This window comes from the organism of the source record quoted next, unplaced genomic scaffold (genome assembly GCF_019419815.1).
Source record: "Pyrus x bretschneideri cultivar Hongxiangsu unplaced genomic scaffold, Pyrus_bretschneideri_v1 Contig12, whole genome shotgun sequence".
NCBI lineage: Eukaryota > Viridiplantae > Streptophyta > Magnoliopsida > Rosales > Rosaceae > Pyrus > Pyrus x bretschneideri.
This window is the reverse complement of record NW_025999413.1, coordinates 7,673,614-7,726,148: the sequence shown is the minus strand read 5'-3', so window position 1 is coordinate 7,726,148 and position 52,535 is coordinate 7,673,614. Positions and strand designations below refer to the sequence as shown.

The following is a 52,535-nucleotide window of genomic DNA, read 5'->3' as shown; positions in this document are numbered from 1 at the left end:
TTTAAGCCGTTATTTCGTCGACAATCAGGTAAAGCTCAAATATTTCCTACATGTCTTAATTTTGGATTCGTCTCTATATCTACACACATACATGGAACAAATATTCATTGGTCCTTTACAATGACGATCAATCAGTGTAGTTCATGGATATAATGGATATATTGACAAAGGAATATATTGAAATATGTGGGGATATATTGAAATATGCAGGAAATTGTTTCACTATAACACATTGAGAGTAGAGGAATCTCTTTCCTTTGAGCTGGCCATGTCGGAGTATATGTTTACTAACTTGTAAGCTATATCCAAATTTAGACTCTTTTACTTGCCCTTTTGTATTTGTGTTTGCTAAATATATATAATATTTGTTGAGGTATTTTGTATATAGTTGATTTGTTTTTTTAAGCATTCAACAACTTGTACTATAACATTTGGTGTACCATGTCATGTTCTCAACACACTGTAATCTATCGATGGTCATCCATGTGGTCCAACATCCTAGTAGATAGGGGTGTTGGGTTTCTAACTTTTCCGGGTTCGAAACTTCCCTCCTTTAAATTATTGTAATAGTTACGAACTCTTCTCCCCACCTTCATAATGGTAATTAAAAAAAAAAAAAAAAAGTTCGCATGTTCATCATTATTTTGAAAACAAGAAATCGCATTAAGAATCGAGACAAAGCAAGTGAGAGTCCTCTACAAATGAAGGGAAATGCAAAACTTATTGGGGTAGAGTTATGGGAACTAGGCCATAGTACTCAATACGTGATGCTCTTTGCCACTTGAGTGTTGTCTTGAAAGAAGGAAGAGGGGAGGGGGACCTAGCTTTCTATTTCGGGAACTAGGCCATAGTACTCCATAGGTGATGCTTTTTGCCACTTAAATGTTATCTTGCAAGAAGAGGGAGGGGGGACCTAGCTTTCTATTTCATGACATTTTTTGTTTGTTCTTTTAATTTAGCTTTGTCTTCACCCTGTGAATTTTATCGGCACTGCCAAAATTATTGACATCCGACCCTTACTTGTTCTTAAGTTTGCACCACTCATTGTCTCAAGACAGACCAAAAATTTATAGATCCATACACGTTTGATGTTGCACTGCCAAAATTATTGACATCCGGCTCTTACTTTTTCTTAAGTTTGCACCACTCATTGTCTCAAGACAGACCAAAAATTTATAGATCCATACACGTTTGATGTTAAAAAACCCTCATAGAGTAAGCACACACTCTGAGATCCACAAATCTGAGATGTGTTCTAACAAGCCTCATGCTGTTTGTATTCCAGTTCCGATTCAAGGTCACATAAAGGCAATGCTTCAATTAGCAAAACTCCTCCACCATAGAGGTTTTCGTATAACCTATGTCAACACCGAGTTCAATCACAGGCGGTTAGTTAAATCTCTAGGACCCGAGTCCCTCTATGGCTTGCCTGATGATTTTCGGTTTGAAACGATCCCTGATGGCCTACCGGATTCGGATGAAGATGCCACCCAAGACCTCAATTTGCTTGCAGATTCCGTCACAAACAACTTCTTGGCACCTTTTGTTGATCTGATAAAGAAACTCAACAGTAGTAGTAGTACTCCTCCAGTGACATGCATTTTTTCAGATTGTCTCATGCCATTCACAACCCCTGCAGCTCAACAACTTGGCATCCCCGTCACACTCGTGTTTACTTTTTCAGCAAGCGGCACCATGGGCTATATGCAGTATACTGCTTTGGTGGAAAGGGGACTAGCACCCCTCAAAGGAAAAGAATTAAAGCAATTGTTTGATTTTAGGAAACTAATATTTAATTTTTTTGGTCAAATTTAGGAAACTATTATTCAATCTACAAAAATTCATCTTACACTCCTTCCTAGTGAAAAAATAAGGGAAATAATTTCACCATGCTTATTTTTGTTACTTGATTATGCTTTTGATTTATTCAACCAACTCAGTGTGAGAAAAAGTGGTAATTAGCATAAGTAATTACCCAAAAAAATAAGGGGTCTTTTGATATGGGTCTAATTTTATAAGCCTGTTTTGAATAGAATCCATTTATATTACATAAGCATAAGTGGGGGCTAGTAAGTACAACAATCATCCATGTCAGCAATTAAAATGCACATAATTTACCAACAAAATTACAACAAGTGCCATTAGAGCCCTTTATCAGGTCTCTTGCAGATTTGTCTCTCTGTTTATTCAAAAACCTTATCCTCCCATCTTTCAAATTGGTTTGCGTCCGTATCCAGCGAAAACCTTGAAACAAATCTCCTAAATCCGTATGAAGCTATGAAAGCTATAAAATTTCTCCCACTATATGATGAAAACAGAATAGGCGAAGATCTAGTTCTGGCCTCCCGGTATACTTGGAGAACAGGTACTTTAAAATTTTTCGAAGTATGCATTGGATCAGTTTTCTTTGATACCTGTTTTCCCCCTGAAGTATACCTATAGAGCACATCTCACTTAAGGTTGTTAAGTGGAATTTGTCGGAATTGTATGCAAAGATGGAAATTATGAAGATCCATGAGTTGGAGGTATGTTTATCCTACCCATCGATTTGGTTTACCTGTAAAACAGGTATTGTGTTCTATAGGTATACCTGTAGAACAGGTATTGTAGAACAATCAAATCTATAGGTATACCTGTGAAACAGGTATTATGCCTATTTGTTGGTTTCATGGTGATAGAATGTAATATTTAAGTTCATACCCTTTTTTTTTTGTTAAACAGTTATGACTGTGGAGTTGCTGTGATGTATATTGCACAACAAAAAGCTGATGGAGAATTAGTCGAAGGTGTCTTTTCGGCAGAGGCGATGAAGAATATGAGAGCACATGTCCTTTGTAGATTCATAAATGAGGGAGATGGTAGCTGGGAAAAGGAAGACTAGGATAAAGAAGTTATGCGAAATTTGAGTTTTTGTTTCATTTAAGTGTTTCAATTCAATAAAATGATGGGACTCCAATCCATCCGAATTCATTGTCTACTAGATAAGTTTAAGCCTTCCTTAAAAATAGATTGATAAGAAATTCAAATTCAAAAATTGTTATCAAGAAATCTGGGAGAAAGATGAAAGACCACTAAACAATGAATTTGAATTCTGATAAAAATTTAAAACGTGGGTAATATATGGAGAACGTGCCAAATCTATAAGAGGGTAAAATAGTAATAACAATGCAAAAAAATCAACCTAATCAGAAAAATTGCTGACATGGAATCCTAATCATTGGAGCTAAGTCAAAAATAACTAAAAATTGGACTAATCCTAATATTGGGCTATAAAATTGGACCTATTTCAAGTTTCCCCAAAAAATAAAGAGAGAGAAAAAGGCATGGTTACTTTTTGAAGTCCTAATAATAGTTTCAAAATTTGGTTATTAGTTCTATTTTTTTTTATTAATCAACAACGGTGTTGCTAATGGCCAATTAATCTAGTAGCACCCAATTTCGAATTTGTTGGAGACATCCTAATTTCAAGGTTCGTGAACGACAATTGTTGCATTGGCCATGAGAGAGTTTGTATTTGTTAATCAAGCAAATGAAGTTACTTTTTATTAATAAAGCATTACTTGGCTGTTTGTAGATGAGAAGTGCCTCACGAATGGCTTTTTAGACCAAGAGGTAGATTGGATACCAGGAATGGAAAGTATTCGTTTAAGGGATCTTCCTAACAACTTTGTAACAACAAATCCCAATGATGCAATCTGGAATTTCATACTTGAAGGAATGGGCAGACTAAATGAAGCTTCAGCAATTGTTATACATACCTTTGATGCATTGGAGCTAGATGTTTTGGATGCTCTCTCAGCTATGTCTCCACCTGTTTACGTCGTTGGCCCTTTCCAGTTACTTCTCAATCAGATACCACAACACCCTTTGAAGTCCCTGGGATATAGCCTATGGAGAGAAGAAACTGAGTGCCTCGAATGGCTGAACGATAAGGCACCAAACTCAGTTGTTTATGTGAATTTCGACAGCATAACGGTCAACAACTTGTGGAATTTGGTTGTGGACTTGCAAATAGCAAGGTTTCTTTCTTCTGGGTAATTAGGCCTGACTTGGTAGTTGGTCAATCAGCAATTTTGCCGCCCGAGTTTGTGGATGAAACTAAGGGGAGAAGTCTAATAGCGAGTTGGTGCCCTCAAGAGCTAGTCCTTAACCATCCATCAGTTGGAGGATTTTTGACACACAGTGGTTGGAATTCTACGCTGGAAAGTGTGTCTGCAGGAGTGCCTATGCTGTGTTGGCCGTTTTTTGCTGATCAGCCGACGAACTGTCACTGTACTTGCAAAAGATGGGGCATTGGTATAGAGATCAATAATGTTGTCAAGAGAGATGATGTTGAGAAGCTTGTTAGAGAGTTAATGGAGGGAGAGAAGGGTGCGCGAATGAAGAATAAGGCCATGGAGTGGAAAGAATTGGCAGAGGAAGCCACTGGTTCACAGGGTTCTTCATCTGCGAACTTCGAAAAATTAGTGAATCAAATTCAGTTTAAAAAGATCTAGATGCTGTGCATTGGAACTAATGAGAGACATGTATTGCAGGCCTCACAGTTATCGGTTCAAAAGAACTAGCAACATGTTTAGCCTGCTAGCTACTACATCCTCATAGTTATTGGAACCATCCAGTTGCATTAACTTCCCAGTAGTCATTCTGTTTTTGCATTGCACTTTTTTGTTTCAATCCACATATATATTGGTTATTAAAAATGCAACTTTGGGGATGATTAATTTATCAGTTGGAAAATTATAAAAAAAGAACTAGAGGACATGAAGAATGTGACCAGACAAAAATATGTTGCTCATTTCCTAAGGTAGATCTTTGCTTAGTTCATGCTATTAATCATGCATTCCGTAGAGTTACATATACAAATGCATTTAAATGCTAATCAATTACTAACATAATGCTGTTTTTTCAGGAAAACCAGTGGATTCTCAAGAGGGGCTTCATGGAACAAATATTCACTGGTCCTTTACAATGACGATCAATTAGTGTAGTTCATGGATATAATGGATATATTGACAAATGAATAGATTGAAATATGTAGGGATATATTGAAATATGCAGGAAATTGTATTGTTTCACTATAACACATTAAGAGTCGAGGAATCTCTTTCTTTTGAGCTGGCCATGTCGGATTATATTTTTACTAACTTGGTAAGCTATATCAAAGTTTAGACTCTTTTACTTGCCCTTTTGTATCTGTGTTTGCTAAATATATATAATATTTGTTGAGGTATTTTGTATATAGTTGATTCACATGAAGTTCAAGATCTCAGTTACTATATCATCTGACGCCTACCATCATCTAATATTTGGCATATATAATCCATGCGATTGCTTAACAAAATTTGGTCAATAATCTCAATTAAATGACTTATGTGTTTGTGACCTTTTATCCTTTCAAATTTGTGTTTTTTGCTTTTTTTAGAAGATTAATTTTTGTATAAAATATAAATCTTAGAAACATTCTACCCATTGTTTAGTTTAACGAATTTTGTAGTGTTAGTTCTGCACCATTCCAATCTAGCTTTGATTGGATAAATAATAGCATTGTTTAGCTAAATTTGCAAATTTCCTCATATTCCTAAGTTCTCTCTAAGCAGTATACTAGTGCCTTTGTATCAGGGTTTTGAAGGCGCTGGGGACTTCACCGTGACAAAGAAATTGAAGACTTAGGTTGTAAATATATTTTTACATGTATGTAAATATATATCTAAAACTATCAACATGGTTTATACAATTTTTAAGCCCCTGCAGCATCACGAGGGCAGTCTTTTTAGGGCTCGTTTAGATGTGCTTTTGAAATAACTAAAAGCGCTTTTAGAGAAAATGTTTTTAGGTTTTAAAAGCACTTAAAGCGCTTTCAGCGCTTTTTGCAAGAAACACCATTTATGTGCTTCTTTCAGGAAGCACTTTAAGTACTTTTCCAAGATTTACTTACATCTTTACTAAATATTTATTTTAAAAACATTTTCACTAAAAACGCTTTCAATGTTTTTAAAAGCACATCCAAACCAGGTCCTAGTGTTGTGCTAAAATGCATAGAAAATAGGGGTGGCATGAGCAAGAGGTCCCAAGCCTTTGAAATTATGTTTTCATGTGCTAAGAATGCGGTTTGGTACATCAAATATCATAATACAAGTGGTTGGACATTGTTTTTTTAAGTATTCAACCACTAGTATTATGACATTTGGTGTACTACGCTGTGTTCTTGGCACACTGAAATCTATCCATGGTCGTTCATGTGGTCCAACATTCTAGTAGATAGAGTGTTGGGTTTCTAACTTTTCTGAGTTCGAAACTTCCCTCCTTTAAATTATTGTAATAGTTACAAACTATTCTCCCCTCCTTCATAATAGTAATTTAAAAAAAAAAAAAAATGTTCCCATGTTCTCTACAAATGAAGGGAAATGCAAAAATATGATTTTTCGTTAAAGTGAACAATACCGCGAGCTTTTCGTTAAATCTCCCAATAATTTAGCTTTGTCTTCACCCTGTGAATTTCATCGCACTGCCAAAATTATTGACATCCGGCCCTTACTTTTTCTTAAGTTTGCACCACTCATTGTCTCAAGACAGACCAAAAATTCATAGATCCATACACGTTTGCTGTTAAAATACCCTCATACAGTAAGCATACACTCTGAGATCCACAAATCTGAGATGTGTTCTAACAGGCCTCATGCTGTTTGTATTCCAGTTCCGGTTCAAGGTCACATAAAGGCAATGCTTCAATTAGCAAAACTTCTCCACCATAAAGGTTTTCGTATAACCTATGTCAACACTGAGTTCAATCACAGGCGGTTAGTTAAATCTCTAGGACCCGAGTCCCTCTATGGCTTGCCTGATGATTTTCGGTTTGAAACGATCCCTGATGGCCTACCGGATTCGGATGAAGATGCCACCCAAGACCTCAATTTGCTTGCAGATTCCGTCACAAACAACTTCTTGGCACCTTTTGTTGATCTGATAAAGAAACTCAACAACAGTAGTAGCATTCCTCCAGTGACATGCATTTTTTCAGATGGTCTCATGCCATTCACGGCCCCTGCAGCTAAACAACTTGGCATCCCCGTCACACTCGTGTTTACTTTTTCAGCAAGCGGCACCATGGGCTATATGCAGTATCCTGCTTTGGTGGAAAGAGGACTAGCACCCCTCAAAGGTAAAGAATTAAAGCAATTGTTTGATTTTAGGAAACTAATATTTAATTTTTTTGGTCAAATTTAGGAAACTATTATTCAATCTACAAAAATTCATCTTACACTCCTTCCTAGTGAAAAAAATAAGGGAAATAATTTCACATGCTTATTTTTGTTACTTGATTATGCTTTGATTTATTCAACCAACTCAATAGTAAAAAATAAATAAGGATGTGCAGTGTGAGAAAAAGTGGTAATTAGCATAAGTAATTACCCAAAAAAATAAAGGGAGGAAATAAAGCACGGTTACTTTTTGAAGTGCTAATAATAATTTTACAATTTGGTTATTAATTCTATTTTTTTTATTAATCAACAGTGGTGTTGCTAATGGCCAATTAATCTAGTAGCACCCAATTTCGAATTTGTTGGAGACGTCCTAATTTCAAAGTTCATGAACGACAATTGTAGCATTGGCCATGAGAGAATTTGTATTTGTTAATCAAGCAAATGAAGATACTTTTTATTAATAAAGCATTACTTAGCTGTTTGTAGATGAAAGGTGCTTCACGAATGGCTTTTTAGACCAAGAGGTAGATTGGATACCAGGAATGGAAGGTATTCGTTTAAGGGATCTTCCTAACAACTTTGTAACAACAAATCCCAATGATGCAATCTGGAATATCATACTTGAAGGAATGGGTAGACTACATGAAGCTTCAGCAATTGTTATACATACCTTTGATGCATTGGAACTAGATGTTTTGGATGCTCTCTCATCTATGTCTCCACCTGTTTACGCCGTTGGCCCTTTCCAGTTACTTCTCAATCAGATACCACAACACCCTTTGAAGTCCCTGGGATATAGCCTATGGAGAGAAGAAACCGAGTGCCTTGAATGGCTGAACGATAAGGCACCAAACTCAGTTGTTTATGTGAATTTCGGCAGCATAACGGTCATGACCCCGGAACAACTTGTGGAATTTGGTTGTGGACTTGCAAATAGCAAGGTTTCTTTCTTCTGGGTAATTAGGCCTGACTTGGTAGTTGGTAAATCAGCAATTTTGCCACCCGAGTTTGTGGATGAAACTAAGGGGAGAAGTCTAATAGCGAGTTGGTGCCCTCAAGAGCTAGTCCTTAACCATCCATCAGTTGGAGGATTTTTGACACACAGTGGTTGGAATTCTACGCTGGAAAGTGTGTCTGCAGGAGTGCCTATGCTGTGTTGGCCGTTCTTTGCTGATCAGCCGACGAACTGTCACTGTACTTGCAAAAGATGGGGCATTGGTATGGAGATCAATAATGTTGTCAAGAGAGATGATGTTGAGAAGCTTGTTAGAGAGTTAATGGAGGGAGAGAAGGGTACGCAAATGAAGAATAAGGCCATGGAGTGGAAAAAATTGGCAGAGGAAGCCACTGGTCCACAGGGTTCTTCATCTGCAAACTTCGAAAAATTAGTGAATCAAATTCAGTTTAAAAAGATCTAGATGCTGTGCATTGGAACTAATGAGAGACATGTATTGCATGCCTCACAGTTATCGGTTCAAAAGAAATAGCAACATGTTTGGCCTGCTACTACATCTTCAGTTTTATTTAGTTACTGTTTTTAATTAAATTGATCTTATTTGTCATAGAAAATTTTGATTAAAAGTCCAAAAATATCAACACGAATAGAAGAACTAGCGCATTGTTGCTCACACACACACACTAGTAAATTTTACCCGCACGTTGTTGCGGGAGCGAAAATATGACTATAGATTATGTTTTTAACATATAAATATGCAAAGAGTGTTATAAATACTAAACAGAAAATGAAACAAATATTTTTACAAAGCTGTCTAAGTAAATATAATTTACAAAATAGACATTATCAAATGCCTTATCATCAGTATACAAAAATGGCTAACCTAGTATTCCCCCTTGACAGTGATCCTAAAGAGCCTATTGTTTATATACACGAAAAGAATAGGGAATTCATGTTAGGATCAACGATTTACGCACAAAAAAATGTAAATCAATACTTATTTGATTTGGATAACACATGCCAACATTCTTTAACACGAGCAAAAAGTTTTTTGGTTGAAGCTGTAGATAAAACAGCATTGATCAACAGAAAAAAAAAAAAGGAAGCTAAAAATGAAAGAAAAATAGGAGAAAAAGCAGAAGCAGAAAGCAGAAAGAAAGGGAAATAAGACAGTAAACGTGCAGGAAAGAAAGGAGAAGAGCTTACAAACATACTTTGCTTTATCACATTGTTTTTTTTTTTATTTTTAAAACGAGTACGATATTCACGTACAATCAATGGAAAATATGCTAACAATAACAATGGGCCTTGATAAAAAAATTTCCGAAAAAACCTGAATGAAGGAAAAAAAAGTCTCGTACCAAACAAAATTAAGCATTAGAAATATCTTTTAAAATAAGATCAGAAATTACATCAGACGGTTCTTTGAACTACAAAACTGGTTGTGACAGACTAAGACCGCGGCCAGCCGATCTGTGTGCCGCTTCATTGGCACCACGACGCACGCAAATAGCCTTCCATTGTTGAACATTTTTAAATATATTTTGTGGTCCTACCACCAAATTTTTTATTATTATTTTATCTTTTTCTGACTAAAAGAAAGACTTGTCGTGCCACGCCGGTGCCTTACGAAAGACTTGTCGTGCCCGGGGTTTAACTCACATTTTTCAAGATTTTTTTGCCTTACCATCAGTTGCTTTATTACATTTTTTTTAATATTTTTTTGGTCCTGCCATCAATTTTTCCTGCCATAAGTTGCTTTATCATATTTTTTAATATTTTTTTGTCCTACCACCAATTTTTTTATCATTATTTTATCTTTTCTGGACTAAAAGATAGACTAGTCGTGCCACATAGGGTTTAACTCACATTTTTTTAGGGATTTGGATCCTCTTCGGATCCCTGAATCTTGGGGATCAAGACACAAGAATCATTCATCAAAGATCGTCCAACCACAATTAAATATTTTTTATGCAAAACGAAATTACTTTACTCTTAAAAATATAAAAAGCATTTAATTGTGACTGCATAATTTTTGATGAACTATCGTTATGCCTTGATCTCCGGGATCCCCAAAAAAGGGATCCGGATAAGATCCATATCCTTTTTCTAGATGTTTTTGCCTTACCAATGCATCTAACATTTAGTAACCCAAAAGAAGCAAGCTAGTCATGATAATCTCTTTCTTTTATCATTTATTGAGAAAAACTATATGCAAATGGTCAAAACTGAAATAACCAAACAAAAACCACAAAAAAACTCATATGCAAACAAAACATAGTCCCTCCGCCTAAAAAAAAAAAAAAAAAAAAAAAAAACAGCAACAAAATATTCAGGAAAAAGAAAAAAAATTATATACCTTGATGATAAAGAGCTTGCAAAGCTTTAGAGAAAAACTGGAAATTCAAGCAACAACTTTTGTTGCAACTAAAAATCAAAGCACATCAGAAAAGTACACCCAGTGCTTGAAAAAAATTAAATCACACACAATCAGAAAAATAGAAAACTCACCAATAAACGTTTGATCGTATTCTTAACTTTTTCTGAAATAAAAAATCAAAACACATCAAAGAACCACACATAAACCACGAAAAAAAAAAATATTGAAATCCCATGTAGCAAGAAAACCAAATAACTCACAAAATCAGCCAAAAGACACAAAATAGGGGAAAAAAGCTAAATCCGGAAGAGAGAGCAGACGATAGGGGAAAATAGCTAAATCTAGAAGAGAGAGGAAGAGAGAGCAGACGGGTGGAAAAGAAGAGAACCAAACGTAATGGGGAAAAAAATCGATTGAAAGCAGTCAAAAGGAACTGAAAAACGAAGAGAAAGCAGAAAACGGCGATGAGAGACGCATGGAAGTGAAGGGCACAACCGTCATTTAACTGTGGAAGGCAGGAAAGATAACGAACAAATGAAAATTTTTAAGGGCAATTTCGCCATTTTATTGTCAATGAACAGTAACTGAAACTGAGTTTTAGTATATAATATATATATATATATATATATATATATAATCTATGAAAACATTTCAAATAGTTCGATCTAACTAACACAACTTCTAGCAAAAGACCTTGAATGAAGTTCTTGAATATGAAAATAAAGAAGCAACGATATTATGCCACTTCGTGGTTTTGAAGCTTAGAGAAAGTATATAAGCAAACTAGTAGTACGAGGAACTAAAAACAATAAAATTTAGAAGAATGAAAAATAATAAAAAGCCAAAAACCATGAAAACAGGCCAACTACTTGCGGAAATTGACCGAACGGGGTTAGTCAGCAGTGCTTAGAGAAGGGTTAAGAAGAAATAGGTTTACTGCTGGCAATGGAATACAACGTTAGCTGGCTCTCTACATAGCGACAACCGCTCTCTAAGTACTTGAAGAACTAATTCACATATAACCAATGAAAATTAAGATGATTACAAAAAGTTTTAGCAATGAGAGTTGATTTTCACACACCATTTTTAGTCTCTTACATACTACTCTTTATTTTTTGTCATCAGGTTGACTAAATCAAACAAAACAACAGAAATGATTTAACAAGATGTGCAGAAGGAGAAAAAGAGTGTGTTTATCATTCAACTTGAACCACATATATGTTGAAAAGTAGCTCACTACTAGCACAGCAGTACTATAAATAATCTGCACTGCACTGCAATGCAGACACATTATCTAAAATGGATGCCACAGCAGTAGTTACTAAGCCTCACGCTGTCTGCATTCCAATTCCGGTTCAAAGCCATATCAAGGCAATGCTAAAATTCGCAAAACTCCTGCACAGTAGAGGTTTTCATATTACCTTTGTCAACACGGAGTTCAATCACAAGCGGTTTCTTAAATCTCTAGGACCTGACTCCCTAGATGGCTTGCCTGATTTCCGGTTCGAAGCCATCCCAGATGGCCTTCCAGATTCAGATGAAGATGCCACCCAAGATCTCATTTTGCTTGCTGACTCTATTAGAAAGCAGTATTTCTTGGCCCCCTTTCGTGGCCTCCTCAATAAACTCAACAATGATGCCATATCAACATCCAACAATCCACCAGTGACTTGCATAGTTTCAGATGGTTTCTTGTCCCCATTCACAATCACAGCTGCACAAGAGGTTGGAATCCCTTCAGTGCTGGTCTACACTTTTGCAGCGTGCGCTTTCATGGGCTTTATGCAATTTCGCACTTTGGTTCAAAAAGGACTTGCACCACTCAAAGGTGAAATATATGTAAATGTTGAAGCAATTGCTTAATTTGTGGTTAACTCTTGCTTATTTCCTAAAAATGCAAATGAAATTTTCTTGTTGTAGATGAGAGCTGTTTGACAAATGGATATCTGGAAACAGTTATAGACTGGATTCCAGGAATGAAAGATATCCGTCTAAAGGATCTCCCGACCTTTTTTCGAACCACAAATCCCGATGACATCGCATTTAACTTCAAGATGGAAGGAACGGATCGAGCTCATGAAGCTTCAGCAATTGTTATTCATACTTTTGATGCCTTGGAGACAGATGTGTTGGATGCGCTCTCATCTATGCTTCCACTTGTTTATCCCATTGGCCCTCTTCAATTGCATCTCAACCAGATAACAGAACACCCATTGAATATTGGATACAGTCTGTGGAAAGAAGAAACTGAATGCCTTGAGTGGCTAAATGCTAAGGCGCCAGATTCTGTCATGTATGTAAATTTTGGCAGTGTAGCAGTCATGAAGCCTGAAGATCTTGTCGAGTTTGGTTGGGGACTTGCAAATAGTAAATTGCCCTTTTTTTGGGTAATTAGGCCTGATCTTGTAGTTGGTGAATCCGCAATTTTGCAGCCTGAGTTTGTTGCCGAAACAAAAGAAAGAAGTCTAATAGCAAGTTGGTGCCCACAAGAGCAAGTCCTGAACCACCCATCAGTAGGAGGATTTTTAACTCACAGCGGTTGGAATTCAACAATTGAGAGCCTGACTGCAGGAGTGCCTATGCTCTGTTGGCCATACTTTTCCGACCAGCAAATGAACTGCCACTATACTTGCAATGAATGGGGCATTGGGATGGAGATTAGTAATGATGTGAAGAGGGATGAAGTAGAGAAGCTTGTCAAGGAGTTAATGGAGGGAGAGAAGGGTAAGAAGTTGAAAAATAAGGTCATGGACTGGAAGAAACTTGCAAAAGAAGCTACCGGGCCAAATGGTTCTTCATACAAAAATTTAGACAATTTAGTGAATCAAGTACTACTAAGAAAAACCTAGATGCTAGACTATGTAATTTAGAACTCTTTCTTCCATTAGTGTTGAATATCGTTCCTAATTAAAAATAAATAAATGTCGGTATGTGGTTTAGTACTATCTCAAAATTACCCATATTATTATTGTTCTAAGGACTAGTTTGGTATTACTGTAATTAAAAAAAAAAAATGTTTCTGTGTGCTGTGTAAATAAGCAACTGTAAAACAAAAATTGTTGAGTATTTGGTAAACTTTTTTTTCTTTTTTAAAATGCTTTTAACCAAAAAAAAAAATAAACAATGTCAATAGTGTTTTGATAAAATTTTATATAAATTTGCTCTGAATATGAATGACTTAAAAAATATGCTACTAAATATGATATAATAATTGCCAAATAAAATAACGAAGGAACAATTATTGTGATTTTGTAAAATATGCGGGAGTACGTATACTTGTTGTTTGCAAATTTCATTAAATAGGTATTGTTCACTATGCTTTTTGAAAAAAAAAAAAAATCCTTTTTTAGAAGCATGGTTGACCATGCTTTTGAATAGTTTTTTTCAAAACAATTCTTTTTTTATTTTATCAAACATATTTAATGTTCAAATTTTTTAATAAATAGATTTATTATTATTATTTTAAAGTACCACAATCCCAAACCAACTCTAAGTTTTGAAATTATATGAGTATACAATATTCTCAGCATCATATAAAAGAATAAAATGAAAACTAATGAAAAGTCCTCAAAAACTTTAGCTTTAATGAAAATGACAAAATAAAGTGTAAGTAAATAGTACCAAGAGTAACTTTTCAAAGTAAAAATATCATTTTCGTTAAAAGTGAACAATACCAGAAGTGTTTCGTTAATATACCCTATAATAAATGATAGGCCCGCCAACGTAAAACGTTTGTCTGCTTGTTTGGTAGCGTGGTTGTGCACGATGTACGATGAACGATCCCAATCATAAGATCCCTAGAATTCCAAGGAAAAGGATCCTTTTATATACCAGGTCTAATACTTGAAGTTATTTTATGCTTTTTTTTTTTTTTTTTTTTTGAACAAATGGTATTATCTATACTAGGGAAAAGGGGTGGGCTTAGCCTCGCAAAGGCTAGCAATAATACAGTTCAAACTCGCCTTTGGCAGCTATAATCGAAACTAAAATCTTTCACTTACAAGTAAAAATGAATATTATTAGACCGTAATACTAAGTGAAAATTATTTTATGCTTTTTACGAAAGTGAAGATGTAAACAAAACTTTTATATATAGCACGAAGTCATCACTTGCCATTATCATCTATATATCTAACTTCCAAACGATCCTTATTCGGTCTATCCACTTTGAACTCATAATTCTTCCTCATTGCGATCATAGCTAATAATTGCAAGTGATAACTTTGTGTAATAGTACTTTTAAGGCTATATTAGTACTTCCATAATAACTTTGAGTTACACTTACATAAAATTAAAATCATTACTCTAATTTTATACGAGGTCCAAATTCTGATTATATTTTCAAATTTCTCAAAAAAAGTTGTAATTCGAATTAATTCCGTCGTTAATTAACCTCATGTTTAGTTCAAGTTGGAATTGGTGTTAAACAGCCAAATACAATCCTACCTTGGGCAATCAAAGGCCCCAAAGGACTTTCTTCAAAACAGTTTTCTCTAGCATTCCTTATATTACATAGTTTGTGTGTCTTTCACATCAAGCATATGATCACACCCAAAGGACTTTCTGATTATTTTGTTATTACGATACAATTGACTTGTTATTCAACTTGAATCACTCATTTAAGATTCCTCAAACAAGATTATATATTTCACTGCCTGAACTGGCGTGAAGATAAGAATAGGAATGTAAGGATGTGAAGAAATGTCTCAACATGAATTTTAAGAAATCTTGTATGTGATTCATGGAATCATAATAGATTGGCTCACATGTGAAGCGAAACGTCCACATGTATTCCACACCACTAAGTTTGGTAATCCACATGTCTTTCTTGAAAATTTGCTGCACATGAGAAAATGTGTGAGAAAACAAAAATGTCATGCACTTTGCATGTACGCAAAAAGAGTTGAATTACTCCCTAATTTGAGAGCCTGACTGCAGGAGTGCCTATGCTCTGTTGGCCATACTTTTCCGACCAGCAAATGAACTGCCACTATACTTGCAATGAATGGGGCATTGGGATGGAGATTAGTAATGATGTGAAGAGGGATGAAGTAGAGAAGCTTGTCAAGGAGTTAATGGTGGGAGAGAAGGGTAAGAAGTTGAAAAATAAGGTCATGGAGTGGAAGAAACTTGCAAAAGAAGCTACCGGGCCAAATGGTTCTTCATACAAAAATTTAGACAATTTAGTGAATCAAGTTCTACTAAGAAAAACCTAGATGCTAGACTATGTAATTTAGAACTCTTTCTTCCATAAGTGTTGAATATCGTTCCTAATTAAAAATAAATAAATGTCGGTATGTGGTTTAGTACTATCTCAAAATTACCCATATTATTATTGTTCTAAGGACTAGTTTGGTATTGTTGTAATTAAAAAAAAAAATGTTTCTATGTGTGGTGTAAATAAGCGACTGTAAAACAAAATTGTTGAGTATTTGGTAAACCTTTTTTTTTTTTTTTTGTAAAAATGCTTTTAACCAAAAAAAAAAAAAAAAAACAATGTCAATAATATTTTGATAATATTTTATATAAATTTGCTCTGAATATGAATGACTTAAAAAATATGATACTAAATATGATATAATAATTGTCAAATAAAATAACGAAGGAACAATTATTGTGATTTTGTAAAATATGCGGGAGTATACCTGTTATTTGCAAATTTCATTAAATAGGCATTGTTCGCTATGCTTTGGAAAAAAAAAAACAAAACTTTTTTAGAAGCATGGTTGACCATGCTTTTGTTTTTCTATGTCTTTTTTACTGTCATCGACAATAGTTTTTTTTCAAAACAATTCTTTTTTTATTTTACCAAACATATTTAATGTTCCAATTTTTTAATAAACAAATTTATTATTATTATTATTATTATTTTAAAGTACCACAATCCCAAACTAATTCTAAGTTTTCAAACTATATGAGTATATAGTATTCTCAGCATCATATAAAAGAATAAAAGGAAAACTAATGAAAAATCCTCAAAAACTTTAGCTTTAATAAAAATGACAAAATAAAATGTAAGTAAATAGTACCAAGAGTAACTTTTCAAGGTAAAAATATCATTTTCATTAAAAGTAAACAATACTAGAAATGTTTCTTTAAGATACCCTCTAATAAATGATGGGCCCGCCAACGTCAAATGTTTGTCTGCTTGTTTGGTAGAGTGGTTGTGCATCATGACCAATACATGGGACACCCGACACGTAACATTAATATGTTACCCCATATATTCATTGTAGCTGCATGATTGAAGAACCGTATATAGGAAAAGGATCCGGCGACCCATATTCGTTGTGGCTGCATGATTGAAGAACCTTATACATGAAAAGGATCCGGCGACCCATATATTCATTGTAGCTGCATGATTGATTAACCTTTTATAGGAAAAGGATCCTCGCCATGTACTTTTTTTTGTGGATCTTAGGAATCTCGTGATCGAGATCGTTCATCGTATATTGGACAGTTAGTTTTCTTTAGGTATCATTTATATTTAATTTTAAATTTTAAATTTTAAAATGATTTATGACCGTACGATGTACGATGAACGATCCCGATCATGAGATCCCTAGAATTCCAAAGAAAAGGATCCTTTTATATACCAGGGTCTAATAATTGAAGTTATTTTATGCTTTTTTTTTTTTTTGAACAAATGGTATTATCTATACTAGGGAAAAGGGGTGGGCTTAGCCTCGCAATGGGTTAGCAATAATACAGTTCAAACTCGCTTTTGGCGGCTATAATCAAATCTAAAATTTTTCACTTACAAGTGAAAATGAATACTATTAGACCGTAATACTAAGTGAAAATTATTTTATGCTTTTTACGAAAGTGAAGATGTAAATAAAACTTTTATATATAGCACGAAGTCATCACTTGCCATTATCATCTATATATCTAACTTCCAAACGATCCTTATTCGGTCTATCCACTTTGAACTCATAATTCTTCCTCATTGTGATCATAGCTAATAATTGCAAGTGACAACTTTATGTAATAGTACTTTTAAGGGTATATTAATACTTCCATAATAACTTTGAGTTATACTTACATAAAATTAAAATCATTACTATAATTTTATACGAGGCCCAAATTCTAATTATTTTCCCAAATTTCTCAAAAAAAGTTGTAATTCGAATTAATTCCGTCGTTAATTAACCTCATGTTTAGTTCAAGTTGGAATTGGTGTTAAATAGCCAAATACAATCCTACCTTGGGCAATCAAAGGCCCCAAAGGACTTTCTTCAAAACAGTTTTCTCTAGCATTCCTTATATTACATAGTTTATGTGTCTTTCACATCAAGCATATGATCACACCCAAATGACTTTCTGATTATTTTGTTATTACGATACAATTGACTTGTTATTCAACTTGAATCACTCATTTAAGATTCCTCAAACAAGATTATATATTTCACTGCCTGAACTGGCGTAAAGATAAGAATAGGAATGTAAGGATGTGAAGAAATGTCTCAACATGAATTTTAAGAAATCTTGTATGTGATTCATGGAATCAGAATAGATTGGCTCACATGTGAAGCCAAACGTCCACATGTATTCCACACCACTAAGTTTGGTAATCCACATGTCTTTCTTAAAAATTTGCCACACGTGAGAAAACGTGTGAGAAAACGAAAATGTCATACACTTTGCATGTACGCAAAAAGAGTTGAATTACTCCCTAATTTGCCAATTGATTTTATTGCGAAATCTCAACTACCGCCACACAAACATATTGAAAAGTTCTCACTAGGACTATAAATGTTCTGCATTATGCAACCACTGCAAGCCTCATGATGTTTGTATTCCAGTTGCAGCTCAAAGCCATATCAAGGTCTCCTCCTCCACAGAGGTTTTCATATCACCTTTGTCAACACGGAGTTCAACCACAAGCGCTTTTTTAAATCTCTCGGCCCCAACTCCCTTGATGGCTTGCCTGATTTTCGTGCGAAGCCATCCCAGACGGCCTTCCAGATAAGATGAAGATACCACCCAAGATCTCACTTTGCTTGCCGACTATGTCAGAAAACAGAACTTGTTGGCTCCCTTTCGTGCCCTCCTAAATGAACTCAACAATGATGCCCACATCAACATCCAACAATCCTCCAGTGATGCGCATAATTTAAGATGGTTTCATTATCCACATTCACAATCGCTGCTGCTGAAGAAATTGGAGTCCCTATTGTACTGTTCTACACTATTGCTGCATGCAGCTTCATAAGCTCATTCAACTTCGTGTTTTTACGAAAAGGGACACTCAACACTAAATATATACAACTATTGAACACACTGATTTTTATGGTTGGCTCTTTGAATTGCTTATTTATAAAATGTGTATAAAAAATTTCCTGTTGTGGATGAGAGTTATTTGACAAATGGCCATTTGGACAAGGTTATAGATTGGATTCCAAGAATGAAAAGTTTCCGTTTGAGGGATCTCCCCAAAGACTTTGTAAAAACAAATCGCAATGATAAAATTTTAACATCTTTGAAGTAATGAATAGAGTTCATGAAGCTTCAGCAATTATTATACACCCTTTTGATGCATTGGAGCAAGATGTTTTGGATGCCCTCTCAAGTTTGTCTCCACCTGTTTATGCCATTGGCCCTCTCCAGTTACTTCTCAATCAGATGCCACATGGTTCTTCATCTGCAAACTTGGAAAAATTAGGGAATCAAATTCAAACTTCAGAAAAATCCAGACGTTCTGCTTAAGAACAACCAAGAAACATGCACTGCATTCGTAGAAGTTGTTGGTTTAATAAATTAGCAACATGTTTAGCCAGCCACCATCTTCAAATTTGTCTAGATATTAGTTTCAGGTTGAACTTGATGTTACATTATTTGCTATGTGTGCTGAGAGATTCTCCCCTGTCACCGGTGTCACATGACAACAGATGCAGACACACGGGTATACTCACGGGTGGCACACATGATTTTCTCCTGCCGTGGTTTTAGGATCTACAATAAATTACTGAAAGATACAATACAGCATCCAATTTTTATAGAAATTTAGAATAACAACTCCAGCACTATCGACAAGAATAGAAGAATCAATGCATTGTGAATATAGGATATAACCAAAGAAAATTGAGATGGTAAAGTATTATTTCAGCAATATAAAACAAAATGACAGAAGAATAGAAGAAGCCACGAAGTCCGATTCCACTAATTATTGTAAATCATCTTCCCTGTAGATTTCTTAATCCTTACACTATTGTAAGGCATTTCTCTTTCTCTATCAAATAAGGGGCCCGTGAAGTTGCGATCAAATAGTTGCCGTTGTGTCTTTCTCAATTGAATTTTTTCATTGCACGGATATTCGTTGGGGACCAAATCTGATACAAGTACTGCAGGTTCACAAACTAATCATGAACATCACCTACATCAGATTACTACTGGTAGCTAGTTAGTATTGTTAGAGTTAGGGCTGATTTAATATTGCTGTGTTTTGAAAAAAAACTGTTTCTGCTGTGCTGTGAGAATAAGCAACTGTGAAATAAAGCAGCAGAGTGTTTGGTAAACTTTTTTGTAAAAGTGCTTTTGAAAAAAAAAAAACAGTATTATAGTGTTTAGTAAACTTTTATGTAAAACAGATGTGAAAAAAAAGCTGGTTTTTCAAAGCTTTTTTTTTAGAATCACCTCAGGCCTTAATTTTGTGACCAGCTATTGCTAAGTTAAAGTGCTGAGTCAACACTCGTTTGATGTATGTATAAATACTCTCTCGATGTATGATTCTAATCAATGAATGAAAGATTCAGTTTTTTTTTTCACTTTCTGTCAAAATCTACGATTAAGTCAATCTGCAAAAAGATTTTTTCAAAAGGAAAATTAATGAAAAGAGTTTGAAATTTTTGAGTTTTAATAATAAAGCTAAAATAAAGGGTAAAGTGAATAATATCAGGATTGATTTTTAATGTAAAAATATGATTTTTCATTAAAATGAACAGGACCGTGAGCTTTTCGTTAAAACTTTTTCAAAACCTTGCCTATTTTCTTTCATATCTCTTTAAATTTACCTGTCTGCACAAGAAGACAAAACAGTAGATGTTGAAAAGTAGCTTAGTTAGCATCATAAATAGTCTGCATTACTGCAACCGCTGCAATGCAAACGCAAAACCTAAAATGGATTCCACAGCAGTAGCTACTAAGCCTCATGCTGTTTGCATTCCAATTCCGACTCAAAGCCATATCAAGGCAATGCTTAAATTTGCAAAGCTCCTCCACCATAGAGGTTTTCATATTACCTTCGTCAACTCCAAGTACAACCACAGGCGCTTTCTAAAATCTTTAGGCTCCCATTCCCTTGATGGCTTACCTGATTTTCGGTTTGCAGCCATCCAAGATGGCCTCTCAGATTCAGATGGAGATACCACACAGGATCTCACTTTGCTTGTTGATACCATAAGAAAACAAAATTTCTTGGCTCCGTTTCATGACCTCCTCAATGCGCTCAACAACGATGCCATAACAACGTCCAACAATCCTCCAGTGACTTGCATAGTTTCGGATGGTTTCATGTCCACATCCACGATCACAGCTGCTGAAGAAATTGGAGTCCCTATAGTACTGTTCTACACTATTGCTGCCAGCAGCTTCATGGGACTTCTACAATGTCGTGCTTTGATCGAAAATGGCCTGGCACCACTCAAAGGCGAAATATATTATATACAGAACTACTGAAGCTTTATTGAATTTATGGTTCGCTCTTAATTCCTTGTTTCTAAACATGCAAATGAAAATTCTGTTTTTTTTTTTTTTTTTTGTAGAGGAGAGCTATTTGACAAATGGCTATTTGGACAAGGTCATAGATTGGATTCCAGGAATGAAGGATATTCGTTTAAAGGATCTCCCAACCTTCATTCGAACAACAAATCCCGATGACATAATGTTTAACTTCATGATGGAATTAACCGATAGAGTCCGTGAAGCTTCAGCAGTGATTCTTCATACTTTTGACGCCTTGGAGCGAGATGTTTTGGATGCTCTCTCATCTATGCTTCCACTTGTGTATCCCATTGGCCCTCTTCAATTACATCTTGATCAGATACCAGAACACCCCTTGAATATTGGATACAGTCTATGGAAAGAAGAAACTGAGTGCCTCCAATGGCTAAACACTAGGGAGCCAAACTCAGTTGTGTATGTGAATTTCGGCAGCGTAATAGTCACGACGTCTGAACAACTTGTGGAGTTTTGTTGGGGACTTGCAAACAGCAAGTTGCCCTTCTTCTGGGTAATTAGGCCTGATCTTGTTAATGGTGAATCCGATATTTTGCCACCTGAGTTTGTGGCTGAAACAAAGGAAAGAAGTCTAATGGCAAGTTGGTGCCCACAGGAGCAAGTCCTCAACCATCCATCAGTGGGAGGTTTTTTGACACACAGTGGTTGGAATTCAACTATTGAGAGCCTGACCGCAGGAGTGCCTATGCTCTGTTGGCCATTCTTCTTCGACCAGCAGATGGACTGCCGCTATAGTTGCAACGAATGGGGCATTGGCATGGAAATTAGTAATGATGTGAAGAGGGATGAAGTAGAGAAGCTTGTTAGAGAATTAATGGATGGGGAGAAGGGTAAGAAGATGAAAAATAGAGTGGTGGAGTGGAAAGAACATGCAGAAGAAGCTACCAGTCCACATGGATCTTCATCAAAAAACTTAGACAATTTAGTGAATCAAGTGTTACTAAGATAAAGTTAGATGCCACGCATCCGTGCAAAATTTATTGTTAATAATTGGTTTTTTTTTTTTTTTGGTTATTGTTTTGTTGTTGTTGGCCTTCAGAACTAGAATTGAATGCTTAAATTACAATCATTTGCAGAGAAAACTCAGATGCTAAAAAAATATTTTAGCAATACAGAAGAGGACAAAAAACAACAAAAAGAAAAAAAATTATAGACAAGGCCGCAAAATGTATTATAAGGGCTATTTATTAATTATACAGCTTCGAAATAAAATGCAATATAATAAACGAGGTCTGATAGATGAGGTCGTAATATTTTAGAAGATTGTGATATAAAGCTATTTATTATATGAATGCGACATGAAATAATTATTAAAAATTATCAAATTAAATAATTGTGTTTCAATACCATACAATAAGTTATTTATAACACTTGTTAAGGTTTCACTTACACCCACGCTTCTACTCGAGTCTCATATAGTCATCAAATAATACGCGCATTGTTAGGCATATATGCACTACGATGTAACGCACGCACATATTATCCATTGAAAGTTGTACTGAAACTGAAAAATATCTCCACAAAATGACAGAATAAGCCTCAATTATTTCTCTCCTTGCTTTCTCTCTCTGTTTTTAATAAAAGTAAACTTTGAAATCCATTGGTTGTCATATCTATTAGATAAATATAAATTTTACCTCGTAATGATGTGGAATGTGGAGAGAATTTTCACTGTGATCACAATATGAATGGTACATTACGTGTTTTTATATAAGTGGTAAAAAAAATTATTTTTTAAGTTATTAATTTTTTAATACACGTATCTCACCATTTATATAGTAACACGTAATGTACTATCCTATGTACCGATCACACTAAAAAATTTCTTGTTGAATGTGGATCTTCAAAACCTTGTCTTGTAGTCTTTGACATTTCTCAATTCAAATTAAAAGTAACAACTTTCTACTGGCTACTATGTCTAATTTTGTTTAGGGTAAATTACATAAAATTACCTCAATTATTGGATCAATCACAATTTCATACCTCATCTTTAAAAAAATTTCAATGTCATACCTCATCTACAATTTTTTTACAATTTCATACATTCCGTTAGTTTTCTGTTAAATAGTGACGTGACTTGAAATTAATTAAATATTTAAAAACTAAAAAAAAAAAAATCATTTTTAATATTTTTTTTCCATGGGGGACCCACCCTTATCCCACCCAAACCCAAATCCCACCCATCCCATCTTCTCCAAACCCAAAACCCACCCATCTCATCTTCCCCAAACCCAGATCCCACCCATCCCGTACCCTCTGTGTCGATCACTACCGCCAGTCTCTTCGTCCTCCCCCGCCCTTCTCCGACTTTGCTGACCAACTTCAGCTGTCACTCACCCACCTTACCCATGCCACGCCATCGCTCGACTCCCTCCCTCCCTCCACACCGCCATCAACCGACTTCCTATCTGATTCCGACTTTGCCTTCACCAAATCGGGTCAATCAGCCCTCTTTCTGCTCCACTACCATTTCTGCCTTCTTCCTCTGCCCCTCAAAACCCTCAAATCTCTCTGCTTCAGTACAACACAAAAGACACCACGACGGTGATTGTGCAGGTGGTCGGGTACAAGGAGAGCGAGGAAGCATTTCAGAGGGTTTCCGGCGTAAGGATTTTGGCGGATTTGTTGGATATGGCGGAAAGTGGCAGCAGAGAGAGGGCGTAGAAGGAGGTAAGGGAGGAGTGGGTGCGCTAGGTATCATTTGGTATGCAGACGGGACGGGACGGAACGGAACGGAATGGGACGAGACAGGACGGAAAGGAATGGGACGGGACAGGACGGAACGGAACGGAGCGGGAACAAAGATGCCCTCGGATGGAAACAAGGAGGAAGAAGAAGGAGACGGAGAGGTTATAATTTTGTATTACACGGATGTGGAACGAGTCGTTCCAGGGGGGTGAGGTGGAACGAAAATTCACCCAAAACTCGTCCCGTGGAACAGCTCGTTCCACCCGTTTTAGGCGCACCAAACGTGGGACGGAACGCCTTGTCCCACTCTATTCCGTCCCGTCCCACTTACCAAACAGTACCTAAAGGGATGTGAGGGAGGAGTGGGTGCGTTGAGGGAGGTGAGGGAGGAGTGGGCATTGAGGGATGTGGCGGAGAACGATAGCAGGGAGTGGGATCTGGGTTTGGGATGGTATCTGGTTGATTTTGGGTTTGGTGAAGACGAGAGGGGGAAGAAAGGGTGAGGGGTGGGTCCGCCATGCAAAAAAAAAATATTAAAAATGATTTTTTTAGTTTTTTAATATTTAATTAATTTATTAATTTTTAATAGAGAGTGAGTCCCGTCTCAAGTCACATCATTATTTAATGGAAGAATTGATAGAAAACTGACGGAAGGTATGAAAATGTAAAAAATTCGTAAATGACGTATAACATTGAAATTTCTTAAAAATGAGATATGAAACAAACACACCCTTAAGGTTCCTAATTTGATTGCACTGAATGCCTTCGTTATGAAACAAAAGACAATTAGTCAATTATCTTGTCGCCCAAGATTAATTTTTGCGTAACCTGCAAGTCTTAAAGGAGCACGTATTCAATTTGACTTTAGTTGTGTCTACTTTTCGGAACAGTACTAATCTGCACATATATACATATATTATATATATTTGTGCTTAGTGCAAGCACAAACGCCTAAGCACAGTCTATGATGGATTCCAAGGCATGCTGTTTGTATTCCAGCACCAGCTCAAAGCCATATAAAGGCAATGCTTAAATTTTCAAAGCTACTCCACCATAGAGGTTTTCATATAACCTTTGTCAACACAGAGTTCAACCACAACCGCTTTCTAAAATGCCTTGGACCCTACTCCCTCGATGGCTTGCCTGATTTTCGATTCGAAACCATTCCAGACGGCCTTCCACCAGACTCCAACCAAGATGCCACCCAAGACGTCTCTTTGGCCTCCGTTTTGAGACCTCCTCATAAAACTCAATGACGCGGTGATTTCGATCAATAATGTTAGTCCTCCAGTGACTTGCATTTTCTCAGATGGTTTCATGCCATTTACAATCACAGCTGCTGAAGAATTTGGACTCCCTTTGGTACTCTTCTTTACCATTTCTGCAAGCAGTTTCATGGGCTATAAACAATACCCTACTTTGGTGTAAAAGGGTATTGCACCACTCAAAGGTAGTGAAAAAAATAATCTGAATAAGTTAATTGCACAATTTAATTGATTAAACCTTTTTTTTTAACAAAATATTAAAATAGTGTATTGAACCATATTAGCTCGTCGGATTAGGTGTAGAACGAAAAACGTACGGTCCTACACACTCTGGGAGAGCCCATGCCCATCACTCGTCCTATTAATAAATCTCTTGTTTATAAACGTATGATGTTTCATTTCATTTAATTACTCTTAATTGAGTGTTAATTATATATGTAGATGAGAGCTGTTTGACAAATGGCTTCTTGGACAAGGTAATAGATTGGATTCCAGGAATGAATGATATTCGTTTAAGGGATCTACCGACAAACTTTCGAACTACAAATCCCATAATTTAAGATTTTATAACTTCGTCATTTAAAAGACTAACAATTAATCTAAAATTAACAACAGAATCATATATATCTGCACAGCGATTACAGAATTTAATTAAACCCTGGATCTAATACATCACATGCAAAATTACTCTGTCAATACAATTTTGTGTATATAAAAATGCATGGCACATGAGCATACTTACATTATTTTTAGGATATAGTTAATTAATTAGTTTAGTAGAACACCCGGCCATTTGACAAAGACAAAAAATATATCAATGCGATCACACATGCTCGTCTACTGAAAACCCACTTAAAAAATAAAAGCCATGGCATGTCATGATGTATTATAATTCCTGGAAAATCACGAGGAAGATTTCACTTGGACACTTGTGACCGTTTATTTGGACCAAGTCACAAAGACTAATAACACATATATAAAGAAACGTGTCTGGTTAAGAGAAGAGATTTTATTTTTATTTAAAAGAGATTAGTTGTGAGACTCATTTTATATCGAACTTCAACGATTTGAATAGTTTATTTTATAAATCTCAATTCATAGATCATCTTTGTAAAAATTCAATTTTATCCTAAATTATTTGCCTATTTAATTATTACGATAAAATTTCATTGTTTTCTATAGAACAAAATATTCGTCAATTTCTTTACCCAAATATTTTCGATTTAGCTAATATTTTGTAAAGATAATCTATAAAGTGCAACTTAAAAAATAAAAAATAAAAATCGTTAAAATTCAATGTTATGTAAACCCCCAACTAATTCTCATTTTAAAAGAAAAATGAAAATCTCTTTCATCATACTACCTGTTTCTTTGTATGTGTATTATTAGTCTTTGTGACTTTGTCAAAATAGTGACTTTGTCTAAATAAACGGTGACAAGCGTCCAAGTGAAATCTTCCTCCTGATTTTCTAGGAATTATAATACATTATGAGATGCCATGCCCTTTATATTTTAAGTGGTTTTTGAGTGGAGGATTCCGGGGAATTACATTGATATATATTGTGTCTTTGTCAAAGTCAAATGGGCAGCTCTTCTACTGAACTAATTAATTAATTGTATCCTAAAAATAATATAACTATGATCATGTGCCATGCATTTTTATATAGATTTTCTGTATTGATCACATAAAATTGTAACGATAGATTAAGTTTTGCACGTGTTGTATTAGATACAGGGTTTATTTAAATGCTAGTGAATGTGGAGGTCGGAGACGAAGACGGGGAGTTCGACGAGGGCGGAGGGCTGTTCGGGGCAGACGCTGGATTGTGAATTCAATGTGTGGGTGGGGCCCACTCTTTTTAATTTATTTATTTTAAAATTTATTTATTTATTTATTTACATGACACAATTGAGTACTAACTGTCATGTTAGCAAAAAATATAAACTCTACATTTATCACGTTATCACTTAACGGTCAATTTCACAGATTGACTAACGGAGGTCTATTATTGCTACAAATTCGTAAATCAATATATGGTATTGCAATGATGAAATGATAAAGTATGAGTTTGTTATGTAAACCAAAATTAAGGTGGTATGTAATTACCCGAAAAAATAAATTAAAAGTTAGTATCACCTTGAAATGGAAGGAGCCAAAGTATTTTTGGCAATTAGCTACAATAAACATATTTTGACATTTTGGTTGCAATCTTGCAGACATGATCAGTCATTATTATATCATCGTTGTGTTATCGTCTACGATGGATGCATGGACATGTCAATCAAGTACAGTATCCCATATCCAATGCAGTATCAAATAAGATACTTGATGGATATGGTCGGATACAGGAATGCTCTTAAGAAACCCATCTTCTTCCCTGAGCACACCCCATCCCCACCCCCACATGACCAATTTGGCAGCCATGTCATCACCACATGATCATTTAATGGTTTACTTAACGGATTTAACAGATGTATGAAATCGAAATAAAATGATAAATAAATATATGAAATTGAAATATTTTAAAAATGTTGTAAGGAATTAAAATCAACCACAAACCTGAGGAGGTAAAATGTAATTTTACCCAATGTTATTGTTGTTGATTCCCCAAGCATTTTCCATAAATAGATGCTAAGTAGTACGAGCAGAGACATCTCCAACCTGCCTATTACTTCGAGTGCAAAAAAGATTGAGGAATAGTAATGGGTTCAATGGAGGTAGCTGCAAATCATAAGCCTCATGCTGTATGCCTCCCATTCCCATATCAAGGCCACATAAAGCCTCTCCTCAAATTTGCAAAGCTCCTACACCACAGAGGTATTCGTATCACCTTCGTCAACACCGAATACAACCACAGACGCTTTCTCAAATCTTTAGGCCCCAATACCTTAGACGGCTTCAAGGACTTCCATTTCGAAACTATCCCCGATGGCCTGCCACCTTCGGATTCAGCAGATTCAACCCAAGACATCTATGATATCTGTGATGCCATTCAAAACAATTTATTGGCTCCATTTCAAAGTCTCCTCGCCAAACTAAATGCTGTTGCAGCTTCCAACAATACCCCTCCTGTGACCAGCATTGTCTCAGATGGTTTTATGAGCTTCTCAATCACAGCTGCTGAAGAACTTGGACTTCCTATTGTGTTGTTCTTTCCTACTGCTGCTTGTGGCTTCATGGGATTCAAGCATTATCGTGCTCTTGCCGAAAAAGGATTTACACCACTAAAAGGTAGAGGGGAAGTGTAAGAAAACGAAGAACTAATTAGTTTATCATTTTTTTTTACTTAACTGAACTTACACCGTTTTTAATGTTGCAGATGAGAGGTATCTATCCAATGGCTACTTAGACACCGTCATAGATTGGATACCGGGAATGAAAGATATCCGTCTAAGGGATCTTCCAACCTTTCTACGAACCACAAATCCGAATGACAGTGCGTTTTCCTTAACAAGTGAAGCAACTGAGAGAGCACATAAAGCTTCGGCAGTTGTAATTCATACTTTCGAAGCGTTGGAGCAGGATATTTTGGATGCTATCTCATCCATGATTCCACATCTCTACCCCATTGGCCCTCTTCAGTTGCTTATTAATCAAATAGAAGAAGACCCTTTGAAGTCTGTGGGATACAGCCTATGGAAAGAAGAAGCCGAGTGCATTCCATGGCTCGACACCAAGGCACCAAACTCGGTTGTTTATGTGAACTTTGGGAGTGTGGTGGTCATGACACCAGAGCATCTTGTGGAGTTTGGTTGGGGACTTGCAAATAGTAAGCATCACTTCTTGTGGGTAATTAGGCCGGATTTGGTCATCGGCGAATCAGCAATTTTGCCACCTGAGTTTGTCGCCGAAACCAAAGAAAGATGTCTAATAGCAGGTTGGTGTCCTCAAGAGGAAGTACTTAACCACCCATCAGTTGGAGGGTTTTTGACACACAGCGGTTGGAATTCAACCATTGAGAGCGTGACAGCTGGAGTGCCTATGCTCTCATGGCCGTTCTTTGCGGAGCAGCAAACAAATTGTTGGTATACTTGCAATGGTTTGGGGACTGGGATGGAGATTGATAATGATGTGAAGAGAGATGAAGTGGAGAAGCTTGTTAGAGAGTTGATGGAAGGAGAGAAGGGTAAGAAAATGAAAAGGAAGGCTAATGAGTGGAAAAAGTTAGCAGAAGAAGCCACTGGTCCCCACGGTTCTTCAATAAAAAACTTGGATTTTGTGGTCAACAATGTGCTTCTAGGAAAATACTAGAAGCATGTGGTCTTAATAAACCAGTACGTGGTGTTCAAAAAATAAAAAATAAAAAAATAAACCAGTATGTTGCTCATTTTCGCTTCATACTGTGATCCTATGTATGTTGGCTTTGTTGTGTGTTTGAAATTGATATGATTGTTGGTTTTGGTTTCATAAAGCTACAAGATTGTTAATTTTATTTGTTTTTATAATTCAAATGGTAAGAAGTAATTAGATAAAGGGTAATTCCCACTTTACTACTATAAAGTATCGTGGTTTTAAATTTTCATACATCAGGTTTTTTTCCATCTGAGTCTCATATTTAAATGAGAATTGTAGGACATTGTCATACTTTTTGTTAGGCTTTTCTTTAGAACCTTTGTTAATGCCCAACGTTGCGCCTACATGAACAATAACTGGACACCACATGTCAATGTGGCCCCACGTAGACATTATAAAATTAAAAAACATATCTAGCAGCTTGAGGAAGGTAAAATCTGTTGCGTTGTTCTAAAAATCTTTGTCTAGCATTGCCTAGAACCCACATAGTCGCTAGGCGATTAGTTACCACTCCGATTAATCCATAAGTATTTGAAAATTAAAAAAGTGCCCCTAGACCTGCTTAGGCATCCGCATAGCTTGCCTAAGCGCCTGCCTAGCTCGTCTAAACCTGTCTGGGTCTCGACTCTCACTTGGACAGAAAATCAATAACTTTCATATTGCATTTTATTTTGTCAATAAAATGTAAGAAAATTGTGGAATACTTGGATAAACACTCATTATATACTTGTTCCTCCTGTTTTCAATATGTTCTAATACTTTATATCTATATGTCATTTTATTTTGCAATTTATACATCCCAATACAATTATGTATTTTTTAAGTATAAATAGACACTATTTATACAATCTATAATAAATTTACTTGAATTCTTTTAATCTACATAGGCTCATGCTTAGACACTAGGTCTCAATCCGCCATCCAACTAGCACCTAACGTCTTTTAGATCTGCCCTTAATTCCACCCTCGTCAAGCCCATCTATACCCTCAAATCCCTTTCTTTTTTTTTTTCTTTTTTTTTTTTTTGAACTTTCCGTTTAATCTGAATCCTTAAAACCCTGACATGTCTCCTGATACAGCAAAATGCTCCCAATTGGTGCAGGAGAATCCATCTGGAATTTCTTCTAACGCTCTCGCCCCAGCCTCCACGTTTTTCAAAGCCTCCAACCCCGTCCCTCCATTTTCAGAAGCTCACATGCATAAGCTGCAATATAGCTCAATTGCAGAATCAAAAGGTTCAACTGAAACCCCTCCCCAATAGGTTTTTCAAATTTCTCATCCACCGAAATTTTAGGGTGCCATCTCGGAATCCTGACATTGCAGATTGCAAAGGGCAAAACCCAGAAACAAAAAGTTTGAGAATTTACTTGCCGTGATTAACCAATGAGAAAATGATTCTCCTACTTCTTATACTTGAATCCACTGGGTTCTCTGCCTTCAGAGATTTCAAGGGTGCCATTCCTTTCGCAATTCGAGTTGCGCAGTGCTTCAGAGATTACAATGGTGCCATCTCTTTCAGTTCGACCCAGATTCGAGTATTCTCGTCAGAGGACCCAGACCCCCTTCTTCGAACACTGCCTTGTGGGTCGCCACCTCCAACTTCCTCCCCCGCCGCCGCCTTTCCACCCCCTCCGCCACCTCCTCCTGGCACTACTCCCTTCGCTCCAAAGAGGCCGTCATCTTCCAGCGCAAATCTTTTTGGATGAACAGATTGTGAATCACGAAGGTGACGTGAGCCCACCGTTTCAGTGCTCAATGGGTTTGTGAAATTCACCCGCTATTGCAGGTTTTTGCTTCTCGATTTCAAAGAATACGAGGCTGAATTGGAGATTGGGAACAATCGGATAGGGGAGAGAGGACAAAAGAAGGAATTAGGGCATGAAGGATAAAAAAGAAGGTGGTAAGCCATGTGGGTCTGAATCATGAAGGACAAAAAACATGATTTCGTGTTTGTTATCATATGGCGTAAAGTTTTGTGTTCGCAGAAGGCAGAACTTGGAGAGAAACCAATGGGTAGATCTAGCATTTTGGACCCGATCCAACCCATTAATATTAGCATTTGGAGAAATGCTTAATGGATCGGGTCGTTAACGGGTCACTTTGGATCAACTTGTTAGATCCTTTAGCACCTGTTAGTTGATAATATTTTAGTAATTTCAGTCAAGTCTTAATAACAAAAAATAAACTCTATGAAAAATAATAATAATAATTGTTAACGGGTGAAACGGGTGACCCGTTAGCTTAACGGGTTAGGTTCGGATGACCTGTTAACTTAACAGGTCGGGTTGAAACCGACTCAAACCCAATAAACCCGACCCGTTTACAGGTCTACCAATGGGTCTTTCTGTTTTGATTCTGTTAGAGATTAAGCTTGTTGCAGAGATGAAGATTGCTTGGATGTCAAGTTTTATGTAAAGCTTTTAGTGTTTTGTTTTTAGTTAGAGTAAATTGTAGCAATGGTCTCTTAACTTCATTAGTTGGAGCAATGATTTCTCAACTAAAAATCTATTATCATTGGTTCCTCAACTCATTAAAACGTGCAACTATGGTCCCTCAACTAAAAATTCACTACCATTGGTCCCTTAACTTTGATCCAACTGGAAAAATGGTCCATCAACTTTAACCCAATTAGAGCAATAGTCCATCAACTTTAACCAATTGTAGCAATAGTCCTTCCAACATAACTCATTTTGACAAAATTCTGACGAAGTTGAAAATAACTATAGCTACACATTTTGATGAGTTGAAAGACCCTATTGTAACAATAATCATTCCAACGTAACTTATTTTAACAAAATTCTAACGAAGTTGATGAAAAAGACCATAACTACACATTTTAATAAGTTAAGGGATCAATGGTAATAGATTTTTAATTGAGGGACCATTGCTCCAATTTGATTAAAGTTGAGGGATTATTGCTACAATTTACTCTCTTAGTTTTAGTTATAGCATGAACACTTAGCTACAATGCACGGCTGAGACTAAAACATCTTAATGACTTGTGTTGTGCCACATATCTTTTGTGTTAGAAGGTTTAAGTGAAGCATGTGCTGCTTAATACGGTTTGTTATCTCATAGGCTCATGTGAACCATTTGAAGCTTAGTGGTTAAATTTTCTGTGTATTCCTTCACACTTCTTGTGTGAGTGAGTGATGATTCAATACAATCCAATGCACTGAGAGCAATGAACTCTCTCTATAAGTTTTCTGATAATTCTTCCTGCTTGCTTCATCAAATTTTCATACAACTATTTTCCAATTTATAGAATGCAAATTTACAAAATTAACAGATTCTTTAATTTATTTATTACATAATCACTGGACTACATGGAATTAGAAACAAGCTGTCATATGAGTTGCAAAAAACTAATTTTTCTGCAAAGAAAAACTATGTTTCAAGTAGCCTATTTGGCTCTTGATTTCCAGGTTCTTATGGCTTTCTTTTGAGCAAATATTATATGTTTTGAAACTAGATATGTCCAGGATCAAAACACAATTTATATTAAGTTTGTTTCAAGTAGCCTACTTTGGCTCTTCATTCTTCTCTCAATTTGCTTTCTATTTTACTCATCTTTGTGCTGAAACCACTTTAGATGGTTACGTATTGGGTTTCAAAAGAACTATTTTCTTATATAATTATATCTACCTTTGAATTTTATGTTAGAATCTCAGAGACTATGATATCTGTGGTAAGGAATGAATTGTAAAAAAAAATGCTCAGAGAGTTGCAAAGAGAAGGTTCTTACAGAAAGTTGCTTTCATTCATTCACACCTCACACAAAATGTGCGAGAGGTATATTACCGTTAGAGAGAGAGAGAGAGATTCTTTCGCTATGATACAAAACTCAAATCCAACCATTCATACAATCTACCCTATAAAATACTTACATGTGTCAACACAAGTCATTAACTCTAAGATTACATCTTAGCAATCTAATTGGAATGTAATTCAATGGCTCACATTTAAATATGTAAACTGAAACTAAATACAAGTGTATTCAACTAGAATACTTATATTTCAACACTTTCTTCTAAGTGTTTAGCTGAGATTACTCCAAGCTTTCTTCTCAGGTATTCAAACCGATCCCAGGCCAATGCCTTGGTAAAAATATCTACAGTTTGCTCTGAAGTTTTGCAGTATAATAAATTGATCTCTCCATCTTGCAAAGCATCTCAGATGAAATGAAATCTCCTGTTTATATGCCTTGTCTTATGATGGTTCATAGGATTCCTGGTTATGGTTGTAGCTGAGGTATTATCGCATAGAATTGGTGTAGCATCATCCTGTTTTTCACCAAAATCTGAGAGAACAAATCTCAACCATATTGCCTATGCAATGGCTTCTGCTGCACTAACATATTCAACCTCTGCAGTGGATAGTGCAACGTTACTTTGCTTGACTGATGCCTAAGAAAATACACCTGATCTAAGGTTAAATGCATATGCAGACGTGTTTTTCATGTCATCCTCACTCCCTAACCAATCACTATCACAGTAGCCAATGAGCATTGCTTATTTCCTCTTCTCATATGATATACCATAATCAAGTGTACCTTGAATGTACCGAAGTACTCTCTTGGCAGTTCTCATATGCTTTATGGTAGGACCATGCATAAATCTAGCTACCAAACTTGCTGCAAACATGATGTCCAGCCTTGTAGCAGTCAAATATAGCAGACTTCCAACTATCTGCCTATATAAGCTTTCATCAGCTTGTTCACATCTATCTGTCGTAGATAACTTTTCATTTATTGCAAGAGGAGTAGCAACTGATTTGCAATCTTTGAGATCGAATTTATCCAGTAGTGTCTTTGCATATTTCTTCTGGTGGAAGAAAATGCAAGTGTCAGTTTGTATCGCACATAAACCCAAGAAATGATGTAACAACCCAAGATCAGTCATTTCATATTGTCTCATCATCTCAGTTTTGAACTCCATCATCAATTCTTGTGAACTCCCAGTGTAGATGATATCATCCACATATAGTGAAACAATGAGTACTCCACTTTTAGCAATCTTTACATATAAAGTTGCTTCACTGAGACTTCTTTGAAAACCAACCTTAGTGAAATAAGAGTTGATTTCTTCATACCAAGCTCTTAGAGCTTGCTTAAGACCATATAAAGCCTTCTTGAGTCTGTAAACTCCAACCTCCTTGTTCTTAACCACAAATCCAGGGGGTTGATCAACATACACTTCTTCATGCAATACTCCATTCAAAAATGTTGATTTCACATCCAATTTGAACAATTTCCACCTTTTCTATGCAGCCAATGCAATCAATGTTCTAATTGTATCAAGCCTAGCAACTGGTGCAAAAGTCTCATTGAAATATATTCCAGGCTTTTAAGAGTATCCTTTTGCAACCAATCTAGCTTTGTTTTTCTGCACTGAGCCATCAAGTGTTAACTTGGTTTTGTAAACCCATTTAACACCAATTACTAGTTTATCAGATGGTCTACTAACCAACTCCCAAGTATTGTTTTTCTCTATTATTGCAATTTCACTCTCCATTGCTTTCTGCCATGTTTCATCCTTAACAGTTTTTCAAAGGTTTCAAGTTCAATAATGCACAGATTGCATCTTTCATGCACTTTTGCAATGCTTTTATATTTTAGTGGAGTATGATCGAAATCATGTGGACCTGACCTTTCACTTTTTCCAGTAGTACCACTTCTAACTTGTGTTTCATCAACGCTTCTTGGTGTCTCACCATCCATTTCTGACATCTCAGCTCGTGTTAAGCTTGATTCACCAATCTCATTTTCTTTCTCAGTAAACATCAGCGAGTGGAACTGAAATGCTACATTCCTTCTGTGTACTCCAATCCCAACTTGCTTCCTCGTTGAATACTACATCTCTGGATATAATCACATTTCCAGATTCAATGTTATACAACTTGTAACCTTTTTCATAGTTTCTATACCCCAGAAACACACACCTTATGCTAAACAAGTCAAGCTTTTGTCTCTGTTGTTCTGGGACATGTGCATAACACAAAGAACCAAACACCCTTAAATGCTTAATTCTTGGCTTTCTTCCACTATAAGCTTCAAATGGAGTTTTCTTGTCCAAAGCCTTAGTTGGACACTTATTTAGGACATATACTGCAGTGTTAACTGCATCAGCCCAAAACTCTAATGGTATCTTCTTCTCAAACATCATACATTTAGCCATCTCCACAATGGTCATGTTCTTCCTTTCAGCCACTTCATTCTGCTGTGGTGAGTATGCCATAGTGAGTTGCCTTTCCATTACCATTGCTTCACAAAACCTGTTGAACTCAATGGATGTATACTCTTCTCCTCTGTCACTTCTCAGTTTCTTCAACTTATACTCACTTTGTAGTTCAACAGTAGCCTTAAACTTCTTAAAGACATTGAACACCTCATATTTGTATCTCAAAAAGTAAACCCAACATATCAAAGTACAATCATCTATAAAAGTGAGGAAGTACCTATTTCCAGCATTTGTAACAGTTTGCATTGGTTCACAAACATCAGTGTGTACCAATTCCAGTGGAATAGTGACCCTACTTGTTGTCTCTCTTGAAAAAGAATCTTTACAATGTTTCCCAAGAATGCACCCCTCACACACTTCATTGGTGTTTTTGATTTCTAGCAATCCAAACACCATTTCTTTCTCATGTAACAGCTTCAAAGTATTGACATTCAGATGCCCCCTTTTTCTATGCCAGATCAAAGTTGACTTACTCACACTTGCTCTTAATGCAAAATGCAAATCTATTTGAAGTTTCAAAGGAAAACTTATGTTTCCTCTCATTGGCACCTTAGCAACCAGATTAGAGAGAGAGAAAGAGAGCAATCATCATAAATTTCAGCCTTATTATCTCCAAAAATCAAAAAGTATCCATGCTCCATCATTTGCCCTACACTTAGTAGATTCTCCTTAAGACCTAAGACAAGCATTATTTATTTAATATACCTCATTCCCATCTTAGTATCCACCACCAAACTTCCTTTTCCAATAACATCAACCAATTGTCCAGTTCCCAATTTTACCTTTGCAGTTATGCTTCTGTCAATATCAACTAGCACATCTTTTCTGCCAGTCATATGGTTACTACAACCACTATCCACATATTACACATCTTCAATAGACTTCTTGTCAACTGCATTATTTACATAAAACATGGTTGGTGTGGAAGGAACCTGAGTTGCAAAATTTGGCTACTGAACACCTTAAGCACCTTTCTTATTATTGCAGTCCCTTACAATATAACCAATTTTCCCACAACAGTGACACTAAGGTTTTCCTTTAAGAAAACATTCTCTGTAATGGTACTTATCACAATGCCTACAAGGGTTTCTACCACCTTTTACAGCTGTAGTTTGCTTCCCAAATTGGTAAGCAGGCTTTTGATCCCACTTTTTAAATTTTGGTTTCCAATTCTTCTGGCATCGATTGCCTTGATTTCCAGAAGAATTGGCAAGTTTGGGATTCATACTTAGACTTGCAAATGCTCTCTCAGTCTTGTTCTCATTATGTATCTCAAATCTCTGTGCAAAACTTTTTAATGAGGCAACTACCTCTTGAACCTCAATCACATATATATCCCTTGAGTGTTCAATCACCGAGCATATAGGATCATATGCAGAGGGTAAACTAATCAACACTTTCTGCACAATTCTCTCTTTAGACAATTCCTCTCCATAACTTCTTATTTGATTTATCAAATCAAACAATTTTGTAAGATAAACAAATAGGGACTCATCATCTCTCATTCTGGTATATTCAAATTCTCTATGAAGACTTTGTAATTTAACACTTCTAACCTGTTTGTCACCATGAAATTCTTGCAGCAGGATATCCCAAGCTCCCTTAGAGGTTTCTTCGTGAGAGATCCAAGGGAAGATCTCATCGGAAATTGCTCTCTGAATCAGCCCCAGCACCTTGGCATCTTTCACTTCTCTGTGAGAGTTGTAGCATCACTCGATTCCTCATTCTCATTTTTCTTTGCATCAGATTTATCAACTCCCTTCGAATTTGAGCACTCTACTCCTTTTTCAACGAACCCCCATAATCCATGAGACTTGAAAATAGTCTTCATCTTTACGCTACAGAACTCATAATTCTCGCCGGTGAAGATCGGCGCTCTCAGCTCACCACCTCCAGATCCTGCCGTATTAGACACAAATCTCGGAACCAATTTCTTCAAATTTTAAATCGTTCATTCGCAAATTCAATCTCTCGGTGTTAAACGACCAAACCTTGATCTGAGGCCATGTTAGAATCTCAAAGACTATGATCTCTGTGGTAAGGAATGAATTGAAAAAAATGCTCAGAGAGTTGCAGAGAGAAGGTTCTCACAGAAAGTTGCTTTCATTCATTCACACCTCACACAAAACGTGCGAGAGATATATTACCGTTAGAGAGAGAGATTCTCTCTCTATGATACAAAACTCAAATCCAACCATTCATGCAACCTACCCTATAAGATAGTTACATGTGTCAACACAAGTCACTAACTCTAAGATTACATCTTAGCTGTCCAATTAGAATGTAATCCAATGGCTCACATTTAAACCTGTAAACTGAAACTAAATACAAGTTTATTTAGCTAAAACACTTATATTTCAACATTTTCAAACAAACGAGTTTTCACGTGTTCGAACCATAAACATTTATGTCTAATGCATATAGTTTCGACTATATGAAATAAAAGCATATGTCTGTAGGCACTATTTTTAGTACTGATAAAGCTTTTACCCATCAAAAAGCTAAATCCTATTTTCTCAAGCTACTTTACTCCATCGTTTCTTCTATTATCGCAATGCTATTTTAGATGGTACTTAAGCGTTATTTGAATTGAGTTATGTTGAATTTGTAGCTCATGAAAATGTTTTCACCCTCTCCATGTAATTTCTAATCTCGGTATAGCCCTTCAAATACAAGTACAGAAGAAAAGGCATCCCCCACCGTCTTCTATTTATTGAACTCGAAGTTTTTGATCATCTATAAAGCTCAACTGCATGCATTTACGCAATTGCAAATCGAATATGAGCTCCATGGAAGTAGGAGCCTCACACCGTATTCATATTGCTTCCATTTCAAAGCCATATCAAGGCAATGGTGAAATTAGCAAACTCCTCCACCATTGAGGCTTTCACATAACCTTTATCAACAAAAAGTTCAAAACAACTTCTTTCTTAAATCTCTCGGACGCAACTCTCTTGATGGCTTGTCTGACTTTCATTCTGAAACAATTCCTGATAGCCTTCCAGAGTCAGATGCAGACACCGCCCAAGACTCATTTTTGCATTGTGATTCTATATAACAAATTTCTTGGCTCGTTTTGTAACCTTGTAATAAAACTCAAAGACATGGCAACTTCCAACATTCTTAATCCTCCAGTGTCTTGCATTGTTTCAGATGGACTCATGACGTTTACTATCACGGCTGCTGAAGAATTTAGACTCCCTATCGTGCTGTTCTTCACTTTACCTGCATCTGCATGCAGCTTAATGGGATCTAAACACTATTCTGCTTTGGTAGAAAGATGACTTGCATCACTGAACAGTAAAAATATTGAAGAATTTTTCTAATTTTAATGATTCATTGCTTGTTTATTACATATGACTTATGAATATGATTACTTGGGTGTTGTAGAGGAGAGCTGTTTGACAGATGATAGATTGGATTCCGGGAATGAAAGGTATACACTTAAGGGCTCTCCCCTACTGGTATAGTGACATTGTTGAAACTTAAAATAGAAAGGAACGAAGTTATCCGAAAAATGTAGAAGTCTTGAGTGATGAATGATTCTTGGTATGAGTCGTGGACTAAGTCGTTCTCTTTAAGACGTTTCATGACTCTGTCCAAAGTGTGCAAGCATTTCACAAACACCACGTCTTCCCGAGGATAAAACAGCCCAGAACATTCTTTTTCTCATAAAGTTCTTCCTTGCACAGTGGAAGAACCTTCGAACTCACACCCTCTCAATATGTTGCTTATCAAAACTATATATCAGAAAATATATATATATTTTCGTATTCTTTTAATGATCTAGGGACTACTATATATACTATAGAAGAAAGAGACATTGAGGGTTTGAGAGATTAATGAGAGCTTAAAAGCAGGACAAAACGGAAAAAAAAAAAACAAAACGTAAAGTAATCGCACTATTAAAAAGCAAAACGGTTTGAATATATATAAAGTATATCAGATGATTATACTTTTCTATGTATAGGGACTGCTTTACAGGTTATTAACATAAATATTAATCAAAACATAAAGCAAATTCAAAATGGAAAAGCCAAAATGGTTTGAATATGTTTAATGACCTGATCTTCTTCTCTATGTAGAAAAGAAATCACACGTTTCATATTTAAGAGGAGATAACTCGTTATCTAATTGATAAGGCCAAAATAAATTAACTGTTATGCATATAATATTGGTAATTAAGCAAAACATAAATATATATTTAAACATTTAAATAAAAACATATTTACTCAACAGACATCATCTTTAACTTCACCTTTGAGAGCACTTCCACCGTGTGCTCCAGACTGAGGGACAGGCGCAGGAACAGGCCAAAGAGCCCGAGTGATGAAGTCCAGCGTGTGCTGGCGAGCAAGCCCGAGCAGGCCCGAGCGAGAGGCCAGGCAGGAATCGACAGCCCGAAAGCCTGAGGGTTGTGTGACGTGTGGCTGATGTGCGGCATCGGTGCATGCGCCGACCTTGCATCTCCCCGTCCTCCTTCCCCTCAATTGACCTGGATCTACACACCCAAACCCTCAATTCCAACGAAAAACATCAACTAAGCAGTATCAATTTCAAAAAATTAAATTAAAATTTCCAATAAAATTGCGGTTCTAAAACCACCGCATATAGGATCAAATTCGATCGGCAGCAAATAAATCAAACCAGAAATTAAAAAAAAAGAAAAAGAATCATCGGATTGCTGCTATGTGTAGAGAGAAGGGAAGTGGAAGAGGGAGAGAAGGGAATGAAAGCAAACAAGAGGAGAGGAAGACAAAGATTGGGGAAGAAAGAGAAACTGAGGAGGGAGGGAATGAAAGCAGAGAAAAGGAGAGATGATGATGGTGGAATGAGGGAAAAACGTAAATGAGGGGAAGAAGGGAAAGAGAGAAAGAAAAGAGAGAGAGAGAGAGAGGAAGAAGAACCGGTCAAATAAACGTAAATGAGGGGAAGAAGGGAAAGAGAGAGAGAGAGAGAGAGAGAGAGAGAGAGAGAGGAAGAAGAACCGGTCAAACAAAAAAAAAGGGAAAGGGTGATGAGATGTTTGATGGATTGGATGAGAAAAAAATTAATATTTTATTATCCATTACCAGAGCTATTCAAGTGCAACGGTGGAGATGCAAAATGTGATTACTGTTCATTAAGGGCAATTACTGTTCACTAGGTGGATTAAATAGTGTATTGCCTGGGGGGAGGGTTCCCACACTAGAACTGCTCTGAAGAGGTGGACAAAGCTCATAAAGCTTCTAACAGTTGTTTTTCACACTTTTGATGCATTGGAACGAGATGTTTTGGATGCTCTCTCATCTATGCTTCCTCTTGTTTATGTCATTGGCCCTCTCCAATTACTTCTCAATCACATACCAGAACAACCTTTGAAGCCTATGGGATACAGTTTATGGAAAGAAGAAACCGAGTGTCCCCAATGGTTAAACGCCAAACTCTGTTATTTATGTGAATTTCGGCGGTCTAGCAGTGATGACACACAAACATGTTATTGAGTTTGGCTGGGTACTTGCAAATAGCAAGCATCCCTTCCTGTGGATAATTAGGCCATTCTGGTCAGTGATTTTGCCACCCGAGTTTGTGGCTGAAACCAAGGAAAGAGGTAAGATAGTAAGTTGGTCCCCGCAAGAGAAAGTCCTTAACCACCCATCAGTTGGAGGGTTTTTAACACACAGCAGCTGGAACTCAACCGTTGAGAGTTTGTCTACTGGAGTGTCTCTACTCTGTTGGCCACTCTTCGGTGATCAGCAGACAAACTGTTACTTCACTTGCAACGAAAGAGGCAGTGGCATGGAAATCGATAGTAACGTGAAGAGAGATGAGATGGAGAAGCTTATTAGAGAATTAATGGATGGGGAAAAGAGCAAGAAAGTGAAAATTAAGGCCATAGAGTGGAAGAAACTTGCAGAAGAAGCCACCGGTCCACATGGTTCTTCATCCAAAAACTTGGACAATTTGGTGAATCAAGTGCTCTTAAATAACAGCTAGATTGCGTTCTCCATAAAAATTTTGGTCTTAATAACTAGGGATGTACTGCACAACTAGTTTCTGTTTGCCCCTGTTCAATTTCCCGGTGAAAATTACACAGATTTCCTATGTTGGAGTTAATTGTTTAGAAGCTAGCGCAAGTTGATGTTGCAAAGATTTAAAAAAATCCTTGTGGTTTATAATCTGATTAGGTCATAGAAAAGACACATGAATGAGCCAAGAGGATAAACTGTCGACATGTGCCAAAGAGATTAAAATCCTTTGGTAGTAAGACATTTTCAACTGCCAGCTGTAAGAGCAAAATTACAAAAGGCAAACCCCAACCCAACCGTCCATTACTTATTCGACTCATCGTCATCTGTACAAGTACACAGTAGACCAAAATATATATGGAGCAGTACTGTCTTCCAGTAGAGATACACACAATCTAATATGAGTAGTTCCACTGCAGTAGTAGGTTATAAGCCTCATGCTGTATGTACTCCACTTCCACTTCAAAGCCATATAAAGGCAATGCTTAAATTAGCAAAGCTCCTCCACCATAGAGGTTTTCACATAACCTTTGTCAACACCGAGTACAACCATAAGCGCTTTCTTAAATCTCTCGGCCCCAACTCACTCGATGGCTTGCCTGATTTTCAGTACAAAACAATCCCAGATGGTCTTCCAGTAAGTTCAGACACCGATGAGGATGCCCCTCAAGATATCACTTTGCTTCTTGATTGCATCAGAAACGATTTCTTGGCTCCGTTTTGTAACCTTCTCAACAAACTCAATGACAACACAGATGGTTTTGGTAGTCCTCCAGTGACTTGTTTGGTGTCAGATGGGTTTATGACATCCACAATCACAGCTGCTGAAGAGCTTGGAATCCCTATCGCGCTCTTCTTTACTTTAGCTGCAGTTGGCTTCATGGGATCTAAACAATATTCTGTTTTGGTGGAAAAGGGACTAGCGCCCCTCAAAGGTGAAAAAAACGTTGAATCAATTATTGCTCAATCTATGATTAAATACTGCTTGCCAATTTTTTAAATACTGGAGCAAATGTGCTCCCTCATATGCACCAATGTTTGAATCCCTCTCCACGCAGTTTAATTAGATTAGTTTAAAGTATATCATTGTATAAATAAAGTGATGAAATTTGTCTTACGTTGTTGTGTTGTAGATGAGAGCTGCTTGACAAATGGATATTTGGACATGGTAATAGATTGGGTTCCAGGAATGAAGGATATCCGTTTAAGGGATCTCCCGGGCTGCTTTCGAACTACAGATCCAAATGACATTGTGTTTAACTTTGCCATGGAAGCAGTGGATAGAGTTGATAAAGCTTCCGCAGTTGTTGTTCATACTTTTGATGCGTTGGAGCCAGATGTTTTGGATGCTCTCTCATCTATGCCTCCACCTGTTTACGCCATTGGCCCTCTCCAGTTGCTTCTCTATCGATTACCGAAAGATCCTTTGAAACATATGGGATACAGTCTATGGAAAGAAGAAACTGGGTGCCTGGAATGGCTAAACGCTAAGGCCCCGAACTCGGTTCTTTATGTGAATTTTGGCAGTATAGCAGTCATGACACCACAACAGCTTGTTGAGTTTGGTTGGGGACTTGCAAATAGTAAGCTTCCATTCTTGTGGGTAATTAGGCCTGATCTGGTTGTCGGCGAATCAGCAATTTTGCCGCCTGAGTTTGAGTTCGAAACCAAAGAAAGAGGCGTAATATTGAGTTGGTGCCCGCAAGAGCAAGTCCTTAACCACCCATCCGTCGGAGGGTTTTTGACACACAGCGGTTGGAATTCAACGATTGAGAGCTTGTCTTCAGGAGTACCTATGCTGTGTTGGCCAGTCCTTGCCGAGCAATACACAAACTGTTACTACACTTGCAATGAGTGGGGCAGTGGATTGGAGATTGATAGTGATGTGAAGAGAGATGAAGTGGAGAAGCTTATTAGAGAGTTGATGGAGGGAGAGAAGGGCAAGAAAATGAAAATTATGGCCATGGAGTGGAAGAAACTTGCGGAAGAATCTACAGGTCCGCATGGTTCTTCATCCAAAAACTTAGAGAACTTGGTGAATCAAGTTCTATTGAGAAAAAGCTAGAATTATCCATCAGAATGTTATTAATCTTGTTGCTAATGCTATTGTTGTGGGTAGCAGTATTTACTGTGCAGAGGTTATTGTCTCAATAAATAAGAAAATGTCACCGTCTTGAACTTCAATTTACTAACTCTAATCTTTGGACGCTTATGTACCTTCCATCCGGTGATTGCTACTATTTTGTATTTCTTTGTGGTAACTTTAAGAGAAGAAGAAGAAGATAACAGCCAATTTACATAGTGATACATAGAAAATACCAAACTATGATACGCGAGTTGGTTAGGACAGCGTTTGCACCCAAAGTTTGAATATCTTCCCATGAGATTCTAATAGTACCATATAGTTGAAGAAAGAGAGTCTACCATAATTCTGATCACGTCTTTAACATTTTTTTGGTTTTAATTAGGATGAATGATAGGATTTTTAGTACATGCGCAAATAGGGTTAAAATCACATAAAATACTTGCAAGAGTACAAAGAAATTGTAATATAATCGCTCATGCAAGGTCATTATCTATTAGGATTGTTTGACTAATTTGTAATCAAACTAATTCTTAAATAATTATTTAAAACAGATTTTATCAAAGATTTGAGATTTTTGAATTTTAAGACTAAATTAACAATAAAAAGAAATTTGGAAATAATGGCAGCAAAGAAGGAAAACAATTTTTAAATTAATCAATTATGGGAAAGACTAGGGTTTTGCGTTCACCATTAACAATTTTATGCAATTTTGCCAATTATTTATGAATTTTCACATACATGATTTGAATGTTAGATTTTCCTAATGAGTATTTTCCTTTTGATGTTCAAGCGAAAACGTATATTTAACATGCAACTTATTTGTGATTTCAAATCAAATATAAACATGCAAGACTCATTAAGTTTTGTGAAAATCCCTTAAAAAACCATGCAACCCTTAAGAACGTGGTGGTCAGCTTAAGTGAACTTACAATTACCAATTACAAAAAGCCTTCCTCAATTTCAGGGTGATGTTCCAATCGAAATTGCATCAAACTACTCATCTAAATATCCTAATGGTGAGCAATCATTAAAATATATAGATAGTTTAGTCACGGTGATTAATAATTCAAAGCAAGTATGCATCCATTCATAAGAAAATTAATAAAATCACATATTCATGTTAAGGCTTATGGCCTCACCCTAACAAAAGAAATTAGTTATGCGTACTCATAATAAAAACCAAAGAAAATATCATTAACTAGAAAAATGTTGAAAACACCTTATAGGTAAAAAGTCTGAAATTCGCCAAAGCTTTGCTAAGTTAGAGAACCTTAATGGTCAAAAAGCCTTATTTTTACTACCACAAATTAAAATCCCTATTAGAAAAGGTTTTCCAAAAATTAGGAAATAAAATAATAAAATGATAACTTAAAAACACACTTCAAGTCTGACTAAGAAATTTGCCTAGCAGAGAAATAGCCACGTTTATGGACCTCCAAGGCCTCAAAATATGCCCAAAACGAATCAAGTTAAAGATTATAACCTCCTCTTCAAGTTCCAAGAAAAGCTTAAGTCCAAAATCCATCATCTTCTAACCCAAAAGTCACAAACAAGCTTTGTAGCCCAATCTGCCAACACTGCGCACTGGGCATAATTAATTTGCCACAATCAGATGCTTCAGGATAAAATTATGAAATTTTGATACACCCTCTTGACAGACTCACGAACCCGCTTCAATTGGAATCACTCAAAAATTCCACCGTTTGATTACTTTACGCTTAGAACAAATTTGCACGTCGTAAATTGAAAACACATAACAAAACACCAAAATATACCAAGAATACGAAAAAATATATAGTATAAAATTGACTATGAATAAGAGCTACATGAATGAGCACAGAGGACAAAGAGAAACTGTCACACACACACACACATATATATATATATACACATATATATATATATATATATATATTTCTTCAATCAGGAATAAAAAGACGAAGCAGGAACAGACTTGTCCTTTGGTCGAGCTTGCTTCACTTCCTGAGCCCTCACCACTTCCGGGGGTCTTGACATTAGAACTTTTCAAGATGGATCTAAAGCTTTCAAGATGAAGATGGGCTGGATGTTCCTTGCTTGTGGAGCGACATACAGTATACCGGAAAAAAAAGAAGTGGTAAGCAATACACCTCATGCTGGAAGTAGTTCGCTTCCACTTCTTTTCTGTTGAGAGTAAATCTCACATTAATGAGAGGAGGGATCTTGCATGTGCTTATAAGTATTTGGGTTACTCCCCATATTACTAATTGGTTTTATGATGGATCTTCAACTTTCTTCACTTCCAAGCCATGTAATGGCAATGCTAAAACTTGCAAACCTCCTTCACCACAATGACTTCCACATAACGTTTGTCAAATAGTAATCCTCCAATGACTTGTATATATGGTTTCAGATGGTTTTATGACATCCACTCTCAAAAGCTTTGAATAGTACCATATAGTTGAAAATGCTCCTAAATCACTTTATGGCTCCAGTGTTGTTAATCCAAACTGAAGATGTCACTGATTGTCAACACTGTTTTTGTGTTAAAAGGAGCCTCTTTCATTGCAGAATCTTCTCTATTTAAAGATGAAACCTCGGCTACGCAGCTTTTCCTAATAATACCAATTGTTTCCACGCTGACTAATTTCAAATGAAAAATCATGTGGTCCTTGAATGACGCTCCCTATTCCAACCAAAAGACTCCCTTTCTCAAGTTGTATGTGTACATGCATCCACGCAATCATAAAGAATTGCAATTCTTCCTTTGAACCTGTTTGCTCCCTAAATTCGCCATGGGCCTTGCGAGCATGCCAGAAATTTACTCAAACATGAAATTGGTGGGTGCGGGCGTGCCACTACTAGATGCCGTTAGTATATGGGTTTTGAATGATTGAGGTTGCATCTTGAGTTTGACTTCAAACCAAGAGATTGTGCCATTGAGTGGGAGTGACTCAAATCAAGGTTCTTTGTTTGCCTTAAAGATAAGGACTTTACTTATATGGAGTGATGGAACAATGTGTAAATGACAAGGTTGTTAGAAGTGTAAACAACTGAGGAAAGTAAATGACTGGTATTGTAGATTGCTTCAAATTTAAATGACTGAAAATGAGTTGTACATGAACTACAAACAAGATCGATTGAAACAACCCGTCTCTAGATTTACGGAACAAAAAGGGTATTTTTATATTTTCACTAAGTTTAGGGATTTTTTCCTTTTAAAAATGGTTTTTAGGTCTTAAATAGTGTGTCCAAGGGGGCCCACCCCCTAATTTGTGTCCCCCGGTCTTTTTCTCCCTTCTCTCTCAGTTCTCTCTTCTCCCTCATTCTCTCTTATCACTTCCTTTCAGCTTTCTCTATCTCAGCCCCCTCAGAGGGTTCTTCTCGTCAACAAACAGCACCACAACAACATCAACATCTCCATTAACACCCTTGTGAGCTAGAATTGAAATAGAACACCCTGAAACCCTCCATTTCTCTCGGCCTACATTGTTCACCGAAGTTCTTCGGCGAGTTTTCTCCTCCTTTAACGAAGGTAAGCCTTGAACCTTGTCCAAAAGTAGTAGATCATGTCTTAGTGTATGTTTGGAAGTGGTTTTAAGAAGTTTTATCGATGTTTGTGAAGGAAGATTTGTGAAAAACATGTTCATTTAAGCAACATCAATAGCATGCAATTAACAATTAAAGGCGGAATCATGCTTGTATGCACTTAAAAACAAAACATTTACCCATGAAATTCAAAGCCTAGTAGATAGGTGAACCAAGACTCAACTCAAAACAAAGTGAGTTGAGAAATCAATACCTTTGTAGATTCCTCTTTGCATAAGCAAAGGCTAATCACCCAAAGAGAGGGCCTTCATTCCTTGCATCTTAGATCCATGGATTTGGATGGATGAAAAGGTTTCTCCAAGTTCCCAAAATTGAGAACCTCCAATGATTCATCACCAAGGCATAATGAAGAAGAAATGAGTGACCTTGGAGGAGTTTGATTGCTAGATGATCCCTCCAAGGTGGCCTAAATTTTAGAGAGAAAGGAGAGCTTGTGTTCTCATCCTTTCCCCAAAAATTACCATATGTAAATTTTAGGTTATAAAGTCCTTTATATAGTCCCTTCAAATAAGTGACCTAATGGACCAAAAGCCCTATTCTTCTAACATGGCAAGCCTATAGGGTTTATTGGGCTTTCAAGCCCTTTGTTTATTCAAGTTGTCATACAACTTGAGTTAATGGGCTTGACATTCAAATCCCATTGGGCCTTGCGGCCCAAAACTAACCCGAGGTCTTTAACGAACTTATTCATTTGATTAATTAACATATTAATTAATCTTAGCCTTAGATAAATAATTAAACCATTTAATTATTCTTACTCATCTCCGTTGTTTCTTCAAATTCTACCTTACTCGGTGAACGATCCATTAGGTTCCTTTTAGCGAGGCAGTGGGCGATTAAAACTCTTTCTAATCGATTGTGAATTGAAACTTACTTTCAATTCTCCCGTTAGTGATAATACACTTTTAGGGCTTCCACAAACCATGGTTGACGCCTAGCAGCATGTCATGGTTACCCAAGCTAATCAGAAGAGGTGGAGAACCTATTCAGTTTTAGGATTACAAATGCAATACGGTCTTTCTCTAATACAATACTCTTGACCACATTGTTTGGTTTGATAGTTTATTCATGTCTACTATCCAATGTGAGTCTTGTGCTTATATGATTACCTTGAATGTGATTTGGAACACATTCCTAAATCTCATTCATACTTTGGCCAAAGATTCTTAATCATATCATAGAGTATTCTCCCTCAAACAGTTTGAAGGTTAGAGATCCCTTGTTGCGCATTCACTTGCCTCCATGGCTAAGTGGCTTAACCCCAACGATGCCATGGACACCCTCCTGATGGAGTGACTTTGACATAATCAAAGATTAAGGACCTAACCACAAGACAACTGTGATGCCTCAGGTCAAAAGACTAATTTGCATTATCCCAACCATGAGTTCTCATGTGACATGAATATGAGAACTCTTCGTTGATCGTGTTCAGTGAACTCATTCTCTATTGAGCACCTACGTACTTGTCTTGATGTCACACACACCAATGACTCGAGACTAGTCACTCTCCCTGAGAGAAGACATAGCACGTACTGATCTTAACGGACTGTCAATGCCCAATTGACAATCCTATGATCAGGAACGTTTAGGATGTGTCAACGAAAGAATGGTCTCATGAATCTAACTTCTTTAGATCGCATTCTTCCAATCACATATTCCTTGGACTTATCGTTTAAGCATATAACATTTATATGAGACGGCTCAAACAATAATGTTTGCCCTTAATATTAAACTAGATTAGTTTAACATGTGAAATGTCCATAAAGTATCATCATATGATTGGTTTTAGGACACATTTCCAACAGTTTGGACGTAGGAACCTCACAGGGGAAAACTTCCCTAGTTTTCTGACAAGCACTACCTCTTTCGAGGAAATTTTCAGCCAAAGCACGATGCGTTAGCCAGCCTACAAGGTATCAATCTCTTCGTCTTGCTGCGTACTACAACTTTCCTTTTTGTTTCACCTAATTTCATTGAGTATTGAAGAAGTTATACTCATTTGAATCTTACCCAGTTTTTGGCGACCTCCGCAACTTTCGAAGCATTTTCCGGCCAAACCACATCGCATTAGACGTCATGTGATTACCATTCTCTTTGTCTCTTTGAGAACTATAATTTTTGTTTTTTGAATCACTCAATTTCGTTGAGTATTGGCAAAGTTATTAACGTTTAAAGTTTGTTCAGTTTTCCGGCCGAAATCCGGCCTTCTTCTTCTTGAGGTCTGGCGACCCACCAAACCCAGGCCTTTCGGGCCGTTCTTGCCAAGCCCAAAACCCTGGGCAGCCCAACCCAACCCTTTTATTTCTTTTATTTTTAATTATTTTGTTAATTTAAAGGCCTTTGGGCCATTTCCCTTTAGGGCCTTAGGTCCGTGCACTTTAAACCCTACCCTTTGAATTTAGGCCTTTGGGCCTAGGACCTTTCAGCCCAAACTCACCAACCCAGCCCATATCCAATTGGAATATTCCAAAGAATATTCTTTGAAATATTCCTGGTATATTCTCTAGAATATTCTTCGGTTGACATTTTACGAAATTTATCCGGCACCCTTTTTAGGGTAATTTGATGTCCTGAATCCGTTTCCGACATCCGTTTTTTCAAATTCAATTGTCTTAATAGAATTTTATTAATCGTACCCTTTATGTGCTTAGGGACAATCATTTGTGATGTTTTCATGTTCGCTAGTTTTGAGTGGCTCTTCGACGGCTAAGTATCTGTTAAAGGACCCCTTATAAAATGCATGTTTTAATAGTAGAAATGCATACATGAAAAGCATGATTTACTGAATACGTTTGTGAACGTTTTATGAGAAATTGATTAACATGCTTACTGAGGCTACTTTGAATTATTACTAATTTTCCTATAGCCCATGTTCTTTATAGGATATCTGATGGATGACGATATAATATTTAGAACATGTTTTTGAACACCTCTTTATAATATACATGATGGATGACTTTATACTATGAAGTTGATTTTGAGATATATATGTACAATTGTTTTGTGCGTACCTAGTGATCACTATATGCCTATTTGGCAATGATGATTATATTGGCTTCGTGCTGGGCATAGGTTGGGCATGTTTGGCAAGTGATGATGATATAAATGTTTGGCAAGTGATGATGATATGCATGTTTGGCAAGTGATAGATATGCCTGTTTGGCAAGTGATGATGATATGCCTATTTGGCAAGTGATGATGATATGCATGTTTGGCAAGTGATAGATATGCATGTTTGGCAAGTGATGATGATATGCTTGTTTGGCAAGTGATAGATATGTCTATTTGGCAAATGAAGGTTACTGATATTGATACCACTAGTAGCACACTATATATGAGACATGTTTTATGGAAAGGTTTTATGGCATGCTAGGGTATTCGGAAAAACCTATTACTTATGATACTATTATGTTTTCATAAAACATGGGGGTTAGTATGTTGATAACTGCTTTATTATATATATATATATATATATATATATATATATATATATCAACTTGGTCCACTCATGTTTGTTTTGCACCCCCTTCAAGACTTACAATAGAGGCGTACAATCCTGGCGTCAAGGTACTTTCTCATCAGCATCTTCGAGTCATCTCGGCGTAGGACCCATTCTTTTATTCATTCAATTTTATATTATTTCCTTTAGTATTCTAGTTAGTTGATGCTCTGAACACGTTCATTTAGTGCTTATTCTTCATAATTAAATTTATAAGTTTTATTTATTCCTTTTTCTCAGCAATTGCATTCAATAAATGGTTTTCGTCACCCTCGGGTGTCGGCCAGCACGTGCTTATCCTGGTAATTTGGGGAATATTGGGATCGGAGCGTGTCATCGATACTATTGGTGAGCAGCAGAGCTAATAAACAAGGAAAGCAATGGATGCTTTGCTAAAGCTAAATGTCTACGAGGAAGCTGATGAGCTGATTTTAGTAGAGTTGATTGATTGGTTGTTTGAGTGTCCATAATCCTTGTGCCTCTACTTCTTTATATAGAGATTTGAGAGAGCTCCTTACTGAGAACAATAGACTTGCCCGAAAGATACTTCACTGCCAGCTTGCATGTGAAATGATATTAAAAAGGGCAACTTGTACTTCCACCACATGTTTTCACCACATGTCTCCACTACTTGTAATAAACTAATAATTAAAAGAAGCAACATGGCTTGTTTCCCCACATGTCCACTTCCATGTTCGTATGTTGCCTGCATGGTGTCTTCTCATCCAAAAGCATACATTTGTATTGATTAAGCAAATCTCTTGGCAAACCTCCACCACCCAAACAAAAGGGAAAAATAATATTATAATGTTTAAACTATCCCACTTGCAGCCAAATATCTCTCCAAGTTCAATGTTTTGCCCATCATCCTTCAAATGCCATATTTAGCCTGAATGGCCCAAATGAGTAAAAATGGGTACATTTTAGATGCAAACAGAACCACTTATCTGATTGTTTTTCGATCCTCATTTCCTTTTTATCCAATGCATCCTCATTTCCTTCATATGCCACAGCTTCAATCAAACAACCAGCTTCTCACAAACCTCAAATGCAATACGTGTCCCGAAAGAATCCATTAACTGGGGAGCTTTATTTCTCCTCCGAGTTCATCGGAAAATGAATTTGGGCTCCTGACCGTGGTAGGCTAAATGATAGGATGAGACAAAATCGTGATTGTGTTGTAGGAGTCTTATAGCTTTGCTTTCGTTGCTTGTCAAACTATTTAATTTTTAATAAAAACCTCCAAGATGATTATCATGATAAAAACCATCAATAATATCTTGAAGAATTATTAAAAACCTCTTTATTCTCGGAACTACCTGACGGTCCAAAATTCGTTTTATTCAATGGTCTTGATTGCACAGGCCAATGGCGTAATATTGAGAACAATATCCACAAGCACTTAAAAATTTCTTCCAAATATAGTCGGAAGAGCTTTTCATTGTTAGAAAGTGATGACTGAAGAATAAGCAGGGACATCAAGTATTTATAAGTTTCAATCTAATAAAGTCCTACCCATAAACGGACCATACTAGAAACCCCTAATAGCCTATGACTGTACTATCAAAGCCTGCGAGGCTTTCTTAGCGCACAA

General features: G+C 36.5%; 6 protein-coding genes and 1 pseudogene across 6 annotated transcripts; all 7 read left to right on the top strand.

Moving 5' to 3' along the window:
- The first annotated feature begins 955 nt into the window (after positions 1-955).
- On the top strand, positions 956-4,516 carry LOC125474145 (annotated as a pseudogene).
- Positions 4,517-6,489: 1,973 nt separating this feature from the next.
- LOC125474504 (7-deoxyloganetin glucosyltransferase-like) lies at positions 6,490-8,711 on the top strand. The gene is made up of 2 exons (XM_048578318.1): positions 6,490-7,159; positions 7,689-8,711. Exons 1-2 carry the CDS (start codon positions 6,658-6,660, stop codon positions 8,618-8,620), a joined length of 1,434 nt encoding a protein of 477 aa, XP_048434275.1. The 5' UTR covers positions 6,490-6,657; the 3' UTR covers positions 8,621-8,711.
- A 3,059-nt stretch (positions 8,712-11,770) lies between these two features.
- On the top strand, positions 11,771-13,482 carry LOC125474503 (7-deoxyloganetin glucosyltransferase-like). The gene is made up of 2 exons (XM_048578317.1): positions 11,771-12,365; positions 12,458-13,482. The coding sequence occupies exons 1-2, from the start codon at positions 11,837-11,839 to the stop codon at positions 13,384-13,386; spliced, it is 1,458 nt and encodes a 485-aa protein (XP_048434274.1). The 5' UTR covers positions 11,771-11,836; the 3' UTR covers positions 13,387-13,482.
- A 7,138-nt stretch (positions 13,483-20,620) lies between these two features.
- LOC125474502 (7-deoxyloganetin glucosyltransferase-like) lies at positions 20,621-22,356 on the top strand. Its single transcript, XM_048578316.1, has 2 exons — positions 20,621-21,185; positions 21,301-22,356. Exons 1-2 carry the CDS (start codon positions 20,657-20,659, stop codon positions 22,221-22,223), a joined length of 1,452 nt encoding a protein of 483 aa, XP_048434273.1. The 5' UTR covers positions 20,621-20,656; the 3' UTR covers positions 22,224-22,356.
- Positions 22,357-27,513: 5,157 nt separating this feature from the next.
- On the top strand, positions 27,514-29,627 carry LOC125474144 (7-deoxyloganetin glucosyltransferase-like). The gene is made up of 2 exons (XM_048577589.1): positions 27,514-28,459; positions 28,548-29,627. The coding sequence occupies exons 1-2, from the start codon at positions 27,931-27,933 to the stop codon at positions 29,477-29,479; spliced, it is 1,461 nt and encodes a 486-aa protein (XP_048433546.1). The 5' UTR covers positions 27,514-27,930; the 3' UTR covers positions 29,480-29,627.
- Positions 29,628-41,220: 11,593 nt separating this feature from the next.
- On the top strand, positions 41,221-41,736 carry LOC125474547 ((R)-mandelonitrile beta-glucosyltransferase-like). Its single transcript, XM_048578474.1, has one exon. It carries the CDS (start codon positions 41,221-41,223, stop codon positions 41,734-41,736), a length of 516 nt encoding a protein of 171 aa, XP_048434431.1.
- A 358-nt stretch (positions 41,737-42,094) lies between these two features.
- LOC125474143 (7-deoxyloganetin glucosyltransferase-like) lies at positions 42,095-43,956 on the top strand. Its single transcript, XM_048577588.1, has 2 exons — positions 42,095-42,703; positions 42,902-43,956. Exons 1-2 carry the CDS (start codon positions 42,169-42,171, stop codon positions 43,831-43,833), a joined length of 1,467 nt encoding a protein of 488 aa, XP_048433545.1. The 5' UTR covers positions 42,095-42,168; the 3' UTR covers positions 43,834-43,956.
- The last annotated feature ends 8,579 nt before the right edge of the window (positions 43,957-52,535 follow it).

What these genes read in the sequence shown, in the direction of transcription:
- LOC125474502 (XM_048578316.1), top strand. Translation starts at nt 20,657, where the DNA reads ATGGATTCCACAGCAGTAGCTACTAAGCCTCATGCTGTTTGCATTCCA. An exon ending in TGGCCTGGCACCACTCAAAG is followed by an intron (nt 21,186 to 21,300) that starts GCGAAATATATT and finishes TTTTTTTTGTAG; the next exon opens with AGGAGAGCTATTTGACAAAT.
- LOC125474547 (XM_048578474.1), top strand. Translation starts at nt 41,221, where the DNA reads ATGACACACAAACATGTTATTGAGTTTGGCTGGGTACTTGCAAATAGC.
- LOC125474143 (XM_048577588.1), top strand. Translation starts at nt 42,169, where the DNA reads ATGAGTAGTTCCACTGCAGTAGTAGGTTATAAGCCTCATGCTGTATGT. An exon ending in GGGACTAGCGCCCCTCAAAG is followed by an intron (nt 42,704 to 42,901) that starts GTGAAAAAAACG and finishes GTTGTGTTGTAG; the next exon opens with ATGAGAGCTGCTTGACAAAT.
- LOC125474504 (XM_048578318.1), top strand. Translation starts at nt 6,658, where the DNA reads ATGTGTTCTAACAGGCCTCATGCTGTTTGTATTCCAGTTCCGGTTCAA. An exon ending in AGGACTAGCACCCCTCAAAG is followed by an intron (nt 7,160 to 7,688) that starts GTAAAGAATTAA and finishes AGCTGTTTGTAG; the next exon opens with ATGAAAGGTGCTTCACGAAT.
- LOC125474144 (XM_048577589.1), top strand. Translation starts at nt 27,931, where the DNA reads ATGGGTTCAATGGAGGTAGCTGCAAATCATAAGCCTCATGCTGTATGC. An exon ending in AGGATTTACACCACTAAAAG is followed by an intron (nt 28,460 to 28,547) that starts GTAGAGGGGAAG and finishes TTAATGTTGCAG; the next exon opens with ATGAGAGGTATCTATCCAAT.
- LOC125474503 (XM_048578317.1), top strand. Translation starts at nt 11,837, where the DNA reads ATGGATGCCACAGCAGTAGTTACTAAGCCTCACGCTGTCTGCATTCCA. An exon ending in AGGACTTGCACCACTCAAAG is followed by an intron (nt 12,366 to 12,457) that starts GTGAAATATATG and finishes TTCTTGTTGTAG; the next exon opens with ATGAGAGCTGTTTGACAAAT.